This window comes from Mytilus galloprovincialis, chromosome 12 (genome assembly GCF_965363235.1).
Source record: "Mytilus galloprovincialis chromosome 12, xbMytGall1.hap1.1, whole genome shotgun sequence".
NCBI classification, from domain to species: Eukaryota; Metazoa; Mollusca; class Bivalvia; order Mytilida; family Mytilidae; genus Mytilus; species Mytilus galloprovincialis.
This window is the reverse complement of record NC_134849.1, coordinates 26,445,380-26,517,468: the sequence shown is the minus strand read 5'-3', so window position 1 is coordinate 26,517,468 and position 72,089 is coordinate 26,445,380. Positions and strand designations below refer to the sequence as shown.

The 72,089-nt window shown below is 30.9% G+C and overlaps 2 protein-coding genes across 2 annotated transcripts; one reads left to right on the top strand and one right to left on the bottom strand.

The window, feature by feature from the left end:
* Positions 1 to 21,510: 21,510 nt before the first annotated feature.
* On the bottom strand, positions 21,511 to 31,902 carry LOC143054781 (uncharacterized). The gene is made up of 9 exons (XM_076227832.1): positions 31,765 to 31,902; positions 29,940 to 30,071; positions 28,059 to 28,238; positions 27,500 to 27,699; positions 25,034 to 25,600; positions 24,263 to 24,417; positions 23,538 to 23,679; positions 22,667 to 22,811; positions 21,511 to 21,693 (listed from the first exon to the last, which is right to left on the bottom strand). Exons 5-9 carry the CDS (start codon positions 25,142 to 25,144, stop codon positions 21,599 to 21,601), a joined length of 648 nt encoding a protein of 215 aa, XP_076083947.1. The 5' UTR covers positions 25,145 to 25,600; positions 27,500 to 27,699; positions 28,059 to 28,238; positions 29,940 to 30,071; positions 31,765 to 31,902; the 3' UTR covers positions 21,511 to 21,598.
* An 8,282-nt stretch (positions 31,903 to 40,184) lies between these two features.
* On the top strand, positions 40,185 to 61,627 carry LOC143055275 (uncharacterized). The gene is made up of 13 exons (XM_076228408.1): positions 40,185 to 40,309; positions 43,735 to 43,824; positions 44,673 to 44,838; positions 45,702 to 45,995; positions 47,055 to 47,121; positions 49,999 to 50,051; positions 50,930 to 50,980; positions 52,332 to 52,379; positions 53,923 to 54,201; positions 55,292 to 55,522; positions 57,143 to 57,784; positions 58,406 to 58,515; positions 60,419 to 61,627. Exons 2-13 carry the CDS (start codon positions 43,798 to 43,800, stop codon positions 61,625 to 61,627), a joined length of 3,177 nt encoding a protein of 1,058 aa, XP_076084523.1. The 5' UTR covers positions 40,185 to 40,309; positions 43,735 to 43,797.
* Positions 61,628 to 72,089: the final 10,462 nt, after the last annotated feature.

Genomic DNA, 72,089 nt, shown 5'->3' with positions numbered 1-72,089 from the left:
ATTCATCAATGTAAATATGTAGGTCCCTGACAATGATGAACTACGTCCTATTAACTGACATAGATGATATATTCTGTAACGATTATACACAGCATTATATAGATTTGCCCTTGGAAGTTTTGGTGTACAATACTGTGCAAATATCTAAACAAAATGAATTACAGGATCGTCATAATTCACAGCTCTTGTTACCCGGATTATAGAATACTTAATGTTGTGATAATATTTTTTACGTAAAATTTAAGAGGTCATTTCATATTACGATTATACACTTTCATTTATTATTCTTTGGTCTTCATCATTTTAGTATAAAAGTTCAGGAATTAATACTGTTGTAGTTAAAAACATGTTAATATGCTAATCATTTAATACAGAATCATATATCAAATAACATAATAAATAGTGCAATATTTGTATTGATGATTTCGGGTATATGGAACCGTAAGTAGTTTTGTAATCATATGATTAATATCATAACATTGATTACGAATCTTTAACTCAATTTGATACAGAAGATATATGTTTTAATACGGGTATTTGTATCACAAAACACCATTAAATTGTGCAAATAATGGTAATCATTATAATCCTCCATATGGTACGAAATGGTATGCACAATAATGTTGCATATCGTACGAAATGGGATGCATTTTAATGTTCAATATAGTATAAAATGGTTATGCTACGAAATAGATTTTGCTATGCTTATAGGTGGTAACGTTCAGGAAATTAAACTGATGAACAAAATGATATGTTTATTTGTAAATTATGTAATGAATAACATTAATCAAAATTACATTAATTATTAAATTATTTTGATTTATCATTATAGAAGGAGGGCAGAGTAAGTATATATATATATATATATATATATATGATTAACCGATATATCAACGGTCATTGATTAAAGATATGTAAATCAATTGAATATAGACGTGTCTAAATAACAGCATTTTGTATTACGAAATTCATAAATTATACATTGCTTTAGATCAATCTTAGTTTACAAGCTTATACTAGATATAACATTAATGGTGGCTTAATAACATTTAATTTTAGCAGGTATTGTATACGTTATCAACTATTTTTTACCATAAAAACGATTTTTCAAACACATCACGTTTCGGGGCAAAACAAATATTTTCATGTATGACTTATCTTTGTAATTTCTGTAATTTGTATTTAAAGTAATAAAACCAACAGTTCCTAATGTGGTTAATACACAAATAAAGATAGAGATGGGTTTAATAGTAAAAAAAAGAAATACCCATCTCCACAGGTTGCTGATTCCCTTATCACTGAGTAATCACATTATGTCATTGACTGAACTGTACTCCCCAAAACCTGCAAATATAAATTCATATCACTGTACATGCTGTAATAGACTTAAGTAAGTAGTTATTAGATTACTGATACGGTTTATTTTCTGTTTTCACTATCGGTTCTTTAACTCAATTTAATTTAGGAGAGCCGTGTCTTGATAAGTGCATTTTACTAAGGATAAAGAAAAAGCAATTCCACTCAAAACGTTCCTTCAACCTTTGTTTAAATGTCAATACCGGGATATACATATAGCAAAACAGATCTCAAAAATGATGTTTCAACTTTCAGAATTCTTACTTCCACAATGAATTATGACCTCCTTTCTAAATGATTTATCCTTTTAGTAAATGTGTAAGGCAAACTATCATCCTCTGGAATTGTTGTCCACCAAGAAATGTTTTATGATTCTATTAATGATATTAAGTACTTATCTTCGAGTAACTGCGCAGAAAAGGACAAAACGTTTGATGAATTTTAATATTAGTTTGAATTTTTCGTTTTCATATAAAGTATTTCCATGCCCAATAGTCGTATTATGAAAAACAAAATACATAAGTAATCAAATGGATTTTAAAGTCAGAATGTGAATATAAATATTCAAAATTTTTAAAGTCATTTATAGTAATAAAAACGTTAAATGAACCTATATATTGATATGATAACTAAGTTTTCCTTGAATTTACATGAACAAGAGTTCTGAATGTCATTGTATATGTGATTATCATTATTATAATATTTGTTTGTATCGTATATGCAGATCTTAATGTCTAAAAAAATGTTTCAACGTTTACATAATTACGGTAACGGTTAACCTTTAGGTCCGTGCACTATTGAGAGAAAAGCAAGATAACTCTTTTTATATGTAACACTTTTACAATCGATAAATTCACTAATGTAGGTCCCTGACAATGAGAACTACTTCCTATTAACTGACATAGATGATATATTCTGTAACGATTATACACAGCATTATATAGATTTGCCCTTGGAAGTTTTGGTGTACAATACTATACAAATATCTAAACAAAATGAATTACAGGCTCGTCATAACTCACAGCTCGTGTTACCCTGATTATAGAATGCTTAATGTTGTGATTATATTTAACGTAAAATCTAAGAGGTCATATCATATTACGATTATATACATTCATTTACTATCGTTGGTCTTCATCATTTTAGTATAAAAGTTCAGGAATTCATACTGTTGTAGTTACAAACATGTTCATATGCTAATTATTTAATACAGAATCATATATCAAATAACATAATGAATAGAGTAATATTTGTATTGATGATTTCGGGTATACGGAACCGTAAGTAGTTTTGTAATCATATGATTAATATCATGTCATTGATTACGGACCTATAACTAAATTTGATACAGAATATATATGTTTTAATTCGGGCATTTGTATCACAAAACGCCATTAAATTGTGCAAATAATGGTAATCATTATAATCCTCCATATGGTACGAAATGGTATGCAAAATAATGTTACATATCGTACGAAATGGGATGCATTTTAATGTTCCTTATAGTATAAAATGGTTATGCTACGAAATGGATCTTTTTTATTTTAATAGGTGGTAACGTTCAAGAAATTAAACCGATGTACAAAATGATATGTTGATTTGTAAATTATGTAATGAATAACATTATTTAAAATTACATTAAATATTGAATTATTTTGATTTATCATTATAGGAAGGTGGCAGAGTAAGTATATATATATATATATATATATATATATCAGTCTAAAGATTTGCACAACGGTACTGATATAAGATGTTATAATACGAAAATGTTGTTATTAAATCGTGCTGACAAATATTTCGGCTCTACAAATGGCCTTCTTCAAGTGTCACAAGTTTTAACAATACTGATACATAATGTATAAGGTGTAAAAATAGATCAGTAATAATACAGGTAAGTTTTGGTCGATTGATTTTTAATCCAAAAGCCTGAATATCATAATATAAACAATTTATATATATATATATGATTAACCGATATATCAACGGTCATTGATTAAAGATATGTAAATCAATTGAATATAGACGTGTCTAAATAACAACATTTTGTATTACGAAATTCATAAATTATACATTGCTTTAGATCAATCTTAGTTTAAAAGCTTATACTAGATATAACATTAATGGTTGCTTAATAACATTTAATTTAGCAGGTATTGTATACGTTGTCAACATTTTTTACCATTATAACGATTTTTCAAACACATCACGTTTCTTGGCAAAACAAATATTTTCAAGTATGACTTATCTTTGTAATTTCTGTAATTTGTATTCAAAGAAATAAAACCAACAGTTCCTAATGTGGTTAATATACAAATATAGATAGAGATGGGTCTAATAGTAAAAAAAGAAATACCCATCTCCACAGGTGGCTGATTCCCTTATCTCTTTCATTTATCACATTATGTCATTGGCTGTGCTGTATCCCCCAAAACTTGCAAATATAAATTCATATCACTGTAATAACTCTTCTATTGTAAGGACGTCAAATAATAATAAAAAAGTAAAATCACAAAAATACTGAACTCCGAGAAAATTTCAATCGGAAAGTTGCTAATCACATGACAAAATCAAAAGATTAGCACATCTAACGAGTGGACAACAACTGTCATATTTCGTTATATTGATAACAATGTGTGAACAAAACAGACATAATAAATAAAATAATCAAAATATGGGTATACAATCTGAAGTCAGTAGCTATACTTTAGATCGTTCACTGTTCGTATTAGCTGAAGTAACAGAGTTTTCTTGTCACTTTTATTACCTTTTCTCCAAGGCTTGTCCATTAACAATGTCCTCCGTTTTGACATAAATGATGTAATGATACAGCAAACCATTTCCCCCTGGTTATTGGTGATACACAAATTGAACAAATTAAAAAATAAGTTACACAAAACCTAAGTAGTCATACCATATTATGAATCATTAATTGTTGATTATTAAAAGTTGCGTATCTTTCTTTTGTCGAGTAGTTCTTAGATCTTGTAAAACCTGATTATTTAAGTATGGCTTTTTTGTGTGATTTTAATTAACGCAAATCCTTATTGGTCGTGCCATGTTACGAGTATTTATATTCATCTATCTATCTTTTGTCGTTAGCATGTCAGCATTAAATTTCAGCGAATTAAACTGTATGTAATAGTATGTTATGTTATCATGTACTGTACATCATGGATAACAAGGATATAGGACAATAACGAATCATACTGTTCTACATAATAATATGTTGACATGTAAATTATTTAATGAATAACATGTATTTATTAAAATTGCATTATTAATAGAATTATTTTGATTGATGATTTCAGGTTTCATGAAGAGTAAATATAGATATGATTATCTGATTAACTAACGGTCATTGACTAATGATCTTTGAATCGATTTTACATAGACCGATCTGAATAGGGGTATTTTTATTTTACAAAAACAAGAAATGTTCTCGCACATTGAGTTCAATTACCTATCGTTTTAAATGTTTATACTCGAAAAAATCATTATTGGTGTCGTAACTAAGTTTAATCCTAGCAGATATTGTAAATGTTGTTAACTATGATTTGCCATATAATAATTTTTCAAACACGTCACGTTTCGGGGTAAAATGAATGAATATATATTGAAATTTTCAAGCTTTTCTACCTAAAGAATAGATTACCTAAGCTGTATTTGGCAAAACTTTTAATAATTTTACATAGACCGGTCTGAATAGGCGTATTTTTAGTTTACAAAAACAAGAAATGTTCTCGCAATAATTTTGGTCCTCAATGCTATTCAATTTCGTACTTTATTTGGCACTTTTAACATTGTTTTGGATTCGAGCGTCACAGATAAGTATTTTGTAAAAGAAAAGCATGTCTGGCGTAAATCAAAATTTAATCCTGTTATCTATGATGAGTATATTTTCTGTATGACCTATCTTCCTAATTTCTTTGATTTGTATTTAAAGCAATATAAACAACCTGTTTTTTTACGTAGTTAATACACAAGAAACATAGAGATTTGTCTAGTAGTAAAAAGGAAATACTTATCTCTGGAGTTGTGCGATAGCAAGTCATGGGATCATTGTTTTTGAAAGTATTTAATTGCATCACAATTGCATTGATTTTCGAATGAATTAATTACATTTCAATTACTTTTGTCCAAAAAATGTCAGAGCTACACAATTAAAATTATAAAAATGGCAATAGGTAGAATAAAATGAAATTTTTATATTGACATACACTTTTAACAGTAAAAACATCTGTAAAAATACAAATGTTGAATGGTATTGTTACTGTTGTTGTTACATTTAATCACCACAAGAGTTTTACTGTGATGAATTATTTGATTGCATTTTATCTTTTTATCGGAAGAATGTTTTATAATCTCTATATCGAGACGAATATACTTTTAATTCTTAAAAAGCTTTTTATTGAAAATTTCCAGTTTCTTTTAAAAAAGTTTAACTAGGTGTTAATGGATAAGCACCCCTAGTTGTTTGGTGAGGTTCGTGTTGTTTATTCTTTATTTATTTCTATGTTGTGTCATGTGTGCTGTTTTTTGTTTGTCTTTTTCATTTTTAGCCATGGCGTTGTCAGTTTGTTTTAGATTGATGAGTTTGACTGTCCCTTTGGTATCTTTCGCCCCTCTTTTATAAACCACAAGTGAAATTTGAAGAAACTGTCAAGTTTCGATTTATTACAGAATACATGTAATGGTAGCCTTTATCAAGTATAATCGTTTGGCAAGTGAAAATTCCCAAGCACAAAAAAAAAATGTAAATTAAACTGAATGCTTGTGTGTCTTGATTGTTGCTTTTACAATTAAGTGAATAAGGTTTAGATAATATCCATCTTAAAGGGGCACCAGCTACTAGATATATAAAAAAAATCTAATATCTATATTTTTTTTGTTCAATCATTAATAAAATGCAGATAGTGAAATAATAATTCGCTTTTAACAGTTAGTATGGTTCAATTTTCACAAAAAAGCTAAAAAGAAACTTTGGTTTTGAATTATTTCCTTACTCGTACTTACTCGCTTCAGGCTAACGTTTCATGTCGAGATAGTTTTTTGATGATTTTGGCGTCCAATTAGTTTGAAACTTAGGACACATATTCTTTATGATATAATCTTTTTTTTTAAAGTTAAATGCCAATTGCAAATTAGATATTTTTCCCCATTTCTACGGTCCACTGAACATATAAAATGATAGTGCGGATTGGGCATCTGCGTATAATATACCGTTTCAGCTCTCTTTCAAATGCTGCTGTATACATGTAATGGAATGGTTTCCCATTGAAGTAAATGTACAAAGCAAACTATTTTTTTTCATGATTCTATTTAATGATATTAAGTCCCCATCTATCAATAGCAGTCTCGAGAATGACACAAGGTTCTATGATTTTTTTTAAATATTTCATTTTCAACTAGAGTACTTCCTTGCTTCATAACCTCATTAAAGTAAAATTATTTAAATGCCGAACCCTCTAAGGTTCATTCCAAACAGAAAGTCCCTAGTCTTATGGCAAAATCAAAAGCTAAAAGACATCAAATGAATGGACAGCAACTGTCATATTTCTAACATGGTACATCACACTCAACGTCAAATAATAACTGTCACCCATTACAGGCTCGAGTGCAATGATTGGCCTTATACAACAATCATTTAATTAACTTGTGCATAAGCTCAACATAAGAAATGAAACAAGTTGATTAGAACTTGTATGAATATCGATTATATCAAAACTGTTCGGAAAGACCTTTACAACAATAACTACGTCAATTTATTAACATATATTAAAGGTATACAGTCAAACTACTATTATGTATTTGTGTACTTAATTAATCTTTCTATTTTAGGATATTAAGGGCTAGGGAAGCAGCTGAAGAAGGTTGATTGACAGTGATTTGAGAACAATGAGGCATAATGTAGTTGAAGCTTTAATAAAATAAATGAAATAATTAAAGTCAGTAGGCTTATTAATTGCATTGAATCCAATGACTTATTATCTGATTGCCATTACTTCTTACAAGACATATCTTTTGAATCGAATGATCTATTTATACACCTTCACAAATTATTAACAGTCATTTGATTTCATTACTTTTTGTACATCAAGATTGGCTGATCTTCATAAAATATGCTTATTTTAAGGAAAATGATTTTACATTTTTGTACGCGTTGCCTAAAATGCAAATATTTCTTCATTTTACTGAAAATCATTGACCGCCATTAAATTTTTGTATTTTTTATAGCTTAGAATAGTTTTTTTTTATAAAATTAAAAGAATATCAGAAAAATCATACTAAAATTTTGTTCTCATTGTTTAAAATTACCAAAATTATTCTTCTTTTTATCAAAAATGATACTATTTTATTTGAAATCAGTTATTTTTTCCATCTTGAGACAAGTCTTCTAATCAGAATTGAGATATAATGAGAATTAAAATACTTAAACTTTGATTTTTGTGGAATAAGAATGCAGTTATTGATTTATTTTGATACAAATTATTAACTGTCATATGATTTCAGTACTTTTTGTACATCAGGATTGGCTGTTCTTCATAAAACATGCCTACTTTAAGGAAAAAAATATTAAATTTTTGTACGCGTTGCCTAAAATGCAAAAATTTCTTCATTTTACTGAAAATTATTGACCGCCATTGGATTTTTGTACTTTTTATAGTTTAGAATAGTTTTTTTTTCATAAAATTAAAAGAATGGCAGAGAAATCATACTAAAATTTTATTCGCATTGTTTTGAATAACCAAAATTATTCTTCTTGTTATTAAAAATGAAACTATTTTATTTGAAATCAGTTATTTTACAATCTTGAGACAAGTCTGCTAATTAGAATTGAGATATAATGAGACTTAAAATACTTAAACTTTTATTTTTGTGAAATAAGGATGCAGTTTTTGCTTTATTATGATATACATTATTAACCGCCATATGATTTCATTACTTTTTGTTCATCAGGATTGGTTGTTCTTCTTAAATTATGTTTACTTTAAGGAGAAATATATATTTTTTTTGTACGCGTTGCCAAAAATGCAAATATTTCTTCTCATATTGGAAAATATTGTTATTTCAATTGTAATCAGTTGTTATAAATGATTTTCATATGTATTTTGTAGAAAATGTGAATTATTCAAGAATAAATCTGCTTAAAATTATTTCTCTCTTTTTAAGGAATATATTTATGTTTACCACCATTGGATTTTTGTACTTTTTATTGTTTAGAAGTAGTTATTTTTTTATTAAGGTAAAAAAAGACTATCAGAAAAATATAATGTAATGTTGTTTGCATTGTTTAAAATTATTCATATTTCTTGTTATAAAAACAGCATTTATTTTTATAATTTGTTATTTTAAAGGCTTCGATTGTGACGAGAATATAGAAAGTCCATGATTATGATAAGAATTTTAAGAATTTTATGATGATAAGAATACAAAAATTTGAAATATTGAAAAAAATAGACTACATTTTTCAATAACTGATCCTTTCATTTTGTTTTTCCCGAGTATGTTTGGAAAAGAATAAAATCAATTTTGCGATGTAGACACTCGCCGGGTTTGAAAATATATAACCTATTAAATAAAACGAAAAAGACCATTCTTTAATGATGATATTTTAATTTAGGTTTTATCTGTACATTTCTTTTCATTTCAATTCATAAAACTTTGCTAAATAATTCATAAACAAAATGTATCATTGAACGTTTGATTTTCACGAGTCGCCATTTTAATTAAATTAAACAAAACTAAGATTCCGTAATTTGTCTTAGTTTATCATGTGACGCATTAAAGTTCAATCCGTCATCAAGGTCGATCGGTACTATCCGTCCGATCAGTCCGATCAGTCATTTACTTTTACTATAAGTCTGACGGATTGCTGGCGTGAGTTTGACGCGAACTTGACTGATCGGTGACTGATCGATGACCGCTGATTGATCGCTGAAATAGTAACGCCTAAGGTTGCAAGTACTGTAGACCAATAATATTGAAATAGAATTGTATACATTATGGCCAATAAGAATAATAATTCGAACGAATATGCAACTTCCAAAAATATGATCATATGATTTTATCATCTCTTTATTCTGTACCTAGCTTATCTCCTCAATTAGTATTGTACTACATACATATGTTATTATCAACAGCTATTCTATCAGAAGTCCAGTAGTCAGCACTTGTTGTGCTGATATGAATTATCATTGATATTGTTATATTTATAAATTAACTGTTTACAAAATTTTGAATTTTTTGAAATACTAAGGCTTTTCTACCTCAGACATAGATTATCTTAGCTGTATTTGGAAACACTTTTAGGAATTTTGGATCTCTTGGCTCTTCAACTTCGTACTTTATTTTGCTTTTTTAACATTTTATTGATTCAAGCGCCACTGATGAGTCTTTTGTAGACGAAACGCGCGTCTGGCGTATATATAAAGTTTAGTCCTGGTATCTATGATGAGTTTATTTATATTTTTTCGCTTATTATATTCAATTTTTTGTATGTTTTGCTAATTTTTATCTGTTCCTTCTTTCTATGTTATTATTCTCTATCTGTAAACCAATATGTGAACTTTATCAAGGCCTTGAATGATAACTTGCTGTCTAACCTCTGTCTCATTTGCATTATATTCATTCTTATTTAGTATTGATAACACGAATCTTTGTAAATAAAGGCAACAGTAGTATACCGCTGTTCAAAACTCATAAATCCATGGACAAAAAACAAAATCGGGGTAACAAACTAAAACCGAGTGAAACGCATTAAATATAAGAGGAGAACAACGACACAACACCGAAACGCAACACACACAGAAACGGACCAAGCAATAGACAAAACACCACGAGAATAACAAATATAACATCAAAACCAAATACATGAATTTGGGATAGACAAGTACCGTGCCACGTCTTATCTAAAAAATAAGAGAAAACACAAACGACTCAACGTTAAAATGCAACACACACACACAGAAACGAACAATATTATAACAATGGCCATCTTCCTGACTTGGTACAGGACACTTTTAAAGGGGAATAAAAGTGGTGGGTTGAACCTGGTTTTATGGCATGCCAAACCTCGCACTTTAATGGCAAAGTTAAATATAACATTGAAATGACAACATAATATTACAGGACTACAATACAAATAAAAAGGAGACCATATTAGACAAAGAAAAGCATGATTAATAGATAACAAAAAGCATCAGGTTTAAAATATAATACGCCAAAAACGCGTCTAGTCCACACAAGACTCAATAGTGACGCCCAGATATAAAAGATCGAAAGTGAAAAAAGTACAAAGTTGTACAGCACTGAAGATCAAAAGTTGAAAAGGTTTTGCCAAATACGGCATTGTTTGTATGCCCGGGATAAGAACATTCTTATTATATAGAACAATTCATGCTATTGCAAACAGTAAATTTTATCAAATGAATATGAAAGAGATATACATAATGAAACTAAAGTATTAACTAATTACAGAAAACTAAACCCGAATACATAACGCCCAGATATAAAAGATCGAAATTGAAAAAAGTACAAAGTTGTACAGCATTGAAGATCAAAAGTTGAAAAGGTTTTGCCAAATACGGCATTGTTTTTATGCCCGGGATAAGAACACTTTTATATAGAACGATTCATGCTACTAGTATTGCAAACAGTAAATTTGAACAAATGAATGTGAAAGATATATTCATAATGAAACTGAAGTATTAACTTATTACAGAAAACTAAACCCGAATACATGATGCCAAGTTCAATACAGCATAGACACACCCGAATCAGTCCAGGCGTCAACGCAATTAAAAAAAAATGACGTCACATACGATGGCGAAAAGGCAAACGTTATGCCACATTTGAATTTATGAAATTTAGAAACAGCATGACGTCACACATGAAAAACTATAATTCAAAAGTGAGATAGAATTAGGATTGCTTAAAGATTATATTAGAACTAAATACTGATAATTTATTAAAACACAATGCATATTGCAATACTTATTAATAGCAATTAACTGTAATATATATATGTCCAGTTTGTTATGAATCCAACTTCAAACGTAATTAATCGTACGAAATTAAATATAATAAATAAAGGCGGTGTAAACTTTATAAACAATACGTGGTTAAAGTTTTTTTTAATAAAATATGTTTCATAAGGTGTGATTGAAATATAGTAAAAGCGAAATAATATTGGGATACATTTTAGAATAAAGAAATATATTCTCCCTAATAGATTGCAATGTGCAGAGTGTGGAAAAGAAAGCAGATACCTTATTTTAATTACAATACAATTGAGATCAGGAATTGGGAGAAATTTCAAAGAGATAACAACAACAACCTGACCAAAGAGCAGATAAGGTCACTAATATGTCTTCAACAAAACGAGAAATCCCTGCACTCAGAGGTTGCAATTAGATGTCCCTTAATACATATGTAAACTAGTTAAATGAATTTTATGTCATACTAAACTCCAAACCAAATAAATTAACTAAATTTAAAAAAAATATATACAAGATCTAGACTTACGGCTTCTGACTGGGGACAGGGGTTAACATTGGACGGGATTGAACATGCTTTTGAGATTTCAACCCTACCCTATACATATACTTTTAGCCAATGTAAAATAAAAAACACATAGTATTACGCACTATAAAAATCATTTTAAAAGAAGTCCATTTCGGATTTTTCGAAAAGGTCACAAAAGAAAATAATTCAACAATGATGCAGAAATTCACAAAGAACTACTAGCAGTCAATGACAGCTTCATAACTCATTAAAACTGACTGAAAGGTTAAGTCTTCATCATATGAAAAATCAAACACCATCCCTCCCGTAAGTGGTTTAGTATCATACTACATGTACCATCATAAAACACATAAAAAGAACATAATTTGTAGCATGTCAACAATAGGTTATAGTATAAATGTGTTTATTTCCAATTTCCAATGCAAAGACCTGATAAATGAATCAATATTAACACCAACATATGATATCCTTAATGAATTGACAAAAGTCTGGATAAGTCTGTTCAATGGTTTGGTTAGCTGTTGAGGTGAATGCTAATATTTTTGGGCTTTGTAAAGAAAATTACAATAACAGATTGCATGTGAAATACCTGAACGTATTATACGTATGCAAGTTAATTAATATTAACGAATGATGTCAATGATCCAATGATAACATTAGGTAAATGTTTAAACAAGTTTGTGATATCAAAAACCCTGGTGTAATTATTTTGTCAGTTATACAGAGATTTTGTTGGTTAACATAAAATACTTTGTTACATACACGATCGAAACTATATGTATAAACACCATAATTTTGGGACAAAGGGAACGTCACTATCTGAAATGGATAATCAACAACGGAAAATAAATATTCATCTCTTTAATCATACATTTTGATATTAAACTTCTTTTTAAAATGTTGAAGATATAGATATCAAGAACTCGGAAAGAGCAATGTTCATTGCTAGTTTAATATTTATCTAAAGTTAGTTCGTCAGGGTAGATCTCTTGTCTATATATGTTGTCAAAATTTATGGTTCTCCTTAGTTGTGTTGCTATAGATTCAAAACTATTAATATAAATGACACCATACTCATATATCCTTTATTGTTGCCAACAATAAGGTTTAAGTTAGATTGTAACCTTATGATATGAAACCTGAGCTCTGTGTAGTATTCTGTGAACTTTGGTGTTTCTTTTTTCCCGTTGAAGCCTTGGTGTTTTTAAATTTAAGAACATATGGTATACTTGTCTTTGAGATAGATATCCACTATAGTCCCATGGCGCGGATGTAAGCAAAAAAAAGTCAACGTTAGACCTCCTACAATGCACTCCATAACGAATAAAAATTAGTCAAATGATTGTTATTCCAGGTTGTTTTCTTTTCGTAGGTGTGATTTTGTGTTACTTACTGACGCCTACAATGCACATAATGAAGCAGCGATTATTTGAAAAGCTGTAATGCCTACAGTCTGCTGAAAAATCAATTTACCAAACTCAACAAAGGTTTTTCGTAATATAAATGTAAGGGCATGTGGTGTTATTGCCAAGGAGACAACTGTCACCAGGGTTCAAATGACGAAAATGTAAAGTATTATATAGTCAATCGTAAGTCTTCGGCATTCAGAGAAAAAAAAACTGTCGGCCTCCTTATGACATGAAAATTGCAAAACTATTCAAACGTGAAAGCTAACGGCCATATGTAAAGCAGGAATGAGGAGAATATTTAATATTGTTGCGTAGATAAGGTAGTACAATACAAACATTTGTTCACCCCAAATCAGACAACTGTAAACTGATGTAATTTCTAGTGTTTATCTTTAAATTTTATAAATGAGGTACCAAAAGAATGAAGAAAGATTAATCTTTCAAATAGGGATAATTTCAATGTGATGTAATACAAAATTAATAAGTATGTAATTAGTTGCTGTTTTGTTATGTCCTTACTTGAGAATGAAATTATTCTCTTGGATATTCATAGCATCCCCAACTATTTTAAAGATTCTTGTATAACACAGTTTGACCTTCAAAATGATGTCCCAGATGTTTCCTATTGTGTTTCTTTCTCTCATAGACCTTCAATGAAGGTCACAACCTCAATTCATAAATGGTCACTAAATTTGTATGGGTGTAACATTTGTTCTATTGTGGTTTTAAAAAAATCTAAGACAACCTTTTGACGATAACTGGTCAGGGAACAACATGTGTGAAAATTTCGCATATAGGGGCATCAATCTATGAGCTAAATGCGTTTACAACTACTAATTTCCATGACATAATTTAATGTGTCACAATTAAATGAATACGGATTTTCCTACTTGTACCCCATTAATTTCTATAAATTCACACTTGTAACATAGGGATAATTCAGGATCGGTCTTTAATCATTAATCAATTAGGTTTTGACCAGTAAGAAAACAATCAATTTCAGCAATTCTAAATATATAAAGAAAATGCACACCCTATGCACCAAAAATTAGATCTGGCAGGGTGTATATTATTGTTGACCTTGTTGTAACTCAGTTGCTACTGATATGGTCAAAACTCTGCCAACCATGATAAACATTTACTATTAATTATCTCAGAAGTTTAATTACACATTGCATTAACTCTTTTTCAATATGGATTATAATCATTTAGTACATTAAATTATATATTTTGTTTTTCTATTGGTACAAGAGGTTAGTTATGCATGTGTACACAAAACAATCAGTTGGTCAGTCTAGAAGATCCTTATAGGTGATTTCTAGAATAATAATTGTATACATTGACAATATAGTGTTTTTGCAGAAAGTAGTTTTTTTTTCATTTTTGTAGATTGAAAATGAAATATTTAATTTCTATTTTCACTAAAAAAAAGAATTCATATTTTAAACAATGTTCCTCAAATAATTATAGTATATGCATCAACAAGATTAACTGTTGTACACATATATTAGTTAAATAGCTGTACATTAATATTTTGATTACCTCTGTTTATCCAAATCGTTTGGTTTTTTTCCTCCTCGTAGCTCCAATGTAAAAATTTATTATTGATTGGAATTCATTATCTTCATTTTTCCATTAATCTTTTATCCTCTTTTTTTAGTAACTGTTATTTTTATGGTGGGTCAGTGGTAATACAGCTATCAAATGATTATACTGATTAACCACAATGTACTGCCCACATGTTCTTATCTTGTATCAGTCAGACACGTTTATAAAACAATTATCATCAAGACTATTAGCAGTGCTTTATATGTAAATTTGTTTTTCACCTGTAGTTTTGGAATTGAAGGGAAAAACAGCTGAAAATGAAATCCTGAAAACAATTAGTTGATTTGTATTGTGCTTCCTTAAACATGTTTGAGCGCTCATACATTCATAACGGTTACGATGGATAGTGGTATAACAGCAAAAACAAAGTTTTCAAGTCGATGTTAATTTGTCCTTTTGTACATAAAGCATCTGTTAAGTCTACAACTATAACAATAAGGGGCACACTAAGGTTTTCCTCTGTTACTTTATTGCACTTTGAGGTTTTTCGAAGGTGTTATGTCACACATTGACAAATCTGTGGAACCCAAAACTGATACAGCATATGCGCAATTTTGCTACTTAGTCCAGAGCGTACAATTGTATGGTGTCTTTTTGTAATTATCAACGACGTAAAGTAGTGTTCATTTGATTACCCAATTGGATACTAGTACTTGGTTTTGTAACCTCATGGTGCGTTGTTTAGTCTTCTGTTACATCACAATAATCCAATATCGTCTAAATAAATATCAAAGGTACCAGACTTATAATGTTATACACCAGACGCGTGTTCTGTCTACACAAGACTCATCAGTGACGCTCAAACCAAAATAGTTATATACTAGGTTGCATTCTTGTAATTAACTGTTCCAAAGACTTACATGTAAAACAGTTAAAAACTTTGAAAATTAAAGAAAGGTACATAGAAAGAGGTAGGGCCAATATGCCGAGGATTTTTTCACAGAAGGGCCAATTTCAAAAAGTGCCAACAGAGTAAACTTTCCTATAAAAACCAAAAATAAAAATGCTTTTTGATCAATATCTCGATTTACATATAGTATGATATGTGTGATCAATAGTTAATTTAACCCTAAAAAAGGATGAAAGTCCAATATCCGGATTTTCGGGTGTTTTTATGTGGAAAAAACAGGGAATCCCCCAAGAAGGACATTTCAAACCAAAGAAAAGTTATGCTTTTTATGACTGTTGTTATTCATACTACTTTTTATTTCAAAAATGAAATTGGTTTAGTGTGTCCTTATTACATAAAAAACAACTTTTTAAAGAAAAAAATGTAACATCGATAAATTGTACCAATATAGTTTCTAAATAAGAGGCACAATGATAAGAATCGCCGTAGCTCCACCAGAAGAGCACAGAACTACTAATAAATGACGGTTTTGAAGAAAGGGTTCGAACCTCGCTCAGAACGTTTGCATTTTTTTGTGTTGTTATATTAAATTTTAAAGTTTCTATCATATTTTTTCGGTTGTTTGCTTGATTCATAGAGTCTTTCTGGTTCATTTTGACTATTCAGTTAGTGTACTAGTAAATAATTTTACGTGTATCAAAGAAAAAACAATGTATCGCTTATTGTGTGCAATCCTATGACTGTCCATACTCTTGAATTACTTTCTATTCAGGTGTTTACGTTATTACATATATCCAAGGGACAACTGCCGTCAAACTGATGTAGGTGCTTGTACATAACCAATAACACGATAATTAATTCTATAGAAATTAAGCCTACATGTTGCGGGTGTAATATACACATAACTTAAAATAAGGCCATTGTATACAATTTTCATAACAACAAAACACATTTCGTCGAAACCTTTTTAGAACATGGTATTATATGTAACAAATGCAGTCAACAACAATTTTGTCGCCAAATCACAAACTGTAAAGATACTATATAGCTAGTACTGAATTTTTTACAACCGTCTATACACGGGTACATAACTCATCAGAAAAATAAAACAACATAACAGAACAAATCAATTACACTACAAATCGTGATTGTAGGTAAAACATCAAGAAGCTGTTGCATCTGTATCACAACGAAGGTCCGATTTGTTAAAATTACAGAAAAGGCAATACAACATGAAGTAGTAACACAGGGTGATCTATGACCAACTGATGTAAGATGTTCTGCGGTTAAAATATAAACATGCACATGTATTTTCTTGTCTAATCTTATAGACGATAAAACCTTAAAAGACCAGGACAAATACTGTGTAACAGATATACATATTCAGAATGAGAAAATCACGATTTGAATTAGTTCGATATCATTTGGCTCCTTGAGAAGTTACATGGTATGGCACCTTGCATAAAGGATGTTAATAATAAAATAAAATCAATATTAAAAAATCAATAGTCATGGCCTTGTTTTTGTAGGAATACCTGTTCAAGGTATGAAAATAAATGATGTGACGTATTTTTATGTACTATAAATAGCATCTATCGGGCTATTTAAAACATTATTTACCTATCTTATCGAATGAAACAAATTGCCGACAAATTGTCCCTACCTCTTTGTTTTCATGTTCATATCATGTATGTACTAATGTGAAATTGTAGATTAATCGAAAAAAGTGGGTCATGCCCACGTAGAATAAAAAGTTACGTATCCCTGATGTCAAAACATTTTTTTCTACTTTCTGTTTGCTGTTTTTACTAGGCCCGACCACTTCCAGTAAACATGATATCCTTCCACTTTCCTGGAATTATATCCCCAAAAACATACAAGTTTTTTTCTAAATATATATTTATGTTTAAACTCAGCATGAACCTATAATCAAACAGAAAAAAAATGAGTCCAGAAAAAAAATTGAGAAAACATGGACTATTTTGTTTCCCTCCATGATTTGACATGCACCGGAAACTGGAGTTTTTGCCATGTTACTGTTGAAATAATAAGCAGTCTTTTTTCCGGGATATTTGAAAGATGGGGCAGGGAATGAAATAGTTCGGCGAGCGGAGCGAGGCGAAATTGTTATTTAACCTTATCTTTGCCAAAAAACATTAAATCATTATGAAGTGCACTAATGTAACGGTTCCTGACTTGGAGCATGTATATTTTACAGTTAAAGTGTCAGTGTTTGAAATTTTTTATGCCGAATTCTCTCCATTTATTGTCTATGGTATATTAAGATGATTGGATGGATCTTAATTGCAGAAGACCAATTACGAGAAATTCAAAATCCTACGGTATAAGGCGTTACTAAACATTTCAATTGTCCTAGGTCAGAATTTTATGAACGGGAGTCCTAATTACGTTTCCCCTGGTAGAGGGTCCACGAGGAAGCTCAGAAGCTCCTGGATTTTCACAATTAAGCATCAAATTATGAAGAAGCCAGACTAATAAATATCTCTCTATTTTAGATAAGGTTTTGGTTTCAGTGAACAACACATATGATACAAGACAAACAAACACTGAAGTAAAAATGTCGTTCGTTCTTAATATTGTAGGCTTCAATTTGGAATACATGATTGAATATGAAAATTGACCTTATTGTACAACAGTACTAAATTAAAGCAATCATGTCATTGTCTAGTTCCGATAGGTTGTATATGGTACATGAATAAATATGGTGCTTGAACTTGATGGCAACATATAGGCCCGATGATGTCACTAAGGTAGTCACTAATACATATTGAAACAATATGATACTACCAAAAGCTATCCAGATTGGGAAGTAAAAATACTATACCAAATATACTAGTACATGTTACTAAAATTGAGAAAGGAAATGGGGAATGTGTCAAAACGACAATAACCCGGCCATAGTGCAGACAACAGCCGAATGCCACCAATGAGTCTTCAATGTAGCGAGAAACTCCCGCACTCGTAGGCGTCCTTCAGCTGGCCCCTTAAAAAATATGTATACTAGTACAGTGATAATGGACGTCATACTAAACTCAGAATTATACACAAGAAACTAAAATTAAAAATCATACAAGACTAAAAAAGGCCAAAGGCTCCTAACTTAGGATAGGCGCAAAATTGCGGCGGGGTTAAACATGTTGATGAAATCTCAACTCTCCCTCCTATAGCTCTAGCCAATGTAAAAAAGCAAACGCATAACAATACGCACATTAAAATTCAGTTCAGGAGAAGTCCAAGTCCGATGTCAGAAGATGTAACAAAATAAAAACAAAATGACAATAATACACAAATAACAACAGACTACTAGCAGTTAACTGACATGCCAGGCCCACCCTCAATTAAACTGATAGTATTAATATAACTTTTTAAACCACTGGGTTGATGCCACTGCTGATGGACGTTTCGTACCCGAGGGTATTACCAGCCCAGTAGTCAGCACTTCGTCGTTGACACGAATATTATATGGTCATTTTCTAAATTTCCTGCTACAAAACGTTTTCGAAAAACCAAGGATTTTCGTATTCCAGGATTAGATTACCTTAGCCGTATTTGGCAGAACTATTTGGAATTTTGGGTCCTCAATGCTCTTCAACCTTGTATTTGTTTGGCTTTATTACTATTTTGATCTGAGCGTCACTGATGAATCTTATGTAGACGAAACGCGCGTCTGACATACTTAATTATAATCTTGGTACCTTTGATTACTGTTTACTGGTATTAATGTACATTAATGCAAAACTCCGAGACACGGCCTTTGGACTCTCGTTTCCAATGAATGGTTAGAGTAGAGTGGAATAATTAGAACCATTTCACGTTAATTTCATTATGGAGTGTAATGCCCCCCCCCCCTTAAATGTCCCTGTGATTCCGAATAAATATAAAAAAAGAAAAGAAATCAGATTAAATGTGTATTTACTGAATATGATAAATTGCCATATTCAATAGCAGATTACGATATTACGATATTTTTTATCTATTCTTTTTAAAAGGGGGCGTACGCGCATAACGCACTTACGTGGACCCGCCCCTGATAAGTATAGCTAAGAAGAATTTTTGAATGATGACTCATCAATCTCTTTAAACAAGAGTGACAAGGCAGGCGTCCCCATTCTCGAGCGCATACATTCTGTAAGTGTTATCATGAGGTTTTTTTAAATCAATTTTCCTGTCAGTGTTGTTTAACTTTTGATTGGTTAGTACCTGTTAAGCACTTTCGCCATGTATTTTATTATCTAAACAGCAACATTTCCAGTGCAGTTTTCAACATCTTTCTTAAAAGCCTGATTAGTCTTTGTTCCACTCCCAACCACGTTTGAAAGAGCAAAATACTAAACTTCTTTGTCATCGCTTATTCTCATCTACCGTGACATCCATTTAATATCTGTCCATTTTATTAACTCATTAAAAAAGGCTAAATCATTAAAATATGCAATTTACATTTTACTTGCAAAAGCACTCTAGGTGAAAGCCCCAAACACCACTCTGCCTAAAGCTTTTACCTGTTTTAAGAGTGTTGTATGTTTGCTATTAATCGTTCATGATTTAGAACATTATGTACTTTACTTGATTACATTATATCAATTGAAAAGTGCATTGAAACTGGTTTTCAAATTACTATCATAATGATCATGGCCATTTCTAGGCAACACACTTTCAAATGCAGTAGCTGTGCGATATTGATGGCCAATCTTAATGATCCTCCTCGTCCTTTTACAAGTGTGTAGTTCTATTCATGGGCTTAATCTACATCTGCATGACTAAACCTTATGCATTATACATGTACTTGTAAATGATAAAACTAGTATACAAACATATTGACAAGGATTGTTATTCCCGTATTGTTGTTTAAAACCTGCACAATTACCCCAAATTGTAAAAGATTTCGACAAAAACGACAAACAAAAAAGGAGTTATAATTCATGATACATGTACATGTAATACAAAGCCAATAAGAATCATGAAAAATATTTGACAGAAAACTTATCCACCATTACTGCGTTCACCTGAAGGCCGTATGGTGACCAACTGTTGTTAATTTCTGTGTCATTTGGTCTCTTGTGAATAAGCAACACGACGTCCACATTATCATTTGTATATTCATAATGATTAAAAATAGATATTACAACCTACAATCGACTCATCTGTATAATGACAAACAAGTAAACACATGGTTTGTATATCTTGACAACTTTCACCATTCCAAAACATCTCATAAAGTTGCACGAGAAATATGTATTTTATCTGTTAAACTTATTCTGCCTTGAAATAAACCTCATCTTTCCGTTAATGAAGAAACGTTTACCAGCCGAAACACATGATCATAATTCAATTTTCATCAATTTAAAGAAGTTGGGAACGAAACAATGAAACAATTCAGAGACAAGTTTCCATTGGCTAATATTTTTACATCACAAGTGACGGAAAGTTACTTATTAATCAGTTGTTTACCTTTCTATAATATGTACATTTAAGAAATAGAACGAACTAACATCATCGTTAAAAGTTATAATTTCCAACGTTATTTGTCTCTGATTGAGAGATGTCGCATTGCAACTATACCATATCGTCAGTTTTGTTCAATTGATTGCATTCACAACTACTTTTCAATCTGGATAATTACTATCCTGAAGATAAAATATTGTCTAGACACATGTTTAAAGAGGGTATATGTTATCCTTTAGACATGTTTGTGTTCACTTTTATTGTTTTGAATTGACGAATGCCATACAACATATGTTTTCAACAAATAAGATATTTTGTAACAGTTTTATTCATTACGTAGTTGGTGAAATGATATGTAGCTTGTCATTGTTTGTAGCATCATGTTTCACCATAGAGACTTTTGGTCCACATTCTTTTTATTTTTCCTACCAATCTCAGGATTAAATATATGATGTGACTGTTGATTGTACGGGAAAAGATCTAAAAGAAAGAAATCAAAATCAATGAATTTTATTACAAATCTTTCTGTTATTCTGTAAATCGTTAAACATATAAATGCTAGAAGAAATGTGTTTTCTAATATTTTAAGTCAACGTAAAGGTAGACACATCCGGTAGCCAAGACAGTTATCAGTAAATATTTACTTGGTCAAGAAGCAATTTAAAGGTCGAGTTAAGACACAAATATCCAATTCCTTCTTCGCATGCTTTATCCCTTTTTTATTACAAACTCAAGACATTTAATGGTTTTTTTTTCAAATTGGAACTTGGATTGAAAATTGTCTTATTGACACTCTTATCGCATCGTTTTATATCTCTCAATCGTTAACATTTGGAAACAAATGCAACTAAAACACACGCGGGGCTGTGTAACCGAAATAGGCCTAAAGCATAAGTCAAATTTATATAAGGACAACTTTACTTGAAGTAGTTGGAAAGCTAGTTTTTTTATTCTTTTGTTTAATTTATCAACGAATAATTTAAGGATTTAATCCACTATTTTGTAAATAAGAAAATGTCCATACCAAGTTAGGAATATGACAGTTGTAAGCAATTCGTTTGATGTGTTTTATTAAATGGTTTTGCCATTTCATTAGGGACTTTCTGTTTATCATTTTCCTCGGAGTTCAGAATTTTTGTGATTTTACTTTTTGTTGTAAATACCGAATCATTGACTACATGCACGTAGTTGATCCTATTCTTTAACATTTACAAACTATGATACCAGCACTTGATACTACTATTGGAATTTAAATATATGTTAACTGTAAAATCAATTCAACAGTAGGCATTGTTTGTACGTAGATCCAAAGCTGACATCTTTTTGTTTATAAGGTTTAATGAAGCTTAAGGTTGTTTCTCTTTGATATATTGATGTTGGCGAACATACGTTTATACTAAAAACTTAAGCATGCATGTCTGGTAGCGAAAGAAAAAAGTCGCTAATTACTTACTCTTTGAAGAACTTAAACTATCGAATGAGTCCATTGACGATCTGTTAGCGTTTGTAGTGCCTTGACTCCCTTGGTCTGAACTATTGACTGATTTGTCATCACTACGTTTATTTTTTCTGTTTATTGCAGGAGCAGGGTCTTGCTTCTGCAAAAATGTTTTAAAACATCGAAAACCATACTAGTTGTGCTTGTTATTACAAAACAGCTTCATTTATTGGTCAAATGTTTAATTTTAAAAATAAATCTGATTTCAACTTACAGGAAAATTAAAAATAAAATAATGTTTAATATCTTTCAATTACTTACACATTTTGATTTTGTTACACGTATAATGTTGTTTTGTCTTCAACTTTCTTTTCAGTATTTTCTTGTATGCTTATATTTCCTTAGTCTTATTTGAATTAACTTTTTTGGAACTTTGTGTCCTCAATGCTCTTCCACATGTTCCACCTTTTACTTCTTTGGCTTTATAACTATATTGATCTGAGCGTCACTGATAGGTCTTATATAGACGTATCTGTCGTATCAAATTATAAGCCTGTACCTTTGATAACTATGTGTGCTTGCAAATAATGAATGTCGTTTCGGAATGGGACATCCGGAAATTACTATGCAATTGCGTCTACTTAATTTTGATATCTGATAACTAATTTCAATATTCAAAGAAATACCTACTTCTTCATTAAAATGTTACTCGACTAGTTGACACATTTAAATATTTTAAACTTCACCAGAACTAAAATTATTGTTTTAATTTTTCCATCTTTACAATACATTTTAAATCAATCCTTTCTTTCTATATTCATTGAACGGTACCCTTATTCCTCTTTCCAGGAATACTCATACTTTAGCACTAAATTATTTAACTAACCTCTGACACACTTTTACTTTGATACTTATTTACACTCCAAGGATCGTCTGTCGAAAAAAAATCAGATTTGACTTTAGCTTTTCTTTCCTGTGCAGCCTTTATTCTATCAGCTCTCTTCTGGACTTCTGTCCTTTTGTCAATTCTACAACAGACAAAAATAACTGATATTTAATGAATTACTGTGATATTTTTTTTCTGTTTTTGAAGAAATAAATTCAAAATTTGGGATGCACACTAAAAAGCCCGCTTACCTCGTTTTGAAAAGTGTTTATCACATTTTTTAGGTTATTTCATATGGACAGAAAAAACAGTAAAGTAAATTCTTATAATTCAATTCTAAATTCCATTTCAAAAGAGTTGATCATGAAATAAACGTTGATGACGTCACGGTTAAATATGATGTCTATGAGCTGATATACACAAAACTTTTATCAAACCGGAAGCAGTGTTTCATCAAAAATTTAAAAAAAACACACATACGACTGTAATATCAGACTCCTGTTTAAAACCAAATGTACAGTACACCTCATCTAAGGTTTCATGAAGTCCACCCTGATCACACTTTGAAAGATGTATATATTTATATTAGTCTTATACTATATATTTTCTATATATTTGATCACGGTGTGCTCTGTATGTCAAAATGGAGGTCTGTTATATATATATTAGTATAAACAACCATTTGAAAGTTATTTGAGAGTCTCATAAGAGAACTTATTACTTACTCTGCACAAGGTCTGCAATATCTAATGCACAGCTTTGTTATCAGGACAGCATTCATCATCAGAACTATCCCTGCTAATAGATACCAGTACCCATTGTCAGGGTATGTTTCAGTCTTGAAAGGACGTTCAGTAGTAGTTGATGACGTTGTAGTTGTCTAAAAAATATAACACATCAATGTGAGAGAATTTCAAAAATTAATAGCTATATACAACGGTGAAAAGGGACCATTTGATTTGTTTGTTTCACTTTTGCGTAGAGAAAATAATGTGGACGGGTATTGGATGGGCAGAAAATCAACGCATTTAACTTTCAAATAGGTTTTTTTTTCTCTGTGCGCATGTCTGGTGTATTTTTTGGAGAAGTCGGGGTTCGATGTGATATGTTCTTTTTTTATTATATTCTATGTTATATTTCATAAAATATCTATTTCAACTAAATGTTCGTATTTCATGTAGGTTTCAATGAAAGTTGAGTTGGTTGACTGTCAATTACACTTATAACCGCGTTTGTACTAACATGAGCAACATGGCGGTTTCCACCTGTGAATCAGGATAGGCTTACCCTTCGGAGCACCTTAGATAATCCCAACTTGTTGTAATGGTTCAGTCTTTTGTTTTCTATTTTGTGTGTTGTGTGCTATTGTTTGTGTGGTGGTCTTTTTTTCTGTTTAGCCATGGTGTTGTCTGTTTATTTTTAGTTTATTTTTCATTTATTGCCTCTTTTATAGATAGTTTTTTATGTTTAGAACAATACGTTTCCCTTTTCCCTACCTCTGGGAAAATCAGTGACAAGGTAGAATATCCCACAAGTCCTCCACCATCAGTTGCACTTAAAGTCAAGATCACTGTCTGGCCGTAATTAAAGGATGCAGAAATATCCATGGCCACAGTTATTGTCCCATTTTCATCGATATTGAAATAGCTATTCCCTAAACCTGATTTATCCAAGCCGTAGGTTATTGTATTTCAAGTTTCTGTAATGTCTCCATCCGATGCCGATACATTGATTAGTATCGTTCCAATATCTTCTGTTGGAAATAAGAATACATTGTAGTAATCTCGCTCACATATCGGTGTAAAGTCATTAGTGTCTGCTATGTTTATAGTTAAAAAAGCTGTATCAGTCAAACCTCCTGGATCTGTTACGGTGACATTGCATTCAGTGACCGGTGGATGACCAATATCAGAATCAAAATCGCCGCCAAAATAAACATCGCCTGTACTTTCGTCCATTTCAAAATATGTTGTATTATATCCATTACAGTCCAATGTGTATCTTAAAGTTTCATTTTCTGGATCTGATGCATCAATATTAGGTGATGACAGAAGTGTTTCTCCCTGGAATTGAAATTTCTTTAACATACATTGTACCAACATAATAATCTAACAGTCAATGTAACGTATATTATTTTTGATATATACTGCTACGTTACATTACTTATATAGTAATACAGATCGGATTTGAATTACACAAATTTTACTCCTAAAAATATAGAAATAAAAATATGCTCATGATACAGTAATAAATGAAGGGGAAATCTATGTTGATATTCACATTATAAAAAAAATGATTTCCTTTTAATCAAATATGTAGATACCGTTTAGGGTGCTTTAAGGCTACGTGAACTTGCACTCTTTTATCACTACATTGTAGCCTATCAACAATAAGGTTATGAGCTCCCTTAATCTGTGACCTTCTGCTTACAAAATGAATGTTTTAGCAATGTTCGAATGACAAAGAACTGAAATCAACATTACACATATTTCTTTTCTGTCAAAATCAAGAATTGGTTTATTAAAATAATGTGTGTGTGTGTGTGTGTCTCAACTTATAAGGAACGTGTTCTCTGTGTATTAAATTTGTAATAACATAACATTGCATAAGGAAAGGATTACAAATATGTAGGTCTGTCGTGTCTGAAATACAATGACACACCTTAAAGGTACAAATGGTTCTGCATTTCGACAATTGGTATCTCTTTGGTGATACTTGGGGCCACAATATTTGAAAATACAAAATTTATAGGGCTTATTTAACCAACACAAAATGTATAGCCAAATCCGGGCAAGGGTCTACATTAATGAATTTAAAATAATTTCCCAAAATTGTGTATAAGAAAAATTAAATTACACACTATTTGTAAGGTGTTGCCAGTACCAAAGGTCTGGCTACTGGCTGGTGATATGTTTGAAACCTTATCTTACCTAAGTAGCAAAATTATCGACCTAGTGGTGTAAGGATATTTTGACTAGTTTTCACAATTTGGGGCTACGTGTATTTTGTACATGGATTATTTCTTCGATAACAGTTACTTGTAGGTGTACTTATAATATATTTTGTATTGTGCACTTCTAAAAAATTGTTTTGCATTTGTGATTTCGGGTTTTTATAGTTGACTATGCGGTATTGGATTTGCTCATTGTTGAAGTCCGTAAGGTGACATATAGCTCATTGGTATTCATACCACATCTTCTCTTTTATAGTCATAAATACTAATTGTCTGTATAAACCAATCAGACTTAAACTCAAAAATGAGTTTACTAGTTTTCGGGCTATAAAAATGCAATCAATATTGCTAATCAAATTACAATCAAATAAAGACAAAGCAGCAGTTGTTGGTGAATATAATTCAACTATAAATGCTGGGCAACGGAAAAGTTAAAACATATAAAGAATGGAAAAACATAAAAAATAAATTAGGAATAGAAAATAATAAGTTGCTCTTAAATACGGAATCGAGAAAATTGGCTAAAAAGAATTAAGAATACACAAAAATAGACAAAAAGAATTAGGTACAGAGAAAAATTGACCAAAAAAAATTCAATATAGTGAAAAATGGACAAAAAATAATTCCGAATAGAGAAAGATAAATTAAAAAAAAAATAAGAATAGAGATAAATGGACAAAAAGAAACAAGAATAGAGAAAAGTTGACAAAAAAATTAAGAGTAGAGAAAAAAGGTCTACACAATAAGAAAATATATACTTATATGAAGTACACCATCCAAACCCTCATAACTGTATGAATAACAATGTTTTTGAATTGCATAAAGGAAATGCGTATGCGTTAAATCATTGTTAGTGATTGTAAACCAAAACATTAAGCGTTTAAGACCATATATATTATTGGAAAGTATAAACAGATACATAAAACCTTCTACATATATGTTGGTTAGAACTTTGACTGCATTAAATGGTAAAAAGGTATTGACATGAATTAAACATTATCGTACGTACCACATTCTCTGTGTCATTTAAAACGTAATGGGTATTACTGAGTGTTGGAACATCGTTCACATTTACAATAGAGATTGTGACAGTTGTTGTTGCAGTGTCTTTAGTATCAGTGGCTCTCACAACGAAGCGGAAGTTGGTAGCAAACCCAACATAGAACAGATTGTCGTAGTCAAATTCTGCAACAGTTGAAATCTGTCCACCTGAAAAAAGTAGTGTTATGACAAAAGGTTAATTTAGTTACCAATGAAATAGTGAGACGGTGAGAAATTCCCTAGTTTTTGTTCTTACTTGGTGAATTTCCCCTAATATGGTGTTGTGGTCAAATACAAACGAGTCATTCCATGCTATAAATCATTTTCAGAATAAGTAATAAATGAGTAACTTTTCATTCATGAGGTCAATGTTTTTTTATGAATATATATCAGGCCATAAATTAACTATTTAATATCAGTGTATCAAAAGATGTAAGCCAAACGCGTGCAGATGATTTAAAATGTTTATTTATGAAATGATGTTCACTACAATTTGAATAATAATATTAACTAAATAAAATACTTACTCGCTGAATCTATAGCAAAGTAACTGTTTGTAGTCGGTGTCCATGAATATGTAACGACGTCTACCGAATCAAGATCTGTTGTAAAATATGTATATAAAAGTGTACCTACAGCGGTATTTTCTTCTACCCCAATTTTTAGGTCAGATTCAGCATTGGCGAAAACCGGAATATCATTAATGTCTGAAAGAAAGAAAAACTTGTGATCTAACAAGAAAAATAAATACCCAGTGCTGTTCAAGCACCAATTGGCGAAAAGACACTGAGGTAAACACTTTATTAGAAATAAGATAAACAGCTGCGCCATGAGCTCATGATACGCCCGTCGTCTTGTGTGTGAAGTTTTATTCAACAATCACAAATTGTTTCTGAGATACGGTGCGACACATGAAATCCCCCTTTTATACAAAATACTCAATAACTGTAAAATAAAATTTTGAATCATCACAAAAAGGTATACAGATCTTATTATTAATAAAACTGTAAGAAGTGTGTAAATTTTAAAGCAATAATCATTTATGGTTTTTAATATACGGTGTGAAACCCGTACCCCCCCCCCCCCCTTTCCCCCCTTTTATAAAAAAACCTCCATAACTCTAAAATTAAATTTTGAATTATCACCAAAAAGTATACAGATAATCAGATTAATATAACTAAGAAGTGTGTAAAGTTTTAAGCAATAGTCATAAATCATAAAACACCTCAAATTTGAAGGTTTTTTTTCACCAAAAAGAATACAGATCATTTGATCATCATAAGAAACAACTATTTTAAGTTTCATGAAATTTGGATGAGTGGTTCTCGAGTTAAGGTGCGACATGTTTACGCCGAATAGACAGACGGACAGACAGACGGACGGACGCAGGACATTTATATTCCATAATACGTTCCGTCAAAATTTCGACAGGCGTATACATCCTTATCAAATAAAAGACAATAGAAAACATTAAAGACCATACTCAGAACAATTGAAAATTGAAAAATGATTTCAATTGTGAATTCGACAAATCTCGATTGCTTTACTCAACATAAAACATAACCGAATGCTCGCTCTCTTTTAGTCAGCATACCAAAATCGAATTTCAAAGTATAAGAAATCAATGAGAATGTGCCTAACATGTCTGCATTATGTAGACACATTACAACTCATCACCATTGAGCTGCTGACCAATCATCAAATAATTCTACTTAGCCATTTAAGATAAATTGTGAGTATTGAAGGAATAAAACAACAACAAAAAACCGCAAATTATTTGAAAATAGAAAGAAAAAATGTTTTAGTCATTTTTATTATAAACTTTAATCATTGTTAATATCAGGATTATGTTGATCTTTTAAAGATATGTGTTATACAGGTGATACTGACACAAATGAATACTAGTACTATTCTTTTTTCTAGTCTGAAGTTAAAAACTCATCAGAGATGCAAGACATACTTTGGTAATAAAACCACATGTTGTTTTCTTAACAACACTCACAAATGGAACCCGCAGTATAACAGTTGGGAAGCAACAACCAATACAATCTTGAAGATATTTGAAATTCAAAAGCCTTATTCAAAGAATAAATAATGTCATCCATGTGTAAGTATATATTCGTGACCTACTGATCAAAAGAATGTTTTAAATTTTAAAAAAATGCCTCTTAAAATTTAGCAAGATAAATCGTTATTGATCCAGAGATCAAAGTGGAACCCGTTGTCATGTTTCATTTAAAACGGTAAAATAAATATATGAAGAACCAAACTCGTATAAATGACCTTTACTATATGTTTCATGGCACAAAACGTCTCCAGTTTATCACAGTATAAAAACAATGTTGCATACAAGCACACATATAAATTATATCTTATTTATGACAATCATTTTAAATCAGATTTCTTACTTTCTACATAAACGCTAAGAACCTTCGACCCCACTGTAGTGTCACCATCGTTCACTGTTACGTGTATATCAAAAGCAGGTACTTGTATTGTGGAAAAATCAACATTGGTTTTTATATCTGCTCCTGTTGATGCTTGAAATAAAAGATAACTTATCAATCAAAATCTTCACAAACTTTTGTCTGTTTATTGTTTGTTGAAATAAAAATATGATTGTTTGAAAGAGGTTTAAAAATACAAATATCCGTTGTACTGTGTTTTTGGATTGGTTGTCTGTATACATGTCATAACAGATTTTAGATTTTTTTAAACAAGACATTTGAATGAACCATTGTATGTAAAAACCAACGTCCGCTTTAGATTTTCTACTTTTTTTTTATTTAATTTCTCGTTTTTTGTTTTGCCTTTATGCTTGTTTCGTGTTGCCGGAACTTAATATTTTTTTTCAAAAATAGCATGTTTATGTTCTATTTAATTTTCTATCCCAATTTTGGGGCTGTACATTTTGTATTTAGTCATTATGCTAAGCATCACAACGGTTTTAATATATTTTTTTTTTACATGCCATACATTGTTGGGTAAACAAAGTTTTGAAATCTCCTTTGGTATTGTTATAATAAACAAAGTAATGAGCTATGCATTGTGATGAATATTCTTGCATAAACATACTTAATAAATAATAACATACTAGTTAGCGTTTATCATTTTGTTAATGGTTGTATCCTTGTGAATTTATTTGATAACTGTGAGTGCAAAAGGGTTATCCTTTCTGTCTCAATTATCGGATTTGTTTGAAAAATTGCGATATTAAATAATTCAATTTGGAAACAGAGGACAGAGACGCGATAAGTATCCATGAAAATGAGCTATAGTATTGTAAGCATCTCTAAAGTCACATGTTATTTCACGTAAGGTTTACAAACAGAAAATAGCATTGTATTATTTGCGTGATTTAAGGATTTAGTTTCATAAGGTGCGTTTAAATCTCAACATAAGAAGGGATATAATTACGATACTGTTGTCAAGTCATTAAAGATTGCATATTTTGGCGTTAATATTGAGTCACTGATAAGGTCTTTGCATCGGAACTAAAAACAGTTGTTGGCATGACACGGGTTATGTTCTTCTCATATATGTTATGATGGTATGATACTAAACCCCTAACGGGAAGGATTGTGCCTGATGTTCATATGATGAAATCATAATCTTTCAGTCAGTTTAATTGAAGTCTGGAGCTGGCATGTCAGTTTACTGCTAGTAGTCTGTTGTTATTTATGTATTATTGTCATTTTGTTTATGTTCTTTGGTTACATCTTCTGACATCAGACTCGGATTTCTCTTGAACTGAATTTTAATGTGCGTATTGTTATGCGTTTACTTTACTACATTGGTTAGAGGTATAGGGGGAGGGTTGAGATCTCACAAACATGTTTAACCCCGCCGTATTTTTGCGCCTGTCCCAAGTCAGGAGCCTCTGGCCTTTGTTAGTCTTGTATTATTTTAATTTTAGTTTCTTGTGTACAATTTGGAAATTAGTATCATGGCGTTTATTATCACTGGACTAGTATATATTTGTTTGGGGGCCAGCTGAAGGACGCCTCCGGGTGCGGGAATTTCTCGCTACATTGAAGACCTGTTGTTGACCCTCTGCTGTTGTTTTTTATTTGGTCGGGTTGTTGTCTCTTTGACACATTCCCCATTTCCATTCTCAATTTTATGTAATAACCGTGGTTGACCAAATGTAGAACGTAATGACCTATATGACTAAAAATAACCTAGAACAATAAACAGTTTTTAAGATTTTTATTTTACTCCTAAAATATTTACTTGTTGTTCGGGAGAAAGGACATGACGCTGAAGGTTCGCATGTGATTCCATATGACAGTGACGTTCTAGCAGTATCGGCGTCAGTTACAACAATAGGAATCGTAAAACCGGAACTTGTGGAGTGTTGAGGCAGGATCTCTTCACCTAGATATATAATGTAAATACAAAACTATTTTCAAAAACTTACCAATACAGTAATGATCCATATATTTTACTTACTAAAAGGATAATTAATTTAGAAAGTTGTTTACCTTTAAATTTATCAATAACTTACCTAGTACAAATGTACTACTGATTGCTTATCCAATTAGAATTGATTCATAATGCAGTTATGAGAGAAAAAATGAATAACAATGAAATCATATGCGCAGATAGAATGACCGGAACAACGAATATAGCTCTCATTTGGTTCTTTTATCTCTGCTGTTAATATGCAATTTCAGGATGATATCGTATGCCAGTCGTATATTTCAACATCTTTCAGAATTTGAAGCCAATTTGGTGCCATTTTCGGGGTGAAATGTTATTGCAGATGAATTGCCTTTTAATAAATGAAGAGCGTTATCATATGAACATTTTACAAATAAGATCGATGCATTTTGGTTACATTTTAACGTTGTTTTACAAACTTTGCAAGTGGTGTATTTATTGACAATCATTTACGAACAATGAGTTTATTATCAACTACATCTTTCAATTAATATCCATGTTATCTTTCGAAATGGTTTTCTCCAAAAGTGACTTTATGACATTTTCAGACTTTTTTCTGTCAATTTTGAAGACACAGTTGTCTTTCGTTCATATCATCAAAATCATGAACTCGAAGAATTACAGCGTCCCCTTATGGTCTGGTCCATGCGGTCATTGTCCTCCAATGTTGCAATCGAGGTGAGTGAAAAATAAAGACTGGATTATTTGGGTTTACAAAAACATGAAAAAAAGCAAACACCAATGTTGTCGTATGCTAACAAAAAATGATGACTATTCTGTGTATAAAATAAATCGTCAATTTTGTCTAAAATGTACCTTGATTAAAGGAATGTTTCTGGTTAGAATAGATAAATACTTACGTGGAAGGTCTGTAAATTCAGGTGGTATGTTTTTAATTACATAAACCATTAAGTGTCCTTCATCAGAGGGTTGTCTACCATCTGTACACGTGACACTTACGCCATATCTCACTACACTGTCATAATCGAGGCTTCTGTGTCTTGGTATATATACATAGTATATACCATATTCTTAAAAAAAACATAAATAGTGATCAAATTTGATTATATTCAAGTACATTTTTTTAAATCAACATAACAAAGTCGAATGGATAAAAAAGTATTCTACTATATACATTGCATTATGGAATGCTTTTTCGATATTGGTTTATTTATCAGGTGTGTACAAAATGGAGAGACGTGCAGAAAAGGATCTGACATTAAAGTTCGTCTCAAACCCAGAAGAAAACCAATGATCATATCACTATTTTGGTTGTAGCATTCAAAATATTTCATTTTATGTTGTTTAATCGAAGACGATTCGTTTAAAAAAAAACTGTCATTAAAATTGATTGTAATACTAGTTTTGTTGTTAACGATCACATTCTAATAAACCCGAACAAGCTTGACCAGCTTGGACTTAAAGTGAAAATGGACCCATTGAGGTAATCATTTAAGCCAAAAGAAGTTACTCATAAATAGATAAAAAGTATGTAATAACTATGTATATGTATAGATTATATTATTGTATATTTTCAATTGTTCAGAGGGCATCAGGGGAGATGGGTATTGTACTAATAAACTCATCATAGATACCAGGAATAAAATTTAATATTTACGCCAGACGCGCGTTTCGTCTACAAAAGACTCATCAGTGACGCTCGAATCAAAAATGTTATAAAGGCCAAATAAAGTAGGAAGTTGTAGAGCATTAAGGACCGAAAATTCCTAAAAGTTTTGCCAAATACAGCTAAGGTAATCTATTCCTGAGGTAGAAAAGCTTTAGTACTGATTTTACCCTCTTTAAATAAATTGTTTATTATTATCAAAAAGACAAATCAATATAATAACGAATAAATAGTAAGAGAATATAATGAACTCAAGTTCACGCATAGTCTAGTGTGTAAACAGGTCGAGCGTCTTCTGCTATGACAAAACAAAAATTAGTAAAACTACATGATTTCAAGAAAGTTTTATATATATACTTATATGATAGCCGCATAACATTCCATCACATTCACAAAAATGCATACATGCGTAACCTTCATGCTAATCCACACATCCAAACTGTTACAATCGGGAACAGAACACATACGATTAATTACAGAAGCGACGACTATTCTGATTAGAATGCAGAACATTTAGTTAGTGTCCTTAGATACAAATATATAAATGGAAAGTTTAATTTAAGTTAATAACTTGCGTTTATGTTGATTGAATTAATTTCAAATTCGAAAATAAACACAATGAAAACGATTTTTTAAAACATTTATTGTACCAGAATTCAATGATTGGTTCATTGCCTAAGTGCATATTATAGTCTCTACAGCTTTCCTTTACCGATACATCTTGTATCAAATATTGAAACATTCAGATCATGTATGCACATGTCATAAGTAAGGAACCTAAAGTTCAGTGGTTGTCGTTTACTGATGTGGTTCGTTTCTCGTTTTTCTATAGATTATACCGCAGTTTTCCCTGTTTAAATGGTTTTAAACTAGCCACTAGCCATTTTGAGGGACCTTTATAGCTACCTGTTTGGTGTTATTCAGAGCTTTGAATTACTTTAAAACAGTGTGACTTGAATAGTGAGTTGTCTCACTGGCACTACGACCGCATCTTTTAATATCTACTTATAGCAAATACACACCTCCAGGAGTTGCTGTTTCTTTAACCTCAAATACCGTATCGTTACTAAATGGAAGAACACTGTGAAGTTCACAGATCAAAGTCTCACCATCTATAGCGTCTATTGTATGTAAGAGCGTTTCAGCTTGATTGTTCTCACTGATTTCAACAGACATCGGCAATGACGTAATTATGGGTTTCTGGAATAAGAAATATGATTGATGCTTAGACAAATGTTATTGTAATTAACATTTATATAAAAAAATAGTTAAAATAAAAGTACTGACCTCCAAGGCCAATTCAAAAAGGGGATTCCATAAAAACTCATAAAATGAACACTATTTTCATATTCCTGACTTGGTTAAGACATTTTTTTCAGAGAAAATAGTGGATTAAACCTGGTTTTATAGCTACATGAATCTAACCTTTAACTCGTTTTATAGTTGTGTATAGTTCTGTTACATAGACAACATTAGGAAAGCCACCAAAACAGATATAACAATTTTACTGATTTCACTGAGGTGATACAATGCAGTAACTTTCCACACTTCACAGAATCTATCATTTTGAGACATTATGTATTGTGTTGTCATGCTGACGGGTTGTGCAGTAGAACCAATGAATGACAAGGAAGCAACAACCCCTTAATCTATTTATAAAAAGCAGGTTTTTTTTACTAAATTACTAAACTTTAATCATATGGTGTATTTAAATTAAAATAGATTTCTCGTCCATCTGGTAGATCCATTCTATTCCACGTTCGATTTATTTTAAGTTTGTGTTTCGCAAATCGTAGGGAATACTAAGATGGTCAACGATTACTTTTCAATCTGGTAAATCTATTATATTCCATGTTCAATTAATTTCGCAGATTATGCTGGAATGATAAAACCTAATCATGATGATGGGAAATCTATTTAATCCATGTTCAATTAATGTTAGGTTAATATTTTGGCTATCGCAATCGATGTTTTGTTTTTGTTTGGATGGGCATTGTTTGTTTCTTCTGTCTTTTGCTCTGTTTGTTCATTTTCATCTTTTTTATTTATGATTGAATCCTCAGTTAAAATTCCGATCTGTATTTTAATTTACCTCGTTTCCTACGATGATTCTAAATGTAATTGTTTCCGAGTCGACACCACAACAGTCTCTGATCTGTGGATACAAGGACGTTGAAAATGAATTGGTGGTACTCAAACTGGACTTTACTTTTATTTGATCTACAATTGTTACAAATACATGGCAAAGTTAACTTTAAGTACATATATGCATTCCATGTTTTTAAAAAAAAGAGGTATACTGGTAAATTTCCTCCACTCATTTCACACTGGAGCCATATCAAACAATCTTCCATTCCGTTCTCCTTATGTTTCTGTTTGATAGCTATATATGTTTAATTGTTTGTTTTTACCTTTTTCATGCAATTAAAAAGAAAGAAGATAAAGTATGATTGTCAATCCATGAGACAACTATCAACAATAGACGAAATGATTAAGAAAAGCTCTAAAAGGCCAAAAAATGACAATTGTGAAACAATTCCAATGGGAAAACTAACGGTCTACTTTATGACCAAAACATTACCGAAAAAAATGTGTAACACATCAACAAACGACAACCACTGAATAACAGGCTCCTGACTTGGGACAGGCACATACATACAGAATGTGACGGGGTTAAACATGTAACGGGGATCCCAATCCTTCTCCTAACCTGGGATAGTGGTGTAACCGTACATAATAAGAACGAACTATAAAAATCTGTTGAAAGAGGCGTAACTCATTAGATGGATACAAATAGAAATACATCTAACAAAAACGCAGAGTTGGCCAGGTAATTGTATGACCCAAAAACAAATAGACACTAAGTACAGATCTGAGAGTACTCGCAGTTCCTGACAGCTAGGTCATAGCCACTAACAACTAATATAAAAATCATGCACCAAAGACTAAATTATCAATCAGTAGACAACTTACATCAAATGGGTTAGTGTAACCTTTTAGAATAGATTTATTCTAAGGATAGATAAGTTTACTAGGATCGTTTGTAAATTTTTAGGCACGGTAAACAACATCACCGTTAAAACGAGGATGTGCTATCCCGTTTAAGATAAGTTTTCTACAAGTACAACCCAACTTCAAACCCAAATCTTTATATCTTTGGACTAATTCAGTAAATGATTTTAGTAATGTGTGGTTACGATATCCCTGGCTAAATAATTTATCATTAGTACATAGCTTACGTTCGTTAAAATAAAAAACGTCACTACAGACACGGGAATAGCGAACGACTGGTGAAAAAGACACACCGTAAGATGGTGCAAAAGAAACATAATCAAATGGTATCGAAAAATCGTCCATTTTGTTGTTAAGTTAAGTATATAGTCTCCTGTGTAAAACCGGAAAATCTAAATCTGAGAGTTATCATCGTTTAAATTGATTTTCGCCGGTATATATTTTGATTTGTTTTATATGTGTTGCTGATTTAATCAATCAAATGCAATTAAGACGGGTCTTTACTGAGTTTAATTATAAACTGGGATTCATGAAAGTACAAAAACAATACTTCCAAAGTAAGATTGTTTAAATTTTTATCATAAACTTAATTAGTATAAGGATATTTTCAACCAAAACTGGCATAACAAAATAAAACGAAAAACAAAACATATGACTATGCGGTATGGGCTTCGCTAGTTGTTGAAGGCCGTACGATGACCTATAGTTGTTAATGTCTGTGTCAGTTTGGTCTTTTGTGGATAGTTGTCTCATTGGCAATCATACCACATTTTCTTTTTTTATACAAAAAGAAAGCCAATTCGTACTTTCTAGTTTTCAAGCAGAATTTTGTGTAATGTTGTTTGTTTTCTTCGTTGTTCGATTTTCTCCTTCGTTTTTGTTGTTTCTTATTCTACGATAATCCAATATTGATCAATTTATATCGATCTTGAACAATAACGTAATACACAATGTATATAAAACGTAAAATCACAAAAAATTACTGAATTCCTAGGAAAATTCAAAACGGAAAGTCCCCTATCAAATGCAAAATCAAAAGCTCAAACACATAAAACGAATGCATAACAAACATTATGTTCCTGACTTGGTACAGAATAAAGGCAACAGTAGTATACCGCTGTTTAAAACTCATAAATCCATGGACAAAAAACAAAATCGGGATAACAAACTAAAACCGAGGGAAACGCATTAAATATAAGAGAACAACGACATAACACTAAACTGTAACACATATAGACAAAATCCCACGAGAATAACAAATATAACATATATATATAACATCAAAACCAAATACATGAATTTGGGATAGACAAGTACCGTGACACGTCTTATCGCAATGTGAATTTACACTCAAAAATAAGAGAAAACAAACGACACAACGTTATAATGTAATACACACAGAAACGAACTATAATATAACAATGACCATATTCCTGATTTAGTACAGGGCATTTTTAAAGGAACAAATGGTGGGTTGAACCTGGTTTTGTGGCATGCCAAACCTCGCACTTTTATGGCCATGTGAAATATAACATCAAAATGACAACACAGGACTACAATATAAATAAATTGGAGAACACAATTGACAAAGAATCACACGAACAACAGCCAACAAAAGGCAACAAGTTGTATATAAAACGTAAAATCACAAAAAATTACTGAATTCCTAGGAAAATTCAAAACGGAAAGTCCCCTATCAAATGCAAAATCAAAAGCTCAAACACATAAAACGAATGCATAACAAACATTATGTTCCTGACTTGGTACAGAATAAAGGCAACAGTAGTATACCGCTGTTCAAAACTCATAAATCCATGGACAAAAAACAAAATCGGGATAACAAACTAAAACCGAGGGAAACGCATTAAATATAAGAGAACAACGACATAACACTAAAATGTAACACATATAGACAAAATCCCACGAGAATAACAAATATAACATATATATAACATCAAAACCAAATACATGAATTTGGGATAGACAAGTACCGTGACACGTCTTATCGCAATGTGAATTTACACTCAAAAATAAGAGAAAACAAACGACACAACGTTATAATGTAATACACACAGAAATGAACTATAATATAACAATGACCATATTCCTGACTTGGTACAGGGCATTTTTAAAGGAAAAAATGGTGGGTTGAACCTGGTTTTGTGGCATGCCAAACCTCGCACTTTTATGGCCATGTACAGGTATTTTCTTAAGTAGAAAATGGTGGATTTCAAATAAAATTCAAAATACGAAAATACGAAAACGTAAAAAAATGACCAGACAGACTTCGGATATCATTATAAATGCCAACTCCTTAACAACAAGAATGAAATTGGAAACAAATCATATCTACTAACCAAGAGATGCCGTGCATGTTACGTTTTATTAATCTGACAGTGGATTTCAGCTTCCCAATTGGGAACGTTCCATTTCTTTGTAGCAACATTCAAGCAGTGCCTAAATACAGAGTAAACATGTATATGTCCGAATTGATACGATATTCCCGGGCTTGCAATCCTATGATGGTTTCCATCTTGATATAGGGTTGCTTTCCACAAGGAACCTATTGCACCAAGAATTCCAAATGGTGAAATTGAAATCATCTCTTCATAAATTTTACGGAAGCTCTCAAGAGTTGGTTGACCGTTAACGTAATGGAATATCTGTTTAAGAGATGGTCCTTATGTAGTAACTACAATCCGTTTCCTTTTCCCGAATGTGACTTACCAAATTAGACAAATTTACCGGGTTTGTAATTACATAAACAACAAAACTGGTTCCACATGTCGATTAGGATTGCTAACCCTTCCGGAGCACTGGATATCACTACAAGTTTTTGGTGGGTTTCATGTTGCTGAGTCTTATTTTTTTTATGTCTTATGTACTATAACTTGTATGTTTGTCTTTTTCTTTTGAGCCATGACGTTGTAAATTTATTATCGATCTATTACTTTGAATATTCCTCTGGGACCTTTCGTCCTTTTTTACTAACTGAGATACTTTCTCTCTCAATATATATAACGTTATCATTGACTACTGTGCAAAGTAAATACGCAATTAATTTATAGTAAAACAAATGTTATTTTTATATGTTTGTGTAAGTTTCACCCAGCGAAAACATAAAATAAAGTGTTATCAAAACAAAAAAAAAATAAGGGAATTTTGGAAAAAAGAAAAGGCAAAATTAAATTTAGTCCTGTTTCTGTGTTATAAAAAATAACATTACTTACTTGAACTTAGTTTAAAGTAAGGATTGGTTTCTGACCACGACACTGAAATGTCAACATTTTCAGTATCTTGAAGATCAAGTGTCCATACCAGATCGTTGATTGCCAGATGGTCGAACACGTGGATCTGAGAGGGAATATTATCAGAGTAAGGTTTCTTATCTGAAAACAAAGAAATGGAAATACGTTTATTATATTCAAAGTATCTCTTTTGACTTGACACTTGAACGGTTACAATGTACTTTATTTCAATTTTCATCATTTATTTTTACTATCTAAATAACACGTAGATAGTAGTATAGAGTCCAGTTATGTGGTAACTGATAGTGAACAAGTATTTCATTGTGCACATGATAACGGAAATTACCTGTGTAGTCGTGTGACATAAATGAAAATCATCATGACAGAATAAATACGACACAAATGATTTGAGATGGAAAATACTTCAATAATCATGAACAATCTGATCGTAAGTATTTAAATTTGATGTCAATAATAAGTTTCTATTTTGTGTAACAATTTCAATTATCCAACGATTTGATGAACTTAAAAAAAGAGGTATGCGCTTCATTATGACATAACTTGAATAAACAATGCACATCATTTAAACAACAATTTTCATGAGTTCTGTAGTGATATACGTAGATGGTAGTACAGTAGCTTTACTGATAATGAACAAATATATATTGTAAACATGATAACAGGAAATAACATATAAAGTCGTGTGACATTCAAATACATGGATGCCCGATTTTCTACACACCACATGATTTGAGATGTAAAAGCCTTAAAGAAGCATACGAAATCTTAGCGGTAGTATTCAAACTCCAATAATAAGTTTCTACCTTTTTTTTAAATTTCAATTCTCCAACGCATTTGATAATCTTAAAAATATGTAAGCGCATCAGAATTACACACTTTGATTAAACCATGCACCCTAATGAAGCTATGATTATTATGATTTTTGTAGTAATAAAATTAAAATAAGACAGTATTAAGAGAGGGACGAAAGATACCAAAGGGACAGTCAAAACCATAAATCTAAAACAAACTGACAACGCCATGGCTAAAATGAAAAAGACAAACAGAAAAACAATAGTACATATGACACAACATAGAAAACTAAAGAATAAACAACACGAACCCCACCGAAAACTAGGGGTGATCTCAGGTGCTCCGGAAGGGTGAGCAGATCCTGCTCCACATGTGGCACCCGTCGTGTTGCTTATGTGATTACAAATCCGGTAAATAGTCTAATTCGGTAGCTCACATTCATGAAAGAGAAAGGGATTGTAGTTACGACGTAAGGAACATATCCGATATCATTTGTGAAACGGTTATTCCATAACGGTCAACCAACTCGTGATGGTTCCTGCATGAAGTCAGCCTCATAATAATAAAGAAACAAGTCGGCAAGTAGAGGGGCACAGTTTGTTCCCATTGGGATGCCGACAGTCTGTTGAAATACACGTCCTCCGAACGTTACAAATATGTTGTCAATCAAGAAGACTTCATGACGCACGATCGTCCGTGTACATTTTATAAAAAAAAAATCATTTTCTACATGAAATGTGAAATTTGTAATATTCAAGACGTTGTATATTTTTTTTTATTTCACGAGGATATTAAAAAAAAAGACATAAAAGTAAGTTTATGTTTAAAATGATTTAATCTATCAGCAGTTCGAATACATTAAAACATTTGCATTTGCTTGTTGAAGAAAAAAATTATATTTCAATCTCATACTAAAAAGCAAACAATAAAATTGCTGACCTTTAGCATTTTTAAATAATAAAAATTAAAAATGCTCTAACGTGAAGCATTTTTCATTTTGAATTTTAATATTGAAAAATGAAAAATGCTCCAAATGATTTTTCAAAAGTGACTTCAAAAGATTTTTGTTACATTTTCAAAACCAATTAATATACAAATTTGTAGCATTTTGCAAAATCTTTTTTCCGTTTAAAATGTTTTGCGTAAATATACAAGGTCTCACTATGCTATTATTTGTCGTTTCTAATTATCTTGCTATTGTTGAAAAACATGTGATTTGGTGAACATACTCTAAACAGACATTAGGTAACATTATCCTCGCGTTATCTCTTTCAAAACAAATCTGAAATAGATTTGTTAAAGTGTAAGATTAAAAAGTTACCGGTGTAGTGGGGTTAAATAAACTTATTTACCTGTACGTATTGTTTTTCATAGAGGTTCAACATCAACTTAAGATGGAAGTATCCTTTACTTTGTGTATGTAAACATATATAAGTTACGAAGCACACGTTTTCCCCTTTAAATTTAATACAAATATGTCTAACCGATTAATATTGAAAAATAAACAATAGTTATTACTCAATTTATTCAATGTTACAGGACAGGCTACTAAATATTTCGTTCGCACATCGAAGTCCTTAATATTGTTAAAATATATAAAATCTGATTCAGACATTTGTATTCTTTAACAAATATCACATTGAGGAAATAGTGGAATTAGTCAATATACACATGCATGCACGTGTATGCTGATATTCTATTTATAAATGCTTCCCAGTGGGGGTTAGGGTACATGTATATGCAAATGGTTCTATGACTTTTGTGATTTCCTTTCTAAAAAATGATTTTCAACAACAATCGGTATTGCCATAGGAACCAACTGTGTTGCTTTTCTTGTCGCCTTATACCGTTATTCCTATGGTGCAGACATAATATTGGAGCTGTTAAGGGAGAATGAAAATAGCTATCACTATCATCGACATTCACGTCGTGATATAAGGTTATTTCGTATAGCCCATTAATAAATGTGTCGATTTGAAAATAAATCTATCTTCTTGGACATCACATAAAGGAAAGAACAGATATAATCAATCTTGTTTTACATCAGGACTTGCATCTAGAAATTAAACAGTTATGGTAGGTTAGAAAAGTAATTAAACGACAAAATAGATATTCCCAGTTAACTAATTGTTAATATTCCAATTCTGGGATGCTACATTACAACAACGACTACATATTGAACTGATATCTCTTAGTTGGTACAACACTCGAGCGTTTGCTTTTTTTGATCATGATTTCCGTAATGGTCGCTTGTTACAAGGAACCTACTCAACAAAGAGTAGAAATGCATAAACATCAATTAAGCCTACGTTTACCATAGGCCTACGCACATTTGTCTAGAGATTATCGGTGTGTAAGCTGAGACAAATAACTATTAGTTAAGAACCAAGGTTTACACATCAGTAACCTATCGAAATAAAATGTGTGTTTGTCCTTAAAATTTGTAAGTGAAACTCGCGTGAATTTTAATACACACTTTTTGTAATGGCCTATACCATGAAATGTACAATTGACATGTTGTTACTATGGACTTAGTTGCCGTTTTTAAATTTTATACATTTCAAAGCTTTAGTGCATTATATCTTTCAGTTATATATGCACATGATGCATTTGAACAGAAATAAAACGTTATGCATTTTTTTCAAATCAATTTTCTAAAATCACGTAATCCCTGCGTGCATGTACATCGCACATGATTAGATGAATATTACGAAAGCAGTATCGAAAACATGGTTTATTGAAGTGGAAAATTCTAACTGACCAATCAGTTTCCAGTATGTATAGATATGCAAATCAATAAAGAATTATAATTTTGTAATTATAATTTTCTCTAAACGAAGATCAAGCAGACATTCAGAAAAATCCTCATGTTTTTTTTTTTTGGATGAGCTCTAGTCCATCACTAGTAGACAATTGTAATGGATTCTACTAGGTTGGACATCTGAATTGAAAATCATTCCACTATTTTCATTACAAATTATTCTTAAACATTCTAAACTGTTTTCCCTTTTGTACTTACAAAGACAACACAATGGGTGCAGATTGTATTTCTCTTTGTAGGTTCATGTTTAGATTTATCAGAGCATGATGAAATGATAGATGTTTAACAAGTGATGAGGCAAAATGTTTACTAGTATTCTGCTGTTATTGGTAAATATTTGAAGAATATTATTTATCAAGAATTATCTACAGTTAACACTTTTGACTTCAGTTGAAATTATTTATAATCAGGCTTAGATATGAGATATCATATGCGTAGTTACCTTATAATGTTTATACTAGAATATTCTATGAATCAATATAGGTTCACTAGTAAGACATTCTAGATTAAATCATAGTCATTACCAATCAAACATAACATCAAGAGACTTGTTACGCTGAGTAAACTTCTAACACTTCAGTAAAAGGGTAAAGCATTTTTCTTATATACCATTATATTTGTTCAAATTCACCATCTATCTGTAAAAAACAACAAAGTTCAGTAATAAGACAGTTAGTTTACCCTTATGGAAAGCATAAAGAGTTGTTCCCCTTTAATTAGTAATTGTATGTAATTAAGGAACAGAATATTTTATATACTTGTATATAGTGAAATCAACAACCTATTTTCTACACCTACAAAATAGTTTTAAGTTTGGTCAGAATGCTTTATTTAACCCTTTGCAGTTTTATAAAACACGGAATTTGCAAACTCCAAAACAACTAGATTAGTAGATGACTGCAGACGCAATGTATCTTTACAATGGACTTCACAACAGTAGTGCAAACATTGAAGATATTATACATTGAAACGCATCATTTCACATCGTGACTAAATATCATAAGTATTTCCTTTAAACGTTTATATATGGTACATGTGTATTTAAAGTCCAACAATACATTCCTAGGTAAATACGTATTACAAAATATACATAATACGTATTACAAAATATACCTAGCATATTGAGGGAAGAAAACACTCTGCTCTACAGAAACCGTACATTTCTTATATTTTTTAGATACTTGTAACGGCAACTGGATATGACATAAAATGTCCGGCCAAAGCAGAATGGAGGCTTAGAGGAAACATTTCCTGTTCTTCGGAAGACAAATATGTTTGTTTGTTCCATTTACTAGAAAACAAATATATGGAAAATTGTCTAGGTTTAGATCGAAGTAGGATAGGTAAAACATGTTTCTAAAATGATATACTTTTTATGTAGCTTTGGGCCACTTATATTCTTTAATAAAATATTCTTTATTTGTTTTTAATTGTGTGACATTGTAGGAAATACATAAGAATGGAATATCATAATGATTTTAATTAAATCATCAAAGATACATGGCTAATGAGTGTGTACGCCAATCACGCGTTTCTTTCACAGAAGACTCACCAGTGACGCTCTGATTAAGACATATTCATGTCAAGCGTGTTAAAATGAGGACAATTGAAGATCATCTATTTCGAAATATACATATAAATAAATGTAAGACACCAATAAACTATTTAGTTCTTATTATGACTCGTTTATTGAATGTGATATAGTATGTGCTGTAATTATATGTATCCAATTTATCCAAGCAATTATACTAATTCATAGTCAAGACATCAATGCATTGGGATGTTTTATTTAGCTTAACATCAAACATTTAAAATATTATCATGTTCATGAAGATTAAAGTAAAAGATAATCTTAAAGTCAAAGTAACTATTGGGATTTTTAAAATAATTGTTCATCTGGCATGTGAAAACAAACATTGTACTAATTATGAAATAGAGATTAAGGAGACTATGGAATATTTTAACGCTTAAAAAACCCAACGAAAAACGATCAATTGAGAAGCACATTACACAAAACATAACGAAGAAAACCAAAGACTGACCAACATTAATTTCACTAAAACTGGGATATGTCTAAGGTACGCTAAAAGGGCAAACAGACAAATTCTGGTCATCATGTGGCATTCATTGTGTTAAAAACAAACTACAATATGTAACACTGTTACAATGAATTAAATATGGAACAGAAATCGATATTTTCTTACAGGAAGTAAGCTAGTGTTCCAACCATTGTTTAATCTAGCAGAGTGTGATGCCGGAAGATATCAACCCATTGTGTTTACCACCCATGGGAATAGTGAATGTATCTACAGTAAATCAAAGTGTGCTGATGAGGGACAGGTAGTATACAGCAATGGTTCTTCTAGTGCCGACACTGCTTGTAGCTGTGACCACGCAAACGGGTATTCGTTTGTTACAAGACCAAAGAACAGTTGTTTCTGTAAACCATCTGAGGAAGATTGTTCGTGTGTGAGAGTTACATGTACAAATTTACCACGAGGTGAGTCTTTTTTAGATATAAAATCGATAAACATTTATGGAATGAACACAACCTTTTCCTTTTTTTTTGTTTTTCTTGGTACTTTTTATATATACTCAAAGAAATCGAATTAAAAAATAAATCATAAGTTGATTGCTCATCGTTTTATTAATATTTGTTAAAACTAATTTGTTGTCCCTTGATAGTAAGAAGACGAATAAAGGCAACATAAGTATACCGCTGTTCAATGGTTATATTTCAATTAAGTTGAACAAAATCCGGGTAAACAAAGGCAACAGTAGAATACCGCTGTTCAGAAGTCATAAATCGTTTGAGAGGAAACAAGTCCGGGTTACAAACTAATCCGAGGGAAACACATCAATTATAATTATCAAAAAACAACGACACAATAGAAACAAAGAAGTGCAACAAGAACAAACGCCAATGCAAAACAAACAGAAACGAACTATCAGATAACAACTGCCATTTTCCTGAACTGGTACAGGACATTTTTAGAAAAAAAGTTGTGTTGAACTTTGTTTTGTGACTAGTAACAAACTAAAACTGAGGGAAACACATCAACTATATGCGGAAAACAACGGAACAGCAGAAACGCTAAAACAATAGCAAACTGTCATATTCCTGAGTTGGTACAGGACATTTAAAGACAAAATGTTAGTTGGTTTGAAACTAGCCAAACCACCCCCTTAAATGGTAATGTTGAAATACAAAATGACAACAATACCTGACGTTTATATTATAACAGCTACATTTTTTAAAATAAAATATTTTATTTCATTCATAGACACGAAGAAGAATATAATGAACAACACATATGGAATAAGACATCATAAAACAAACAAACTATTGTTTAATTATTTATACAAATTTAACATGTACAAATGGCTCATTGTTGTTGATTGGTTCCCAGGCAAACTTATACTATAATACAAAACCTAATAGAAAAATCGGAGAGTGTCAAAAGTCAAATCTAATAAAATTCGATTATGGTATTGAATTACTGAATACATATGGAACAATTCATATATATATTAGTTTATTCATACATTTATTCCGTAGTTGATCAATGCATTACTGATGGGAAGATAATAACAAATGCAACATGCCATGACATACTTCCATCAATGTAAGTTATTTCGTTACTGGAAACATTCTATCCTCTTAACATATAATTTGTAAAAAAATCTAAAATAATGTATATGTACTTGCCTGTGATGTTAAATGATGTCTTTAACGAATCGACCATATAAAATGTTAATTGAAAGAAACACCGGATGATCTGTTCAAAACACAGTTTGAAAAATCCATTTTGTTTGTGTTCCAGAATTTTTGTTTATGTAAAATATATATTAAATAACCTTGTACATGAAAGTTGAGGTAAGTTACGAATAGTGCTCAATCTTCATAAACAAACTTGGGTGGTAATTTGAAATTCAATAGTACAGCAGTACAACATCGTGGTGCCGCCATTTCATTAGAACATTAAATTAGTTTTAAACTAACGTCAAAAATAGCATCACGATAATTTGGCATATGTCGACGTGGTCAGTTTCAAATTTATGATTTTTTGTGGTTGAGTGTATATCACCTATTACCAGAGAGAAAAGAAGAAAATAAAACTACAAATTGGAAAAGAAAATTGGTCAAAGGCCATCATATCTTGAAATGAATTAGAATCTATAAAATGTCATTACAGGTAGTATATTCACAATCGGTACTTTTTCAAAATTACTTTTAAAATGATAACAAAAATGTGAAAATCTAATTAAGGAATAACTGTTATATTTTTTTCTGTCTATGAAGTAATTACATAAAAAATTTAATGCACATTAACAAACGCGCGTAGCGGGTTATTTAACAGTATGCATCACATTTTCTATTTTATTTTGAATAGCCAGAAAAATTATTACAGTCATTTCTTATAATTTAATTCTAAATTCCATTTAAACCGTAGAAAACCATGAAAAAACGTTGATGACGTCACGATCACGTGTCTAAATTATGTCTATGGGCTGATAACAAAATAACGTCAGCCAATCAGAAGATGCGTTACATCCAAAATTATTTTTTTAAGACCAATTCGCATTTCACTTTACAAAAAGAAGTAGTGATATATAAAACATAGAAGCATTAAAAAGTAAGATAACCAAAATACTGAACTCCGAGGAATGTAGTCATAATAACAAGAATACAATTATGATGTGTGACACGTCTCTTAATTGCATATGATACAAAGAGGTGAACAATTGCATGTCACCTGATGAGTTAGAATTATGAATAAGCCCCAACGCTTATATTTTAACTTTAAAATGCCTCGGTATGCGAACTGTTTATGTTAATGATAACGCAACCCTATCCAAACCTGAAAAAGTGAGGTTATCATTTCAGTATATGAACATACTGAAACTCAGTGGGATCAGACAATGAAACAAAAAAGCGATCTAAGGATATTTATAATTTACAACTTATAGATTAATTAAAAAGGTCAAACAGTCCACTTTCAATAGACTCCGTTTAAAATATCATGCATCTATATTATGACGTATTTTTGGTGCAATAAAATTATGTGTACGGTATGTTTGCAAACTTCAAAATACGAACTGCATTTCCCAAAATAGACTATATTTAAAATGTCATTTGCCTATAGTTCGACAAAACAGCGACAAATCCAGTTGCATTGATTCGGGGAAGCATTTACGATAGCTTAATTGGTTTCTGCTTAATAAACATAATTGGATGTTTATGAATCCAGCCTCAAAGACGTGTAAATTTCATTTATCCAAGGAGTATATTAACTAGGCATTGTAATAAGTATAATACTGAAACAAGTAAAACGACAAAAGATTTAAACTCCAAAGAAAATTTTAAATGGAAAATACCTAAGCAAATGGTAAACAAAAGCCCTAAAACATCAAATGAATGCATACATCTGTCGTATTTTAAACATTGTAAAGGCATTTTGTTATGTAGAAAATGTGGACTTCAACCTGGCTTTATTACTATAACTCTATTAATACTCTATCTTACCTGTGTTATCTGTCAATACATTTCAGAATTATTGGTCTACAATGGTTTGAAATTCGTACTTTATTTGCTTTTTAAACGTTTTGATTCGAGCATCACTTATGAGTCTTCTGTAGGTAAACGCCAAGTCTGGCGAACACAAATGTTAATCCTAGTATCTTGGATTAGTTTATTTACTTCCAGGTTTGATCATGCCTTTATATATCGAGTTAAACAGTACTTTTGCATACCTTAAGATGTTGAATCTAGCATGTGTAGTGCACATTGCAATATGTATCAATCATACATATATTTAGGGTCAGGGAACACTAAATAGGATATGTCACATATTTCAGTATACTTTTGCGTACAACATCGGCCCGCTGAACTAGAACTAAACATAGAAAGAAAAATGCATGTATTTCTTTTATTTTCTGTCTTTTATTTTCTGGAAATATTTCTGATTGAATGTTTTCAAAAATGGAGACTATTTTGTAGAAACGCATATCAAATCATCAAACACGTTCTTAAAATCATATAATCTGAAAATCAAAGCCTTATACGCTTACTTTTTCATTTTGGGTTTCATTTGCTTTCTATACAGTAAAACCTGAGATCAGTTATATTTCCAAAACTGTTTTAAAAGAAAAATGTTTTCTAGTTACTTTTATTTTAGTTACAGTTCAACGAGCTCATACTTAAACAAGATATGTGCCTATTTCCTGTACCATACATCGTGTACAACATGTGATTAAGAGAAATCCATTTAACTTACCACAATGTTATGAATAAAATCAAATTTTTGAAACGCACATGGTTAAGGAATTTATCACAAATTTCATCTCAGAAAAACATCATTGCTCTGAAATAATGAAATATACGAATATACTCAATGGTAAATAAGACATTGAGACAAATTATAATACTAATTGAATACAAGTTGTTTTTTTAATTTCCAGTTGAGTAGTTTGTTTGAACTATAAACATGTATCTTTTTCAGTTCAATCAACACAAATAATAATACAGTTAAGTTCATCGAAAGTATTATAAAAAGTAAGCATTTTTTAAATGATTTTAGAATAAAATTCAAAGCCACTGCAACATGAACTTGAGTCTTTTTGTCTCACAGCAAAGTTGTCTGATTGAAATACTTTCTTAAAAAACAGTGGCTAAAAATATATATTGGGCATTATGCAACAATGTTTGGTAGAATAGAGGATATTTCTCTAATTCAAAACACTTGTACGCACACGTTAGGCCTTAACTCAATCTACCAAAATCTTATGTGATCTTGAGTTTGATCTCTATTCTACGAATAATAACATGTTTATCGTTTAATTTCTCTGGCTATTATCAACCCTGTTTGACAAAGGCGTTCCATTTTACATACCACGTTTAAAGTTGTATCTAGTTATCTTATATCATTTTGTAATGATCTATTATTATATCGCTGCTAAGTTGATGTTTGTCATAAATTCAAATCTTTTGAAAAAAAGTGTTTTGATGCGAGCACGTATATAGTTTTCGAATCTATGAAATACGCGAAATGGGTCGTTCTAATCTGCCACTTTTCTGGAGCTAGAAACATCGTCATAGAGTTTTTATATCATAATAATGAATATGTGTACACACACATTAGACATTTGGCCATTAAGGAGAATTGTTCCCATTGTCATGATATTAGAACATTAAAATATGTTTTAATACAGATGCCTTTATTCAAATTTACGAAACAAGCAGCTTTTTTTCAGTGTATAAGATTATATTTTAGTTTATTTGGAACTGAACCCTGCATAATGTTTGAATAGATATTTTCTAACAGTTCATGACCAAATCACTATATTCTACATGGATATACAACACAAGTATGATAAGGTTTATGGAGTGGTAGTTTTTTTTATACAAAATACATTCTTTTATTATTACTTTAGGTTACTCCAATGCACACCTAGTTGTATTTATCATCATTGCTGGTATAGCAAGTAAGTGCAGAATATGAAATCAAAACAAAAAAATGTAGTTGTTTAAAATTTTCAAAACGACTGCAAACAATATGGAAAGGATTGTAATCTATATAAAATTCAAAAGTAAACTTTTTAATAGAAAATATTAAAAAAGAGATTGATAATTTAAACACCACATGAAGTTGCTAGTATAATACAGAAATCTTAAAGGACATAATTTGATTTAACTTTCAAACTTTTTATTGGTACATGTAACATGTGTAACATCTGTAATTAAATTTCAATTGAGAAAATTTGTTCCAATATACATCATGACTGTTTTAATACTGTGTGTTAGTAGAAAATCCTTACAATAAATGATATTAGTTCAAAGAAAATTATATTTTTTCGGCGCAATAAACCATCAATGTATTTTTGTATCATAATTGTGAATACCAATTGTTTTCGTCAAATGCTGATTTTTCAATTTCTAATTATTTTGAACAGAATATTCATTACTTGATAATAGTACCTTTATTGTGTGTTCGTCTATAGATTCCCTTTATGCCCCATATTGGTATTTTTTGAAAGGGATACTCAGTCGTCAAAAATAGTTTAATAATGATGTTCTTATCCTAAGCAGAAAACCCCTGGCCGTATTTGGCACAACCTTTTTAAACTTTTGATCCTCAGTGCTGTACAACTTTGTACTTGTTTTGACTTTCGAACTTTTATATCTGGGCGTCACTGTTGAGTCTTGTGTGGACGAGGCGCGTTTCTGGCGTATTGAATTTTAAACCTGATGCCTTTTGTTAGCTATTATTCGTGTGTTTGTTTGTCTAATATGTTTTCCTATTTATTTGTATTATAGTCCTGTAATATTATTAATATTATTTTTTTCTTAAAAAATGTCCTGTATCAAGTAAGGAATATAGCCATTGTTATATTATAGTTCGTTTATGTATGTGTTACATTTATACGTTGTGTTTCCGTTGTGTCGTTTGTTTTCTTTTATATTGGAGTGTGAATTCACATTACTATAAAACGTGTCACGGTACTTTTCTATCCCATATTCATGTATTTGGTTTTGATGTTATATTTGTTATTCTCATCGGATTTTGTCTAAAGCTTAGTCCGTTTCTGTTTGTGTTACATTTTAATGTTGTGTCGTTGTTCTCCTTTTATATTTAATGCGTTTCCCCGAGTTTTAGTTTGTTACCCCGATTTTGTTTTTTGTCCATGGATTTACGAGTTTTGAACAGCGGTATACTACTGTTGCCTTTATTTATACTTCTGAGTCTATCATTTTTCAAGAAAATTAACTAAATTTAATGTCCTAACAGGAACAAGCAAAAGTTATAATTAAAAACAATTTTTCTCATCTTTTCAGTTTATGTCGCCTTTGCTGTCATAGTGTTATCAAGGACCTATGTTTTTGGTAAGCATTAATTTGAGTACATAAACATCAATTTCATATCGAACAGACAAAACCATTAGGTACTTTTTAATCATTGTTATATTTTAAGTAATGATGAAATATTTGGTTTCACTCGAATGTAGAAGTGTTTTTTTTTCTTCCAAACTGTTAGTCCATTATAGGACTAACATTCATGGGTCATTCATGAATTTTTTGTTCGTTCTGCGAAGTGACTGAAGACGATAATCTGGATGTAAAGCTTCAGTACATGCCTATCTTTGAAACGAAACAATTGGAAAAACACTGAGAAACAGATATAAGAAAATGTTTTTGCTTGGTGTACATAATGTTTGGAGGTTTCTAAAATAAATTGACATGCATTTAACGGTATGATTAGCACGAGTATTGCATTTTCTACAGTAGCTTCTGCCTTTTTCACGATTTACTCTCAATGATGCCGATTGCACCTTCTTTTTCTGCTTTCTGAAAATAACGTTTCAGTTTTAAATTGGTTGCAACTCTCACAAAAACGAAAATCTCAAGAAGGTTCATGAATCAGAAACAAGATCCAATCTACAAAAAATAAAGAACATGTAAGGTCAACATATGGTTTTCAACAATACAAACCTGCATACTTTAAGGTCCATATCGGCACGAGTTAACTAAAGTTTGGATTGCATTTGTCAGAGACAATCGAATATTTATCATTATCTATGCACAAAATCAAGTATAATAACAAAGGTTCCAAAAAAAAAAAACAACGCTTTTCAAGCATATTAAACTTTTTATTGCATATGATGAACAATAAAAATGCAACATGTCCAGACAAAGGATTTTTGTTTTATCAAATCATCGTGCAACACTATATCAAATGTTAATGTATTCGTAACAGTTATTCACGACTAAACGGTTAACGTGTTTTAACATGAATAAAATGTTTCAGATTTGGAAAGAATATTTCTATAATCATTTTAGAGTTTATTGATATATTTATACTTATTTACAGCGTAATTGAACATTCAAATTGACAAACTTTCCTTTGTTTATCATTATTCATAGGAAATTACAATAGTATGCTTTTGCTTAACGATTATTTCTATAGTCGAACAACGATTTTTTGTATTGCTTCAAATACCTGTATATGATGTTAAATAAATAAGTATTTTAATCTATTAGATTAATTTGACAGGCAATTTCATGTGGAAAAAAAATACCATCGATTTTAAGAACAGATGATATTAATACTAAGTGTGTATTTATCGTTTGACAAAAGATGCGAACGATATATAGGGTAAATTAGAAGTACTTGTTATAAGTTGAAAATAAAACAAAATGACAACGTCATGACAGAAACGCAAAAGAACAGTAGACAAACCCCAAGACTAAAAAAAAGATATAACGAAGGGCTTATTTTGGAATATTACACTAAAGATTAATGTGCATGACACATTGATATCATGATTATTTTCAGCAGTTTTTTTCTTCAATTGGCATATCTTATTTTTCTTGCAAATAGAGGCTAACAATTGCTTTTTAATACATTTTTGTTTTATTTTAATTTTAGTTCCACCCCGAATATTGTCACAAGACATGATTGAAAGTGACGGGAGACATATTGGTCTTGAATGTTATCTTAGTTCACATTTACCACTAACGTCTGTGATATGGTGTAGAGAAACTGGAGACAGTATTTCTCCTGATATCAAGTCATACAACGGATTTAGCTGTAACGGAATTAGAATATTGACCCTTGAAACTGTCGAAAAAGACGATTTTGCAACATACAAATGCATAGCTAGTAATATAATTGGTACCGTAGAAAGCGATCCTTTACAACCTAACGGTAAAAAACATGTTGATACATGTTATAGTATTACAAATATTTCTTACAGATTATATCAAACAATCTTGTTGATATATTTCTATAAAATACCGGTTATACAAGCTTAGCAAACTAAAGTTTGTAAACAGATAAACAGAGCAAACCTAAACCAATTATTCAGCATACAATTTGTGTGTTCCACTAATTCTTATAAAAGTTAAAACAATTCAAAATATAAAAACAAATAGAGTTTGATTCATAAAAACTGTGAAAGCTGTCCAAATTGGCTTTGTCATACATATTTTATATTGTTAGAGATTCTAACGTTGTTTCGTAACACTTTATCATAGGACACATTCAAATTTAGCTTAAAGAGAAAAGTACTACATTATAAAAAATATGCAACGTATTGAATTTAGATCAGGTATGATAAATACATAAGCTGAACAGATCTAGAGAACGTATGAAAAAACACAAACTGATGAGATTTTTAAGAATGCAGTTTAAATGTTTCTATACGTTCGAATAATGTCTCTATCTTCTACAACCAATTCAACTATCATATAAATGATGTTTTGAAATACCATAACTAAACATACTTTCAGTACATGTTATAAACCGAGCAGCAATAAAAAAAAATATTGATTATATTAAAATTACGAACATGCATTGTAGTTGCGCTGATTCTAAAAAGATTATCAGATCTGAATCACTAAATATTAAATAGAGTTTAATTTTCATATAAGAGCAAACATGTATAAACAAAACAAACAGACATTATATTATATAGTAAAATGTCAAATTTGGGGAACAGAAGTCGATTTTGTTTTATAATATTAATCACATTAGAACAAACAAATATGTCAACAAAGTAAACAGAATGAATTATAGACAAAGCACATAAGCAAGAGTGAGAGACAAGAATATACAACCCGACCATAGGAAAATATCACAATGGCAGGATTTATAAGTACCGAGCCACGACAGTTTTCCTCAGTAACTTAAAAGGCATTAACAATTCCATACCCAATATGTATAACAGTATTAAAAAAAAAAAGTCGCATTTACTATTTTGGATTAATAGGGCATGGTTTTTTCTTATTTCTATCAGATGACGAAAGACAAAAGTTTATTCATGAACTTTGCCTTAAAGGTGAATGTGGGAAACTTCATTTTGCAAGACTTGTTTTTATTGGAAAAAACGGAGTAGGGAAAACCAGTTTAATGAGAAGATTACTGTGGCAGAAAAAGGAAGATGTAACTTCTACAGAGAGTACAGATGGGATTGAAGTCGAGAAGTGCAATATCAATATTGCTGATGGGGAATGGAGTCCATGTGATAGTAAGAAGCTATTTGTTTATTCAGTTTCAGGTTTTATTCATTAAATACAAAAATGTGCTGTTCATTACATTAATGTATTGCGTTACAAGTTTGAAAGGCTGTTAAGACATTGATGTCGTATTAGTGGTCATCATATTTCCAATAGTCCATTTGCTAATTACCGATTTGAATCTGTTATTACACACTTTTTAAACAAATTACTTCCCTTTGTCAATCGTAGACTGGTTCCATACCAGACAAAATTGGCTTTTGCCAATGCAAAGTATGATGAATTGAAAGTAATGTATCGGCGGTTTAACTAGTTTTTCATACAAAATAATTTCTGATTTCAAAAGTATTTATATTAACAACAGATTAATGTAATAAAAAAAGATTTGAAAGCCTTAAATATGACTCACATTACGCACAAGTAAATTTGCTCGTTCTGCGAGCTCTTCATTATAAATGAAAATAAATGTCCCTCATAAGAAAGACAACTGAAAAAAGGATGTCTAATTGCAGGGTCAGTTACGGGAATTGGCAAATAGCCTTTAAATCCGATTGCATGATAACTAAGCAAAAAACAACATCAACTGACATATAGGTTTTTGATTTAGAATAGGCAGGTAGCGGATGTTGCTGGGTTAAACTTTTTATTGAAAAATTCTTTCGCCAATAGTGAATTTTAATCGCCACAATCTTTATTTCTTTTGCAAAATTCGAAATTTACGACCAAAAGCGGAAACCCTTCATCCGAGAACAAAACGTGATTCACCGAAAGTAAGTGATCAGTATCCGGTAGTGTCTCGTAGACCCCATATTTGTTGAATTTGGCTGTGGAATTATATTTAGCAGTATAGCAACATTTCTTTTACCTGTCCTTGTCAACCTTTTGCTTTTTTCATATGGATTAAATTTTCTTAAGCCATCACTTATAAAAAACAGAAGGTAAACTACGCTGGAATATTTAGTTTCATTTCTGGGATGTATCTGGATAATGTTCTTTTAATTAAAAGGAATTGGGTCTTATTGGGTTTAATTATACATTTTCTCCTGAGCTAGAAAAAATATGTATATAGCTTTCTCTGCATCTCCATCGGATATATACCATGGATTTGTCCAGCAGTCATCTAAGTACAAGAATCTAAGACAAACTTAACGATTATCATTTGGGACTTACATATTTTTCTCACTTTAACAACAATATCTTAACCTTACCATCGCATGTAGTACACACTTATCAACGCATACGATAATTTAAAGCTGTTAGCTACGACCAATGCTTTGCGAAATAAGTTGATGAGCTAGGGTTTTGTCAAATAATATCTCGCTCGTTTTTTAAAAACTTTCACCAGAAAGAACTTGATAAATTATAGATTTATATACAATGCTTACCTTAAAATGTAAATATAATAAACTAAGCAAACAACAAAATAAATGTTTACACATACATATGTATTTGCTCATATTGTTGTCGTGTAACATAGAAAGATAACAACACGTATTTTACCTTGGTAGCTGTTAGATTAACATAACAGCTACCCAAATGAAATACAGTAGCATCAGTATTTTTGCGATTTAAATTTTTATACATTTTACTCTTGGTTCACATTTATTTTAGTGTTGTTTTTATGCTTACAGAGATTGACAATGATCTTACCAGACTGATTCGACAAGTGTATAAAGATAAGATACTTAACGTAAAACGCGCCACTGCAGAAACTGGTATTGATCAGGAACCTTCAAATTCAAAAACAGATGAACCAAGACGTGTATCAGACATAAGACTTTCTATAAATTCAAATGATAGTGACTACATAAATTCCCCAAACGACGATACTGACAGAGGTAGTGATGAAAGGTATGACACAGTACGGATAGAGACCAGATTACCAGACATTCATTCAGTTATCCCCGACAATACAAACAAACATGAAGCAGTTGATATTGATTTGAATCAAATTCAAACGGATAATGAGAAATCAAAAAATGTGAATGACAAATTAATTAACAGCTACCGAAATGAAAATGAGTCTGACCTTGTGAACGATGAAAAAATAAACAAACTGACCTCTACAATTATGAAATCATATCTTCAATCTACGAAAGAGGAACATGATGATATATCCGCTTTTTGTTGGTTGTGGGATTTTGCTGGCCAGAAGGATTTTTATGCAACACACCAAGTCTTTCTGTCAAAAAGTGCAGTGTTTTTGCTGGTCACAGATAGTTTAGAGTTCAGCACTATTGAGAACCAAGGGTTAGATTTTGAAGCTTCGGCACGTAAGTTTTTGTATTGAGAAACTGATCCCTTCAAATCGTCATGTTGTTATGCTTCTAAAATTTGTATTGGTTACAACATGTATCATACTGACCAGACAGAAAGAAATCTACACTCACAAATTAGGACCATACATATAATAGTTAAACTATCACCACTACTTTGAAATTTTTTCTAACATGACATTTTAAACATGTGGTTATATATTTCCCTCTGAATAAAGTAAAACCTCTTTGTAGCAGTCAGATAAACACTATTATTCTTGAAACTTCACGTTATGCTTAAACTAAATGTTTTGCACGAATGAAGACAGAATTGTATTGTTTGAATATCATGAATATACAGAAAAAAGAGATTAGATAATTTTCAGATAGCTTATTGTGTCACTTGTGGTGTGTTTTTGATGAAATTATAAACCAAATTGTACACAAATTATGATATACCTATTTGGAATAATCTCGTTTAATGTTGATTCGTTTGTTAACGTAATGATCTATATGTGTTGCGAAGTGTGTTTTGAATATATTGGCAAATGATTATGTGTTTCTGCAGTCAATGTATTGTTTTATTGTTATTTACTGTTTTATACCTTCGAAATTATATATACTGATATATATTGTTAGAATATGTCAGTTTCTGGTTTGACGCCATTCACTGCTACTGGTCAACTACAAAGAATGGCAGACTAGACCCTCCAATAATTGTTGTATGTACAAACGAAGACAAAATAAAGGTACTCATTTTTATTTCTGTAAAACATAATATTTTCTAACAATAAGTAAAACGTCACCTGGACGAATTAAGGCAGTGGTATACTGCTGTTCGAAAGTCATAAATCGATTGTCAATAATCTGAAATAAGACATACAATTATATAAACAACACAAAAAGACGAAAACAGCAGTATACGACACACTAAACAGAACACTGAAGATACTTATTTATTCCTTAAGACATTAACAATCAAAACCAAGGAGTAAACAAAGACTCATAAAACCAAAGTATATTTACATCAACAGTTATAAATAATAAATAAGAAACAACACGAACTCCACTAAAAACCGGGAGTTGAATCAGATGCTCCGGCAGGGTAAGCATTTTCTGCACCCTATACGGATTAAATAGATTTATAAAGGAAGTCTGTCCAAATTCCAAGAACATTTGATTGATCATGTTGTTCCGTTTTGTTATACAACAATACGTTCGACTTCTTTTGACGATTCAATTCTTTATAATCTACACATTATGTCTATTACAGTATTTACAATCGATAGTTTCGTTTCTACAAATAATATTGTATTATTCATATTGTCTCATGAGTTCAAAGTTATATTCCTATTATTGAATTAAAACATTGTGACTTGGATCAGTTATTATACATCAAGCTATTGTGTTATTGTGCTATTGTTATTTTTGTTCTAGTCACTCATGTTTGTTTATGTATTTTGTCTATGTTGTTAAGATATTTTTGGCACACATTTTTTTTTAAATTTGCATTTCATTTAGATTTAAGGATGTACGTAGGTAAGGTTTTAGAATTTGTGTCAAATGTTTGGACTCCTTGGTGTTTTTCCATACAATACAATGTATAATATTTTGCACCATAACACCCATTTTTTTTTCATATAAGACTTTATAGCTCATGAAAGGTCATTTACCAAAATTTTAGAAGATTCTTGATTTTCTTTCTTTTGTTTTGAGACCCAAATAATACCAATGGAAATATAAGGTAAAAGTCTGAGTCAGCCTTTTCCCGCCATATGTTAAATCTCAAATATCTCGAAAAAGAGGTCCATGACCTATCAATATTTTTAGCTTACCTTTATCCTTAATTGATGTTCTACCACCTTGATAGTATCAATTTTAATTTCTTAATTTCTTAATTTTTACCTAATCCCACCTAAGAACATCCTTAATATGAATTATTTTAGCGTCACTAATGTTTCTTTTGTTAACGTAACGTTTACATAAATATATGTCAAATAAACGGCGATTTTCGTGTTATATTTGGGTACCTGTATTGATGTGTGAAAAGCAAGATATTTATCAATTTTACGTAGTATGAAATTTGAAATTCAATGTAATATAGTTACAATGTCTAGATATCAAATTAAAATAATATGTCTGAAAAGTAAATGATTTAGTGAATGACATACAGCACTGAAGAAAGATGGCAATTTGGCACCACGCACAAAATGTTCAATCATATATGTTTGATCACAGCATGATTATAAACCTACCAACATGGGTCTTTAATACAGGAGTGTTTTAATACAGACCACATACTCAACTTAAAAGTATAAAGAATAATAGCAGCAACACATTTCTTTTTTTTTTTTTTTTTTAGTGGTTTTTCAATTTTCAAGACAAATCATTGTATTTAATTAATTGAACCAAACAAATGTGCTTTAACTTAACGAAATGACAACTGAAATATTTCAAATAATTTCTATAAAACTCAAAATTTGTTTAACTTATTACTGAAATACATAAAACATACTGGAGTTTTATTCTTTAAGAACCCGGATTTACATGCACTAGCTGATGTACAGAAAACTTTGTAATATACCACAGATAACATTAGAATCTTAAAACATCAGACGTTGAATAATAAACTATGCCTTTAATATGTTGAAGGAACCTTCAGAGAGAGAAAAACGACAAAGACAATTTAAAGATAATTTAGGACAAGTTCTGAGAGACCAGAAAAAAAAAGAACACTTGAGAAACATTTATTTTATTTCTAATACAGAGGATACTGACAGTGTGTTTGAGGAGATTAGAAAAGAAATTTCACGTCAAGCTATGGATATGGAAGATTGGGGCAAAGACTGTCCGTTAAAATGGCTTTTGCTACAACAAGTTCTTTTGAAGTTAAGATACAGCAATGTACCAATTTCGTCAACTAAAACATTGATGAAAATTGCAAAACATGAAGATATTGGTATCAGCGAAGAAAATGAAGTTAAACGATGCTTGCAATACTGTAATGACAATGGAACAATTATCTACTTTGATGAAGAAAACTTAGCAGATTATGTTATTCTGGACCCGAAATGGTTGGTTAATGCCTTTAGATGTCTTGTTAGTGATAAAATTGCTAATATTATCCAAGTATCAGATGACTGGCAAAAACTGAAAGACACAGGGCAACTTAAAGATTCACTTATATCTCGCTTGTTTCGGAAAGAACCACAATTGAAATATGAAGACAACAAAGCGCATTTAATTGAAGTGATGAAACGGTTTGATATTATTGTGACCTTAGGAAGTTCAAATGTGTTATATATGCCATGCATGATGACGTCTCGCTCTTTCGCTGAAGTTCAAAAGCAGTGTTTGGACGGAAATCAACCATTTTACAAAACTAGCTGGTTCTGTTTAGAGTTTAAGTTTCTTCCTCCAGCCTTTTTCAACCATATCATTGCCTGGTACATCAAGCAGTACTCTGTGAGTGTTATTATCGATAAAGAAACTCGAAGCAATAGAAATATATTATATCGCCATATTGGTGTATTTGATTTGGATTCTTCTCATTGTGAAAGACTTGTTGTTTGTGAAGGACATAATACCATAGCTCTTCAGGTATGGGATTCACGAATGTCAAATAAGACTTACGAATATTTAACATTAAACTTACTACAATTTGTTAAAACATTACAAAACCGCTACAGTCTTCGTATATCATATAAAACAACATTTACTTGTAAAGATGGTGATTTTGCAATCAATCGAAAAAAAATTAAAGATTTAATTACCTTAGAGTATCTGTGTTCAGAGCATAATACGATTCACGTATCAGACGATTTAGTGCAGCCATGGAACTTCGGTGCAGCATTGCAGTAAGTACATTATTAACTCTTTTATTGTTTTGTTTACAACATTTTTGACAACATATAACAATAATATAAGTTATTTCATAATATGTATCATAGTTCTGTTCATTGTAAAAATTTAGTTTTGTACCTTTTTCTGTATGCCGTTACCAGTGTTCCTAATAGACATGTTCACCATAAGCCGATACCGAAACCGAAACCGATACCGAAACCGAAACCGAAAATAGTAGTAAGGTAAATGGTAAATTTTGATAATGTTTAATTAACTAAACCCTTTTTATTGTTTGAAACACTAGATCGAGTATTATTTCAATTTAACAATTTACATGAATCTATCAAAAAGCCATAGTTGAATTCAAAGAGTATTAAATACACTAAAGTAAGTAATCTACAATTAAGATGTGGATATACATTTATTTCTTAAGATGTTTATTAATCATGAATCAAGTTTCGTCTAAGGGAAAGAACTCTACATAAAATTGTATTTGGTTTGGATTCCGCTAACATGCATATATGTTTAACCCCTCCACATTATGTATGTATGTGTCTGTCCCAAGTCAGGAGCCTGTATTTCAGTGGTTGTCGTTTGTTTATGTGTTACATATTTGTTTTTCGTTCATTTTTTTTAATTTGAATAATGCCGTAAGTTTTCTCGTTTGAATTGTTTACAATGTCAATTCGGGACCTTTTGTAGCTGACTATGCGGCATGGGCTTTGCTCATTGTTGAAGGCCGTACGTACGGTGACCTCTAGTGTCATTTTGATCTCTTGTGGAGAGTTGTCTCATTGGCAATCATACCACATCTTCTTTGTTATAGATAGTTCTGCAATTTTGTGCAATAATGTTCCGACAGTATATATAAATGGAACCTTAATTTAAACCAAAACAAATACTTATAAAGGCAAACGTTTTTTTTTTTTTAATGTTATCATAATTGTATGACATCTGTTAATCTGTATCAGAAGAAGAGGATCCAAAAAGCTTGTGTGCTTTCGACAAAATTACTTTCAACAGTTTGTAACACATCTTTATGTTTTCTTACTCCATTTTCCTTTCATTTCTTTTTCTGGAACACATTTGATTACCCCTCTATATGTGCACGGTTCTTCAATATTCATCCTCAACTGTTATGCAAATTATTTCATAGTTGAAATTGTTTTAATACATTTGTGATCGACATACTATTTACAGGAGCGGCCAGTAGCCTTTTATATTTTTCAAAAGATTCGTGCAGAAAAATTTGTGTAAAACATTCCTTAAGACGATTAAACATTTATTGAATATTAGGTTTTCTGTATATACATAGCCGGACCGTTATTGCACATGGTGTAGAGCTATGTGCAGCTATTTCCCTACGAAATCTGCTTAATGTACATCATAGATAAATTGTATCAACATCTAAAACTGTATGTTACTTCCATTGATGTATTCAAATAATGTTTGAATAAAACTGTTTTATAGATTTATGTGGATTGATGAATTGAAGTAATACTCTGTCTTTTAAATTCAAATTTCAAACAATATAATGGAGTAAAAAGGTTGAACTAATTAACATTATAAACATATACCATTCACTACTACTTTTTTGTTTCGGTATCGGTTTCGGTATCGATTTCGGTTTCGGTTTCGGTATCGGCTTACGGTGAATATGTCTATTACAAATAGCGGAAAATGAGGACTCTCGTTTAATGAACGTACAGGAAACAAATATTCTTTCACACATCTTATCACATGTAAGACATAGTATCATCCTTCGACTCGCATGCTGCGTCTGAATGAGCCTTTTGTAGAGAAAAATAAGTGTACCAAAAATACATTGCACCAAAGCAATTTTAATAGCTCATAAAACTTACAAAATAAAACGGTAACAACCAACGGAAAAAGTAATAAGCAACCTAGATATCCCTGATTTGGAACAGACATTTTCCAAAGTAAATGGTCGGTTAAACCTGGTTTTATAGCTAGTTAAACATCCACGAAACGTGCATCTCTAAACAATTAGATAATACCAATGCCGGTTCTTTTTTCCATATAAAAATGTTGACGCGATGGATAAATATGAATAACATTTCCAAAATCTTCATGTCCTTGTGATTAAAATTTAAGTCTTTTCTTCGAGAGTTTCAAAGATTAGAACCAGAAAAACAGTTAACACCCGAATTTTTATATGGGTTAGTTTTGTTCAGTTTATTATTACATAGGCTTTTGAATTTGTTTACGTTTTTATGTTTATCTTTTCAATGGTGGCGCTGATTGCTATCTGATTGCTATCTGATTTATTTTGACAATTTTGTAAGACATGTCTATTCATCGAAAACTTTAGCGTTTGTTCTTTCAAAGTAACGAAAATTGAACTGAAATCAGTTGTAATAAACACACTGATTAAACAAAAAACTTGTTGCGTTTACGTACAAATCAGGCAGAAGAAACCAGAGGAAATTTCAAAACGAATAAACTAATAAGTCAAAGAAAAACTGTCAACGCTACATGTGAGTCAAAAATCAAGGAGACGAACAGATCTACAAATCAGTACATAGAAAACTAACGGATGATTAGCAGTTCCCGTTCAACATAGACCACCCACCGTGTTGCTGTTTAAACGGCAAACCCGGAAATAAGTCATTCGGCAATCTCACAACCAAGGACGAACGAAAAGATTTTACGACACTGGGAACGTATTGGCAATCATATGTGACATTTTTAATGTGTGGTTAATAAAGAACTGTTACGCCTACACAATAATTAGCAGCTGTTGTGTGATTGTCAAGGCGATAACTATCTACAAACGACTGTTAAGCAATTTTTATATTTCTGTCTGAGCAGTATTTAATTTACCACATTCATTATTTTTAACTAGTGTGAAACAATAAAAACAACTCAATACGTTATTCTTCACAATGTTAACAGATAAACAACTACCGATGAATACCTTGGAAAGTAATTGGTAATTTGTGCGTTGAGGCTTCGGCTAACTCGGATGTGTATTTGTGTGTGCTGGATAAAGTTGTTTTATGTAATGTATCCGTTTTCATTATGTAGTTAGTCACCGTTTCAGTTTTATCATGTACATGTATATCTATTATATAGTCATTTTTTTTTCTAGCTAAATCTACTGTTTGAAAAAGTATGAATTATTCTAAATAACGAGGACGTTCTTATCCAAGACAAAAAAACAGCCCTATTGGCCACAACTTTATGGAACTTTTGGTCCTTAGTGCTCTTCATTTTTGTACTTGTTTTGGCTTTGGAACTGTTTTCATCCGAGCGTCACTGGTTGGTCTTCAGTTGACGAAACACACGTCTGACGTATTAAACTTTAAACCTGGTACCTTTTGATAGCTATCATTCGTGTGTTTCTCTGTCCTATATGTTCTCCTATCTATTTGTATTGTAGTCTTGTCATGTAATGTTGTCATTTTAATTTTATATTCAACATTGCCATAAAAGCGGGAGGTTTAGCATGTCACAAAACCAGGTTCAATCCACCATTTTTTTTCTTAAAATAGTCTGTACTAAGTCAGGAAAATGGCCATTGCTATATTATAGTTCGCTTCTGTGTGTGTTACATTTTAATGTTGTTTCTATTGTGTCGTTGTTCTCATCTTATATTTGATTCGTTTCCCTCAGTTTCCCTCGGCTTTCAAACTTTTGTATCTGTGCGTCACACATAGGTCTTGTGTGGACAAAATACACTTCTGGCGTATTAAAATTTTGAACTTGTTGCCTTTTGTTGGCTGTTGTTCGTGTGATTCTTTGTCAATTGTGTTCTCCAATTTATTTATATTGTAGTCCTGTGTTGTCATTTTGATGTTATATTTCACATGGCCATAAAAGTGCGAGGTTTGGCATGCCACATAACCAGGTTCAACCCACCATTTTTTCCTTTAAAAATGCCCTGTACCAAGTCAGGAATATGGTCATTGTTATATTATAGTTCGTTTCTGTGTGTATTACATTATAACGTTGTGTCGTTTGCTTTCTCTTATTTTTGAGTGTAAATTCACATTGCGATAAGACGTGTCACGGTACTTGTCTATCCCAAATTCATGTATTTGGTTTTGATGTTATATATATATATGTTATATTTGTTATTCTCGTGGGATTTTGTCTATGTGTGTTACATTTTAGTGTTATGTCGTTGTTCTCCTCTTATATTTAATGCGTTTCCCTCGGTTTTAGTTTGTTATCCCGATTTTGTTTTTTGTCCATGGATTTATGAGTTTTGAACAGCGGTATACTACTGTTGCCTTTATTTATAGTTTGTAACCCGGATTTGTTTTTTTCCCTATCTATTTATGATTTTTGAACAGTGGTATACTACTGTTACCTTTATTTGCAATCACCAAGCTTGACATTTGTATATAAATTTGAAAAAGAAATAGTTCATTACCATGTATGTTATATGTTAAATAGTAAGAAAGATTCACATTTCATCAGCTAAAAAAGTAAGTAACTATGACATGAATGAAATTGAAATGACAAGTCAATAGGACCCTGGCAAATAGCTTTCGCCTTTGCAAGCATGCCACACCTTCTTATTTCTATACAGCTCTGCTATAATCATTCAAGTATGTAGTCTTCTGGCCTCTGGCCTTTGTTAGTCTTGTATTATTTTTAATTTTAGTTTCTTGTGTACAATTTGGAGTTTAGTATTGCGTTCATTATCACTGAACTAGTATATATATTTGTTTAGGGGTCAGATGAAGGACGCCTCCGGGTGCGGGAATTTCTCGCTGCATTGAAGACATCTTGGTTACCTTCTGATGTTGTCTTCTATATGATCAGGTTGTTGTCTCTTTGACACATTCCCCATTTCCATTCGCAATTTTATTTCTTTAAAATCAACATTATATAATCGATAATTTAAACTGTAAAAATATTTCTATGAAAGTAAATCCTTATTTTCCCTCCATTGATTATTTCACAATACTGATGATATCAATATTGCAGAGAAAGGGAAAATTTCTGTAGATTGTGTCACAACAATGGTTGCTCTGTGATATTAGGAATAAGTTAGTTTATCCTTTTTATCATTTGTCATTAATTTTGTTAATGAAAAGATGTTCTTAACGAAGTGTTTCATATATTGATATCAAGATAACATTTACGATGTAATAATCCTGAAATATTTTTTGTATGATTTCAGGGTTCAAAGACTCATGTAAGAATTAAGATTAATATATATTTGCTGTCATTAAATTTAGTTCTGTTACTGATTTAAAACAAAACAATCGGGTTCAAAATTTAAAAAAAAATATATTTTTTTAAATACAAAAATAGCATTTGTTCTTATTAACCATTACAACAATAACACCCCAGTTCAAACTAAATACTTGCCTTCATCAATAGTGACATCATATTTTCGAACTACATCAAAGAAAATATTGAAACAATAATTTGCCCAAATATCTGACTGAAATACGATTACAGGTATTATGTAATATAATTGACCATATGTTTGTGGAATTTGTAAATCAATGAAACTTCGTACAAATAGTTAAACACGGACATGTATATATCCGAAATTGCGCTAGTGTGAACGTAAAAGCTTGTGTTTTAAAAAGAAATGTGTCATGATTGACATAAATACCAAGTTTGAACTGTGCATATAAGCTAATACTTAGCCACAATATTTTACAAATTATTGTATTAATTACATTGGTTAAAATGAATTACATTGATTTCCAAGTTAAATAAATACCACAATATTTTACAATTATTGTATTAATTACATTGGTTGCAATGAGTTACATTGATTTCCCAGTTAAATAAAAGCCGATAATTTCACATATGAAATAAACGTGGTTATTTCACTCTCTGACGTCTTACAGCAAAAGAAGTTGTCAAGATGTCGATAACGGTGGATCAAAACAAATTGTGAATACGTAAAACAAAGATATAGTTCCTTACATGTTTTACATTAATTTCCTTAAAAAAAAAACATTTGTCAATGTTATAAGAAGAATAACTAATTAAAGAATTCAAATATCAAAAAATATCCAACACTTGACCGAACAACACTGATAATTAACTTATGCGCTACTCGCAATCGTGAATTAATGTGTTGTTCGGTCACCCGTTGAATATTTTTTTCTATTTGAAATATTCGATAAGTTAAATGTATTCTATAAATACATGTATTACACAGAATTTAGATTACTGATTTTTCTCATTCGAATTGTTTTCAAACTACACTTGATCATGTTTTGGATATATTTTCTGTTTGCAAAAAGTATAAATTATATGAAATATTAAGGATGTTCTTATACCAGGCATATATACCTTACCCGTATTTGGCATTACATGTTAGAACTTTGGGTCCTCAACGTTCTTCAACTTTATAGATGTTTGGTTTCCAATTTTTTTTATTTAAGTGTCACTGATGAGCCTTAGTTAGAAAAAAAAACCGCACTACTAGTGTATCAAATTAAAAGTCGGTAACATGTGCAATACATTTAAGGTACCAGTAATAAATCATTAATTGTCGGATTTGTTTATCGTATCATATCCTTATAGACTTAAAAGATTATAACTAAGTCATTTTAAGTCTTATAAATGCAACAATCTGTCCAATTCAGTATGTTCAGTACTGTTTATAAAATTTGTTGACGAGAAATTAAAATCTTCTCAATCTCAATGGAAATGAGGAGATGTGGTGAGATTGTTAATGAGACAACTGCATACTAAAGACTGTTCATCCGTTGTTATTTACCAGTTCACAATTATAATTGTTTGAAAAGTTACTAAACAGTGAATTGTCTGACACATGTTGTTACATGTTTTAACAGGACTGAATTTAGTGCAACATATATGTCTGAAAATGAATTGTCCATTGCTGTTTCTTTCACAATACACAAAAAATCAATAGTGCAGCAAAAAGGAATTTTCGGTACATAATGTCACACAGATGGTTGCTCTATCATATCAAGATTAATGTAGTGTATCACTTTCTCATTTTTTTTTATTACAATCGTATATATATATATACAGTTGGTTTCGCTTAAATAATATCATTAGTATAGTTATATTTATTTTCTGATTTCAGGCGGTCGAACGAGTGAGTATTGAAGTATAAATACGTTCAAGTTGTTGTCATTGATTATTGATCCGTTATTTATTTTATTTTAAAAAAAATCGGATGTGTCTGAATAATGGTATTTTATAACAAAAACAGTAAATGTTCTCGCACATTATGGCTTTTCATAATTTTAAGTTCGAACTAAACTCAGATTGTCACTTATTAAAATTTCTCAAGCGAATGTATATAAACTTTTATGTCGATAAGGTATACAGCTTTTTTAAATATATATTGATAGTAAAAGCTACATAAATTGGTACCAGAGAGATCGAAGACACATTTGCAAGCATATCACAACTTCTTATTGTTGCTCTGTTAAAATCAATCTATCATGCAATATCTCTTTATAATTACCATTATTTTATTGGGAATTTTGACAGTATTTACCAAACAATTTCATAAATGTTTAAACAATATACAAATGAGTTCTTGTGTGTCCTTTATTTCACAATGAAATGATATCAATAGTTTAGAGAAAGGACATTTTCTTAAGATAATGTCACAAAGTTCTATCATGTCAACTTCTTTTTATCATTAGTCATTACAATTCTCTGTTTAAATTGACTAGAATGATTTACGAGGATGTTGTAGATGTGATATCACCATAGATTTTTCATTCCCCTAAAAGGATTTGTTAAATAAGCACTTTTCAAAAAATTGTAAGAGCATTTCAATTTGTTCAGAATTTAATTCTGTCCAATACTATAGATAAAATTGATCGTATCATGTGATTGCAATTGAAGATAAACTATCATTGGAAGTTAACCAATTAAATTTTCACCCCTTTATATATATTTTTTTCAAAATTCAAATGAATATTTTTTTCCAACCCTTTTTCGACTGTTCATCCGTTGTTATTTACCAGTTCACAATTATAATTGTTTGAAAAGTTACTGAACAGTGAATTGTCTGACAGATGTTACATGTTTTAACAGTACTGAATTTAATGCAACAAATATGTCTGAAAATGAATTGCCCATTGTTGTTTATCTCACAAAACACAAAAAAATCAATAGTGCAGCAAAATGGATTTTTTGGTAGATTATGTCAAACAGATGGTTGCTCTATCATATCAAGATGAACTTAGTGTATCACTTTATCATTTTATTAGTACAGTCGTATATATATACAGATGTGCTTCGCTGAAAGGGACACTAGCTACGAGATATATAAAGAATCGAATTCTATTATTTTTTTGTCTCAAACATTAATGAAATGCAAATAGGGAAATAATAATTTGCTTTTAGCAGCCAGTATGGTTCAATTTTGTCAAAAAAAGTAAAAAAAAAACATTGTTTATTAATTTTTCATTTGCAAGTGAATAATTCGACCTCAATGAATCCGTATGCATGTGACCTTTAATTTACCCCCCCCCCCCCCCTTCCCTTACCTTGAGATTGATAACACGTGAATTTTATGTGTAAAGTTACTTAAACATGTTAAAGGGAAAATATGTCAATATTGAAAGTGAAACAAAGGTAAACCATTTTGTTGACTGATTCGATCCACCATTCGAAAACATCGTTCTTATACATGGTAAAACGATGATAAGCATTTATTTTTCATCTATAATATGAAATTAAATAGTCATAGAAAAATCCAAGAGCACGAGTTTGCGTAATCACAAATTTGTTTTATCTATTTATATCTATATTTATGTTTACATCGATAATATGGTCATCGGATGACTTTAGACGTCTAGATTAAAATACACACGAAACGAAGCTACGTATTTTCATGTCCGTGGCCTGGTGATTGTTTATTCTAAACTTTTAATAGTTTGGATAAATCATGTAAATGTTTTACATTGTTACAAATCAAATATGAGAATTTGATTACAATCAGTGAACATGAATATAACAGCTTGTGCCGCTTTAAAGAATATTATTAATAGATTTATATTTATGTTCTGATTTCAGGCAGCTAAACAGGTGAGTATTGAAATAGACATACGTTCAAGTTGCTGTCACTGATTATTATCTGCCATTTAAGTTAATTTTAAAAGATTGGTTGTGTCTTAATAATGGCATTTTATAACAAAAAACAGTAAACGTTCTCGCACATTAGGTTATTCAAAATATTAAGTTCGGACTAAACTTAGATTGTCACCTATTAAAATTTCTAAAATGGATGTATATAAATTTTGATGTTGATAAGGTATACAGCTTTTTTCAATACATATTGATTGTAAAAACTACATAAATTAGTACTATAGAGATCGATGTCACATTGGCAAGCATACCACAATTTCTTATTGTTGCTCTGTGATAATCAAACGATTATGCAATATCTCTTCAGGATTATCACGATTTTATTGAAAATTTGGTCAGTATTTACCAAACAATTTCCGACACGTTTTATAAATATAAAAATGAGTTCTTGTGTGTCCTTTATTTCATAATGGAATGATATCAAAAGTATAAGAAAAGACATTTTCAGAAGATAATGTCATAAAGTTCTATCATATCAACTTATTTTATCCTAAGTCATTACAAATCTCTGTTTAAATTGACAAGACAGCTAATGCCCCTTTAAAGAATATTATTAATAGTTTTATTTTTATTTTCTGATTTCAGGCAAATAAAAGAGTGAGTATTAAATTGACATACATGCGCGTTAAAGTTGCTGTCATTGATTATTGTTCTGCCATTTAATTAAATTTAAAAAAAACCGGTTGTGTCTGAATAATGGCATTTTATAACAAAAACAGTAAATGTTCTCGCACATTATGTTTTTATTGATGCGTTTTGTATGTAAAACAGTAACACGAGACAACTTACCGTGATAGACGTGTCAACTAACGGAGAAAAATGTATCTTAATCTTTCTGTAGCACCTGTCTTCTTATATTTTCTTGTGCATTACAAGCGATCAAATCTACCACTCTTGATACAATTACTAAAAATACAAAAGCACGTTATTTCATCCTAGTATGTACAATTTGTACTGAGCTCATTTATGTTTAAAATGTTACTCATTTGATGAATAGCATTTATATATTAAAAAAAGTAAACATAATAAATTTGATTGATGATTTCAGGGGCAATACTATGTAAGTATAAAATGTTGTTATACGATATGTATTGGCTGTCAATGCTTATGAATCGATAGCTCAATTCGATAAAGAAAAAACGTGTCTACATGAGTGCATTTTTTTATGAAAGCAGTAATTGTAATTGCACATTTTATTCATTCAACCTTAGTTTAAATGTCCGAACTGGTATATATTATCAGTTATGTCTTAACAATGTTTAATCGTAATGAATTTTGTAAATTATATTTTGCCATAATTATGATAATTGAAACACATGACGTATATATTTTTTTTAAACTAATTTATTAATAATGCAATGATATCGAAAGCAAAGTTAATACTGTTGCAATATATTATTTT

Bases quoted from the DNA above. Each gene is read 5' to 3' on its own strand.
- LOC143054781 (XM_076227832.1), bottom strand. From the start codon at position 25,144: ATGGATATTTCTGCATCCTTTAATTACGGCCAGACAGTGATCTTGACT. The intron at 23,680-24,262 runs GTAAGTAATAAG...TGTCTGTTGTAG, and splicing joins TATTGCAGACCTTGTGCAGA to AATTGACAAAAGGACAGAAG. The intron at 21,694-22,666 runs GTAAGTAATTAG...TCTTTCTTTTAG, and splicing joins TAGTTTAAGTTCTTCAAAGA to ATCTTTTCCCGTACAATCAA.
- LOC143055275 (XM_076228408.1), top strand. From the start codon at position 43,798: ATGTTTACTAGTATTCTGCTGTTATTG. The intron at 50,981-52,331 runs GTAAGTGCAGAA...TCATCTTTTCAG, and splicing joins CATCATTGCTGGTATAGCAA to TTTATGTCGCCTTTGCTGTC. The intron at 54,202-55,291 runs GTAAAAAACATG...TATTTCTATCAG, and splicing joins CGATCCTTTACAACCTAACG to ATGACGAAAGACAAAAGTTT.